General features: G+C 47.2%; 1 protein-coding gene, 1 long non-coding RNA gene and 2 pseudogenes across 2 annotated transcripts; 3 read left to right on the top strand and 1 right to left on the bottom strand.

Annotated features, from left to right (window-relative positions):
• Positions 1-16,587: 16,587 nt before the first annotated feature.
• LOC136495429 (probable metal-nicotianamine transporter YSL5) lies at positions 16,588-21,939 on the bottom strand. Its single transcript, XM_066491372.1, has 7 exons — positions 21,518-21,939; positions 19,935-20,107; positions 19,633-19,730; positions 18,997-19,134; positions 18,263-18,452; positions 17,899-18,034; positions 16,588-17,729 (listed from the first exon to the last, which is right to left on the bottom strand). The coding sequence occupies exons 1-7, from the start codon at positions 21,885-21,887 to the stop codon at positions 16,789-16,791; spliced, it is 2,046 nt and encodes a 681-aa protein (XP_066347469.1). The 5' UTR covers positions 21,888-21,939; the 3' UTR covers positions 16,588-16,788.
• A 9,388-nt stretch (positions 21,940-31,327) lies between these two features.
• On the top strand, positions 31,328-32,954 carry LOC136498391 (uncharacterized). The gene is made up of 4 exons (XR_010769607.1): positions 31,328-31,410; positions 31,554-31,642; positions 31,786-31,874; positions 32,202-32,954. It is a non-coding gene; the product is annotated as an uncharacterized lncRNA (long non-coding RNA).
• A 4,877-nt stretch (positions 32,955-37,831) lies between these two features.
• On the top strand, positions 37,832-52,119 carry LOC136495686 (uncharacterized; annotated as a pseudogene).
• A 923-nt stretch (positions 52,120-53,042) lies between these two features.
• On the top strand, positions 53,043-59,025 carry LOC136495685 (probable carboxylesterase 2; annotated as a pseudogene).
• The last annotated feature ends 13,064 nt before the right edge of the window (positions 59,026-72,089 follow it).

The raw sequence follows: 72,089 nt of genomic DNA, 5'->3' as shown, positions 1-72,089 counted from the left end.
AGCTTCGTCTCCTTCCACGAGCATGGCCTTGGCGTCCCGGCAGACCGGTTCATGCGGGCGCTCCCGCACTACTACGGCGTGGAACTCCACAATTTTAATCCCAACTCCATCACTCAGGCAGCTATCTTCGTTGCCGTCTGCGAGGGGTATTTAGGGATCGCTCCCCATTGGGAGTTGTGGCTCCATCTGTTCCGGGCGGGGCATACTACCAAGCCGATGGGCACGTCGGGTAAGAGGAAGGCGTCGAGGGCCGGAGGCTGCACTCTCCAAGTGCGCTAGGACCGCCTACACCTCTACATTCTGGCCCACCTCTCGTCCTCCAACTGCCAGTGGTACACGAGTTGGTTTTACCTCCGCAACGACGTCGGAGGACTTCCCCCCTACACTGGGCGGATTGTGGGGAGTTGCCCGGAGAGATGGAAGTGGGGTGTCCCGAAGGTTGTCCAGCCCAAGCTGGAGCCGCTCCTAGAGGGGCTGGCGAGGCTGCGGAGCCATGGCCTCACCGTGGTTGTGGTCGTGGCCGCCTTCCACCATCGGAGGGTGCTGCCGCTGATGGCTCAGCGGCGGTGGCTGTTCGAGATGAAGCCGGGTGAGCCCATTGAGGGCACCCGGATGTCCTCCGCCCTTTCTGATGAGGAAATTCTCCGTCGGGTGGGGGAGACTGTAGAGGCGAAGTTGAAGGGCGGCAACTTGACCACCTTCACGATGCGACCATCGCGGGGGTTCCTTTCGCTGGTAAGTCGTGTGCCGTTGTAGCCTTTGAGCCCTCTCAATCTCCCCTTACCCCTTGTTTCCTTATGTGCGTCCGTTGTTCCCACAGGGGATGAGGGACGTGCGCTCCTCTCCGCCGCCCGTTCCTGAGGACGCAAGGCGGCGGGCGATCAACCGCGCGCATGTCGACGCATAGAAGAAGCGAAAGGACACCAAGGCGGCGAAGCGCACGAAGCACATCCTCATGTGCGAGGAGCTGAATAAGCGCCGCCGTCAACAACGGAAGGATGGCCTCCTGTTGGAGGAATCCCCGTCGCCGTCGCTATCGACGGAGGCCTCGGACGGGGATGACGAGGGCGAGGTCCCCTGGACCACCTCCCTGACGCAGTGGAGGTGGTGCCTAGGGCACCGGCAAGCAGCCCGGCACCCCCGGGAGGGGGAGGAGAAGCGGACCCGGGGCCGGCGGTTGCCCGCTCCAAGGCCGAGGCCGACACGCTCGAGGCGCGGGCGTTAGGCAAACGCGCCATCAGCCCGGTAAGCTCGGTGGCCGTGGCGGAGCAGGTGGCAGTGGAGGCGACGCCCCCGCCCCCGCAGAGGACCGAAGGGGCACTGGAGTCCGCTGAGGACTGACCGGTGCCGATGGATACGGATGCGACGCCACTGCCGCCGCCTCCACTGTTGTGGATGAGGTTTGCTGTGGTGAAGCGAGGGCCGCCCCATTCAAAGTAAGTGTATTTTTGGCAGGGTCATAGTGTCTTCCATTTGCTTTTTTGGTCTCGCACTGACCCTGTAGGTTAATTTTCTTTAGTCGGAAGCGGCCTGCGGACGACCTCCCCTTGGCGCCCCTTAAGGCGCTTAAGGCGAGCCCCGGCTCCTCCACCCACTGGGTGGCAGAGGCACAAGCCGCTATCCAACACGGCGCGGCGTCGGCGAGGGTCGACCCAAAGGGACCGGCCGCCCAAGGAGGGGTTGCCGAGGCGGCCCCTACACAGTCGAATGGGGCCATCGTGCCCTTTGTTGCCGAGGCTCCCGGGGCCTCCGAGGCTGAGGCGATGGAGGCCACGGCGCCCACGACCGCCGAGACCACAGTGGCCATGGTCGGCGTCTCTGCGTCTGCCAAGGCCACGATGGCAGAGGTCGGAGCCCTCGAGACCGCCGAGGCCGTGATTGCAGAGGCCGGAGCCCCTGAGGTCACCAAGGCCGTCGTGATGGTGGTGAGGCTGTCTGTGCAGGAGGCGAGGATGCTGGCGGCAGAGGCCTCGGTCGTGCCCTTGGTTCAGGGCCCACCGTTGTTGCGAGAGAGCGCCCGGGAGGCGGAGGTCTATCCGATCTCCTCCGACGATACTTCCCAGGCGCGGGAGGTGGTCGACGCCGAGGAGACCGATGCCATGGAGTAGCCGGCGCCGCTCTAGGACGAGGGAAGCTCGGCCCTTGTGCGGGTGTGACCCGAGCCTCGTGGGTGGGATCACCCGTAGGTACTGTGGCGTAGCCGGGACGACCCTAAGGGGGAGCCTCTGTTCGCCCTCGAGGACGCGGCCGAGGGCGGGCGCTGGAGCACCTTCGAGCAGTACCACGAGCTGGCGGAGCGGTCGCTACGGACGGCGCTATCCGTGGTGGCCGATGAATTGCTCGGAGTCGCCCAGGTTCGTGTTTTCCTTTCTTGCGTGACGTTGTTCTTTTCTTGGTTTTGTCGCAATCGACGACCTCTGTTCTACCTCCTCAGGAGCTCGAGACCCGGTCCCTCGGGAAGTCGGTCTTTCTCCAGCGGGAGAGGGGCATCTGGGACCAGCTTCAGCGGTAGAGGGGCCTTCTTGCCGATGCTAACGAGCTTCTGTCGGCGCGAAGCGCGGAGGTGGAGGACCTTCGCCTTCGCTGTGCCGACGCGAAGGTCGAGGCGGCTGTAGCCCAGACGCAGCTCACCCCCTTGGCGGCGCGGGTCAAGGAGCTGGAGGAGGAGCTTACCCGCGCCATCAGCGATCGGGATGCCTTCAGGTCCCGGGCCGAAGAAGTGATGGCCTTAGGCAAGGCCCTCGCCGAGCAGTTGGGGGCAGAGGAGAGTGTGCACTGGGTGACCAAAGGCGCTCTGAACGAGGCCCTTGCTGCAGTTGAGGCCTCGCAAATCGAGGCTGTGGTTTTGAGGGGGACGGTCGAGGGTGAGTTCTAGTCCCCTTGTTTTGTTTCCTTCTCCTTAGGTTCGCTCCCTAACTTCCTTGTATGACACAGAGCTGGGGAGTGAAGCTTCCAGGGTGGCCGAGGCCTCTTGGGTCGAGGCCCAGCGGTTGAAGGAGAAGGCCGAGGCCTGCCAGGCCGAGACCCGACGCTGGGAGTAGAAGGCCAAGGGTGAGTTCCATGGGCTTCCGTCCCTAACTTAGGTTGTTTTTTCTCTAGCTCGACCTCATTCCATTTTCCGCGGTGCAGAGTCAGAGGCAGAGTTCACTCGGGCCACCGAGGCTTCCAGCGTGGTGCAGACAGTGCTCAACACCGAGATCGAGGAGCATGAGGCGCTAAAACGTGCCGCCCTTTCCGCCTGCGAGGCCTTGGAGGTCGAGGGGGTTCAGTCAGGCAGCTCCCTTGGGAGTTGCTTGATTGTGCTGAGCAGCCAGATGCGCGAGCGGCTTCGAGGGGCGCTGCACACGGGTGTCAAGCGGGCGATGGCCGTCATCTCCTCTCACTACCTTGGCGTCGACCTTCCAGCCATCAGTGATGGCTATGTTCTGCCTGATGATGACGAGGAGGCCGACGCGGCGGTCGCAAAGCTGATGGAGGCGGCGGAAGGCCCTAGCACGGCGCTGGCGACGCTCTTCGAAGAGGAGGTGGTTCCTCCCCTACCATCTGCCAGTGCTGAAGGCCCCGAGCCTTAATCTGGGCCCTGGGGGCTATGTAAAGATAGAATAGGGGTTATTTTTGTATCATAGCGTTTGTGGCCATCGAGGCCTCTATTTCTAAAGTATTTGTGTTTCTTAGTTGTTTTTCTCATGTTTCCGAGCCTTTGCCCTCTGTTGCTTCTGATCAGATTTCGTTTGCAAAACACCCCTTTGGGCCTAAGCCATCCCTTGAGCGAGAGGTAGTGAGGGAGTGCCGTAGCCTGGGGGCGTAGGCCGTCTCGTGACTCTACCGGCCTCTTGCTTAGGAAACAGACCTTGGTCCGAGGAGTTTTTATAACTGATTCGTCAGAGCCTGCTAGAGTTTGGGCATAGGAATTTTTGCGACAAACAACTGAAGAATGGTGCGTGGGACCTAGGGGGGATTCCCCCATATAGCCCTCGAGGGAGGCTTGGTTCTGCCGAGGCAGAGCCGAGTCTCCCTTGTTGTGTTTATTGTGCTGCCGAGACCTACGATGGGCTCGGGGGGTTTCTCAAAAAATAAGACCAACTAAAGAACGCTTTTTAATTGTATTTCGAGAAACGACATATACAATGCTTAGAAATTTAGGGATAAAAGCGACGTAGCTGTTCTATGTTCCAAGCGTTGGTGAAGATTTCGCCCTTCTCGTTGGCCAGCTTGTAGGTCCCGGGCTTCAGTACTTGGGCGATGATGTACGGTCCTTCCCATGGCGGGGTTAGCTTGTGGCGACCCTTGTTGCTCTGTGCTAGCCTCAACACCAGGTCGCCTACCTTCAAGTCTCGGCCTCGGACGCGTCGGGCCTGATAGCACCGCAGGCTCTGCTGGTACTTGGCCGAGTGTAGTAGCGCGACGTCTCGGGCTTCCTCCAGCTGATCAAGGGCGTCCTCTTGGGTGGTGTGGTTACTTTGTTCATTATAGGCTTACAGCCTCGGGGAACCATATTCCAGGTCGGTGGGGAGGATGGCCTTGGCCCCATAGACTAGGAAGAAAGGCGTGAATCCCGTGGCTCGGCTTGGAGTATTCCTCAGGCTCCAGATGACCGACGGGAGTTCAGTGAGCCATTTCTTGCCAAACTTTTTCAACCGGTTGTGAATCCTTGGCTTGAGGCCTTGTAGGATCATGCCGTTGGCACGCTCTACTTGGCCATTGGTCCTTGGGTGTATTACGGCCGACCAGGCCACATGGATGTGGTGGTCGTCGCAAAACGTCAGGAACTTTTTGCCGGTGAACTGCGTCCCGTTGTCGGTGATGATGGTGTTGGGGACCCCAAACCTGTGGATAATGTCAGTGAAGAACAGCACCGCCTGCTCGGATTTGATTCGATTGATCGGACGAGCCTCGATCCATTTGGAGAACTTATCGATTGATACCAGTAGATGGGTGTAGCCCCCGGGGGCCTTTTGTAGAGGCCCAACCATGTCGAGCCCCCACACGGCGAACGGCCATGTGATGGGGATGGTTTGAAGGCTAGGGCCGGGAGATGCGTCTGCCGAGCATAGTACTGGCATCCTTCGCAGGAGCATACTAGCTTGGTAGCGTCGGCGACCGCCGTCGGCCAGTAGAACCCTTGGCGGAAAGCGTTCCCTACGAGCGTCCGAGGCACCGCGTGGTGCCCGTAGGCGCCTGCGTGTAAGTCCCAAAGCAGGGCTTGGCCCGCCTCGGAACTGATGCACCATTGAAGGACACCTGAGGGACTTCGCCTGTACAATTCATCATTGTAGAGGGCGTAGGTCTTGGCTCGGCACGCAAGCCATCGCGCTTCAGTTCTGTCGTCAGGGAGCTCCCCCCGATCAAGCCAATCGAGGAACGAGACTCGCCAATCCGCGTCCTGATCAGTTTGTGGAGGATCGGCATTGACTTCCATGACCTCGGGCTCGGTTGAGGGGGTCTCGGCAGCAGAGGGGGCGTCGGGCTTTGCCATGGGTTCCCTAGGTGGGTCCTCCTCTGTTGTCGAGGTGCAGCCAATGGAAGGTTTGTGGAGGTCTCTGGCGAAGACATTCGGGGGGACCGGGGCCCATGCCGAGGCCATCTTTACCAGCTCGTTGGCGGCCTCGTTGTACTTCCGTGCGACGTGATTTAGTTCGTGACCGTCGAACTTGTCTTCTAGGTGTCGTACCATCTTGCAGTAAGCTTCCATTTTGGGGTCGAGGCAGTTTGACTCCTTCATCACTTGATCTATGATGAGCCATGAGTCGCCTTGGACGTCGAGGCACCGCGCCCCAAGTTCGATGGCGACTTGTAAGCTGTTGATGAGGGCCTCGTATTTGGCCACGTTGTTGGAGGCGGTGAAGTGGAGCCGCACCATGTAGCGCATGTGTACTCTGAGGGGCAAAATGAAGAGTAGACCCGCGCCTGCCCCGGTCTTCATTAGGGATCCGTCGAAGTACAGGGTCCAGCACTCCGTCTGAATTTGAGCAGGTAGCAGTTGGGTATCTGTCCATTCAGCCACGAAATTGGCCAAGACCTGAGACTTGATCGCTTTTCGAGGCGCAAAGGTCAAGGTTTCCCCCATAAGCTCGACAGCCCACTTGGCTATCCTGCCCGAGGCCTCCCGGTTATGAACTATCTCGCCCAGGGGGAAGGATGATACCACAGTCACTGGGTGTGACTCGAAGTAGTGGTGTAGTTTGCGTCGGGCTAGGACCACGGCGTAGACCAGCTTCTGGATGCGGGGGTAGCGTGCTTTGGTCTCGGAGAGCACCTCGCTGATGAAATAAACAGGTCGTTGGGTGGGCAGAGTATGCCCTTCTTCCTGCCTCTTTACCACTACGGTGGCGCTGACCACTTGGGTCGTTGCGGCGACGTAGAGTAAGAGGGCCTTGTCCATGGCCAGGGGTATCAGGATGGGAGGATTGGTGAGCAGCGTCTTGAGTCTGTCGAGGGCTTCTTCGGCCTCGAGGGTCTAGGAAAAGTGCTCGGATTTTCTCAATAGTCGGTATAGAGGCAAACCTTTTTCGCCAAGGCGCGAGATGAAGCGGCTCAGGGCCGCAAGGCATCCCATGACCCTCTGCATTCCCTTGAGGTCTCTGATTGGTCCCATGCTGGTTATGGCCGAGACCTTCTCTGGGTTGGCTTCAATGCCGCGTTCCGAGACTATGAATCCCAAGAGCATGCCTTGGGGGACCCCGAACACACACTTCTCGGGATTGAGCTTGATGCCCTTCTCTCTAAGGCATTTGAAGGTTATCCTCAAATCATCGATGAGACCCTCAGCCTTTCTGGTCTTGACCACGATGTTGTCTACGTAGGCCTCGACGGTCCGCCTAATGTTATCGCCAAAGACCTGGGTCATGCACCGTTGGTACGTGGCACCTGTGTTTCTGAGGCCGAAGGGCATCGTCATGTAGCAGTACATGCCGAATGGTGTGATGAAAGAAGTCGCGAGCTGGTCGGACTCTTTCATCTGGATCTGATGGTAACCAGAGTATGCATCAAGGAAAGACAGGGTCTCGCACCCTGCAGTGGAATCAACAATTTGATCGATTCGAGGTAATGGGAAGGGGACCTTTGGACAGGCTTTGTTCAAACCGGTGTAGTCTACACACATCCTCTATTTCCCATTTTTCTTCTTAACTAACACAGGGTTAGCCAACCGCTCTGGATGGGACACTTCCTTGATGAACCCGGCTGCTAAGAGTTTTTGCACCTTCTCTCCGATGGCCCTGCGCTTTTCCTCGTCGAAGCGGCGCAGGCGTTGCCTCGCTGGTCTAGATCCAGCCCGGATGTCCAGGGTGTGCTCGGCGACCTCCCTTGGTATGCCCGGCATGTTCGAGGGACTCCATGCGAATATGTCAGCGTTCGCACAGAGAAAGTCGACGAGCATGGCTTCCTATTTGATGTCGAGGGTGGCGCTGATCCTCAGCGCTCGGTCGTCGGGGCAGGCGGGGTCGACCGGGATGAGTTTGATGGTTTCAGCAGGCTCGAACGCCCCCGCGCGACGCTTGGAGTCAGGCACCTCGCCACTGAGTTGGTTGAGGTGGGCGATGAGGGTCTCGGCCTCCGCAAGAGCCTCGGCGTACTCGATGCATTCGACGTCGCAGTTGTATGCATGTTCGTACGTGGACTCAACCATGATGACACCGCTAGGGCCTGGCATCTTGAGCTTGAGGTAGGTATAGTTGGGCACTGCCATGAACTTGGCGTAGCACGGCCGCCCCAGGATGGTGTGGTAGGCTCCCCCGAACCTGACTACCTCGAAGGTGAGGACTTCCTTGCGGTAGTTGGAGGGGGTGCCGAAGCAGACAGGGAGGTCGATGCGCCCAATGGGTCGCGTGCGCTTCCTTGGCACGATGCCGTGGAAGGGGGCGACGTCTCCTTGGAGCCTCGACCGGTCGATCTCCAAGAGCTCCAGGGTATTGACGTAGAGGATGTTGAGGCCGCTGCCTCCGTCCATCAACACCTTGGAGAGTCAGGTGTTGCCGATGATCGAGTCGACAACTAGTGGGTACTGCCTAGGATTCGGAACATGGTCAGGGTGGTCATCTCGATCGAAGGTGATCGCCTCTCGAGACCAGTCGAGGTACTGGGGGTGGCCACCTTGACCAAGACTTCTCGGCGTTCCCTCTTGCGCTGCCGCACCATAAGGCATGCCGAGGGCCCACCGAAGATCATGAAGGCGTTGCGTACCTCGGGGAACCCATCGTCCTTGTCTTCGTCCTGGCCGCCGGTGCCCTTTTGCTTGGTGTTGTCGTCGGGGAGCCCGAGCCTGGTGTAGTAGCGCCGTAGCATGGTGCAATCCTCGAGAGCGTGCTTGACCGGGCTCTGGTGGTAAGGGCAGGGTTTCTTGAGCATGTTGTCGAAGGGCCTAGGGCCTTTGAAGCCTCGGGGATTCTTGCGCTCTGTGGCCATGACCAGATCAGCCTCTAGGACCTCCTGCTTCCCCAGGCGCCCCTTTTTCTTTCTCTTGAGGAGGTGGGAGGCTGAGGCCTCGGGGGCCTCGTCCCTTCGCTTACCCTTGGTGTCGGTGTTGGGGAAGATGGCTCCGATAGCCTCTTCACCCGAGGCGAAGCATGTGGCGATGTCGAGGAGTGCGGCAGCCGAGCGTGGCACATTCCGACCTAACTCTCGGACCAAGTCCCGGCAAGTGGTGCCAGAGAGGAAAGCCTGGACGATCTCCGAGTCGCCGATGCTGGGCAACTCAGTGCACTGTTTGGAGAAGCGCCGGATGAAGTCTCGGAGAGACTCGTCCGGCTTCTGGTGATAGCTCTTAAGATCCTAGGAGTTCCCAGGGCGCACGTATGTGCCCTAGAAGTTCCCGACGAAGATCCTAACCAAGTCACGCCAGTCGTGGATTTGCGAGGGAGGAAGGTGCTCGAGCCAGGCTTGCGCCGAGTCCGACAGGAGCAAGGGGAGATTGCGGATGATGAGCAGGTCATCGTCCGCGCCACCTAACTGGCAGGCCAGGCGATAATCGGCAAGCCAGAGTTCCGGGTTGGTCTCGCCGCTGTACTTAGCGAGATTGGCTGGTTGCCGAAACCGAGCGGGGAAAAGAGCAGCGCGGATGGCCCTGCTAAAGACCCAAGGGCCTGGTGGTTCAGGGGAAGGACTGTGGTCCTCCCCGCTGTCGTAGCGACCGCCTCGGTGTGGGTGCTAGCCCCGAGCGGGCCCCTCGTTGTCGTGGCGTCGTCGCCTGCTGACCACCTCATGGTCTCCCTGCACCTCGCGTCGATTGCCGAGGCGGTCTAGAAGCACGGGGACCCTATGGGCTATTAGCGCTCGGTCGGGCTCGGGACAAGCCGGGGCTTCCCTGTCCTGCCGAGGCGGTGCCGTGGGTAGGTTCGAGGCGCCCCCGTGCCATCGGGAGGCGGAACTCTCGGCCTGCTGAACCGCGGTGGTCTCTAGGAGATCCCGGAGCTCGCCACGGACCCGCCGCCCCTCCGTGGTAGAAGGCTCGAGCATTGCGCGGACCAGCATTGCCGCAGCCATGATGTTCTGGCTGGCACGATTAAAGGCTGGGGGTTGCTCACTCCCTTCGTCGTCATGGATGCGGTGATGCACATCGCGGGCCCTCCGTCGAGCTCCCCCGCCTTCGTCGTGGCCTCGCTGTTCTTGTTCAAGAGAGTCTCGAAGCTGCTGCAGAAGGAGTTGGTCTTGTTTGACCTTGGCCTGGAGCTCACGGAGCTGCTCTAGGTCTGGGCGCTGAGGTCGTGCAAGAGCGACGTTCTCATTTCGGGCGATCGGTAGGACATTGCGTGGGGGCGTGGCGGCGCCCGCCCCTGGACAAAGCGGGGAACGGCTACCTGCCCCCACATCCCCTTCGCCCGCCCTCGGCATCCCAAGCCCGATGTGAAAACACTCGCGAGTGGGGTCATAAGTGCCTTCGTCGTCAGAGTCGGAGTAGCCGAAGCAGTAGTTGCTTGTGGCCAAGAACTGGCGCAAAGCCCCAGGGTCGTGGAGCCCGGAGAAATCCATTCCGGGCCAGGCCTTGTCCTCATCCGAGGAGTCGGCGTGGGTGCTTAGGTCGAGACCAAAGCGCTAGCGGCACTCTGAGGGATCCTCGTGAGCGGCAGTGTATGCATAGGCGTAAGAGGCGGCGGCATTTCTCAACCCAAAGGGGTATGGGGATGGTGCCGTCGCCAGATTCCGCCCCGTCGGGGTCGGTTCTTCAGGGAGTGGTGGAGCGGAGCTTGACGACTGGGCATCGCCGCATGCCACCGGTGATTTTCCCTTGTCCAGGCTCAGGCTAGACAGGTCCCCAGCTAGGGAGCCTACACCAATAGCTGGTCGTAGGATATTGGCGGGGAGTGGCGTGCCGCCCCTGGTTCGCGTAGCGTTGGGGTGGCTTTGCTCGCGTTGTGCCTGGCGAGAGCGGCCGCCCGGGCACCGCCTGCGCCTGGGCTACCGGTGCGTAACTTCATCATCGGACGGTGGGGCCCGAGGAGTGAGGAGTACCATGTTGTACTCATGCCCTAGAGACATGAACTCTAGGCTCCCGAACCAAACCACGGTGCCAAGACGCAATGGTCGTACGGGGTCTGCCATCCGGAACTTGCTGGGATGACGAAACTGACACGCAGAGGCCCCTACCTGGCGCGCCAACTGTTGGTGTTTCGGACCGAGGGGTCCTCAACCGACTAGTGAATTTGTTCTGCGTGCTCCCAATTCCGGATGGTGATGCAAAGAGATACAAGATTTATACTGGTTTAGACAATCGGTGCCCTACGTCCAGTCTGAGAGATCGAACTCGTATTCCTTGCACCGAAGCGCTTGTAGTAGGGGGTTACAAGCTAAGAGAGAGAGGGAACTAGTCCTAGGTCTCGGTAGGGTGTCATGTGGGCCATCTGAGACGTTGCTCTCAAGCGGCTGGAATGTGTGCGTATGTGTGTTACCAGGTCTTCTTCTTTGTTTGTCCCCCCTCTTAGTGGCCCAAGTCCTCTCCTTTTATAGTTGAAGGGAGGACAAGGGTAGTACATGCATTACTATGCGGCGTCGTATCAACAGGGGTGGCATGTTCGAGTCCTGTGGCCTATTCCTGTGGCGACGTGGTCGTCGGAGAGGTCCGTCCTTAGAGCACTAAGGCGGCGTGGTCGTCCCATCTGATCCTGTGCGTCGTGGGAACCCCAAGACGGCCTTGGAGTGGGTGCGGCGGCGGACGTGCAGACCACTACGGACGGACTGTGTGCGAGGCCGAGGCTTGATCGGCGCCGAGATCGCACCGCAGTGGGGGGTCTCAGTAGGCACGAACCCTAAGATAGCCGAGACCTTGGTGTACCGTACCGAGGCCCCGAGTGGGCGGCTGGTCTGATGCATCGGCTTGGAGGCGGTGATGATCCGGGCCAAGTTGTCCGCGTGATGTTGTTTCGAGGCGGGGATCGCAGGGCATAGTGTAGTATGGGCGCTGATCATGGGCACAACGGCAGGGCACAGTGGCCGGTAATCCCCGCCGTACCCTGTCCCAGCCGGAGTGGGCGGCTGATCATGGGCACAGCATTAGGACATAGTGGCAGGTAACCCCCGCCGTGCCCTGTCCCGGCCGGTATGGAGCTGATGCGACCTCGGGTCCCATCGGCCCTTCCGTGGCGTCGAGCCATCGTCTGGCTAAGATTGTGGGAGTGGTTGGAGTATTAATGAGACGTGACGCGCTGTCGGGAGGGTCAGCCGAGGCGGGGGGTGACGGGCCACGGAGATCAGGCTCCTTGCCAAGGCCTCGCGCGAGAGGCCTCGCGCGATACGGAGAATGCTCCTCCTACCGAGGCCTTCCGTGGAGAGCCTCGGGCGAGGCGAAGATGGCGTTCCTTGCCGAGGCCTTCCCTGGGGAGCCTCGCATGAAGCGGAGTTTGCGTCAGGATGCCAAGACCTCATGCTCGAGGCCCGAGGCGAGGAGGAGGAGGACCTAGTGGGCTCGGTCGTGGCGGGTGAGGGGCCCACGACTTACCTTCTAGCTTTTATTTTTTAGATGGGACTTTAGCGACCCATTTGATGTTTGCTTGGGGTACCCCATTCTAAGGTACCCGACAAACGGCGTGTCCCTTTAGAGGAGAGTCAGACTTAGGGGGTGACTGAGCAGCAGACATAGTCGGCAGAGTAGACAAAGAACGCTCTGTAGGGAGAGCAGGTTGAGGAGATAGAGCAGGCAACATAGCCACAACTTTGACGCTAGGTGAGTCTAATGGATTAGGTGTGGTGCACACTTGTTAAACTTAGCACTAGGTAGCTCAGGAATAGCCCTAAGAGTGATAGAAGTCAACTTCATTCACAAAGAAATTCGAATTGAAAGTAAATGGAGAGTCAAATGACTGACCAAACGCTGGTTTTGTTGTGACCGAACATAGCTTGGAGAGTTCGGTCAGTTCATTTAATCGACAGCAGCAGTCAAAGTGCGACCGGATGCTGGAAACTAGTACTCACCGAACGCGACGCTAGCTGTATCTGTAGCAGCGTGGATAGGCTATTGACCACGAACCAGACGCTGAATAGAGAAGTGACCGAACTCTGGGTGCCAGCATCCGATCAACATCAGTAAGGTTCCAGAGAGGGTTTTTTATGACGGACGCGTCTAGTGGGTGCTGACCGGACATAGGGCAGAGTCCGGTCAGAGCAAATGGCCCTTTCTGACACGCTAACGTATTACACTGACCGGTGCGTCCGGTCACCTTGACCGGAGCGTCCGGTCATCCCGATACTTGCTGAGTTAGACATCAACCGTTATGTTTTGAATGGGGGGTATAAATACATATCCCACTCATCCATTTGAGGTCTCTTGCCCATTTGTTCAGCTAAAAATCACCTTTGGAGTGCAAGGAAGAGCAAGAGCCTAGTAGGGTGATTGAGATTTGATAATACAAGATTAAGGACCTCATTAGTGCATAGGGAGTAGCAAGTGTGCATCCATCTTACTCATTAGGCTTGTCTTGGTCAAGTGAGAGTTTGTGCTTGTTACTCTTGGTGATCGCCATCACCTAGACGGCTCGAATGTGATTGGGAGCTTGGTGATCATCCGGCGAAGCTTGTGGATGACCTAAGTCACTTTGTGAGCGGTTGTAGGCGATTTACCGCGATAGTGTCAAAGAATCAGCCCGTAGAGAGCACTTAATCCTTGTGCGGATCAAAAGGGAGCTACACCCTTGCGCGGGTGCTCCAATGAGGACTAGTGAGGAGTGGCGACTCTTCGATACCTCGGGAAAACATCGCTGTGTTCCTTTCCCTCTCTTTACTTTAAGCATTTACATTTGAGCAATTCATTTCATGTCTTTATATTCCTAGAATTACCATGCTAGAGTAGGATTAAAACCTAGGATGCAAAACTTTTGTATGGGAGAATAATAGAAACACATTTTGGACACAAGGGGTGAAATGGGCTAAGTGTAGGGCCTAATTATTGTAAAAATTTAGAATTAGCCCAATTCATCCTCCCTCTTGGGTATCTTGATCCTTTCAGGAGGCAAGCACCCATGTGTTCTATTTGTATGCGCCCATGTTTTCTCTATGATAAACCTTGCTTTTGATTTTGTGAACACCCCTAGGAATTGCATATTGTTGTTTTCTGAAACCAGAATAACACACTTTGCCTAGCAGATTGCTTGCAAAAAGATTGTTTTAGATCGTGTTGAGCTAATAATTGAAATACTCAAAGAAACTCATATTGGTCTTTATGGACTCACGCATGGCAAGATGGCCCAATAGTGCGGCAACGTCGTGCATGATTTCTAGTATATATGTATTTATTAGGATCCGTTTAGGTAGCTGGAATGTAGGGTCCTTTATAGTTAAGAAAGTTAGTGGACATAGTGGTTAGGAGACGTGTAAATATTTTATGCGTCCAAGAGACTAAATGAAAGGGTCAGAAGGCGAAGGAGGTGGACAATACTGGCTTAAGCTTTGGTACATAGGGACAACTTCAAAAAAAAATGGAATAGGAGTTTTGATTGATAAGAGCCTCAAGGATGGTGTGGTGGAGGTGAGAAGGCAAGGGGATAGGATCATCTTAGTTAAACTTGTCATTAGTGACATTGTCCTAAACGTAATTAGTGCGTATGCCCCCAAGTAGGCCATGATGAGAGTGCTAAGTGGCTTTTCTAGGAAGACTTAGATCGCTTGGTTAGAGTTGTCCCTAGTAGCAAGAAGCTCTTTATAGGAGGTGATCTTAATGGCCTTGTAGGTACATCAAGTGTAGGTTTCGAGGCGGTTCATGGGGTTTCGGATATGGTAGTAGGAACTAGGAGGGAGAGGAAGTCTTAGACTTTGCTATAGCTTTTGATCTGATGATAGCTAACACTTTAGATAGTCCCATTTAGTGACCTTTAGTAGCGACCGGTACTCTAGTCAAATCAACTTTGTCCTTACAAGAAGGAGGGATAAACGAACATGCGTGGACTGTAAGGTGATACCTGGAGAATGTGTGGTCGCTCAACACAAGCTGGTGGTGGCTGACTTCCACTTTCTGGTGCAAGCTCGTGGGAACAAATAAGCTAGGGTTGCTAGAACAAAGTGGTGTAAATTAGAAGAGGAGGCATCAAAGGTCTTTAAGGAAAAGGTCATTGAAGAGGGTCCTTGAAAGGATGAAGGCGATGCAAACAGCATGTGGGAGAAGATAGCAACATGCGTTTGGAAGGTTGCTTCAGAGGTGCTTGGAGTGACCAAAGGGAGCGGATGCGACTCGAAAGACACTTTGTGGTGGAATGAAGATGTGCAAAAGGCTATTAAGGAAAAGGAGTGCTATAAGCGCTTATACCATGACAGGTGTGTAGACAACATAGAGAAGTACAAGGTGGCAAAGAAGACTACAAAACGAGAGGTGAGTGAGGCAAAGGGACGGGCCTATGAGGACCTTTACCAACGTTTGAGTACGAAGAAAGGAGAGAAGGACATTTATAGGATGGCTAGGGCTCGCGATAGGAAGATAAGGGACTTCAACCAAGCCAAGTGCATAAAGGATGAGAGGGAGCAACTCTTGATGTAGGAGTATGAGATCAGACATAGATGGCAGGAGTATTTTGATAAATTGTTCAATGGTGAGAACGAGAACACTACTGTTCAGCTGGACGACTCGTTTGATGACATTAATAGGTGTTTTGTGCGAAGGATTCAAGAATCGGAGGTCAAAGAAGTCTTGAAAAGGATGAAATGGGGTAAAGTGATGGGCCTTGATGGTATCCCAATCAAGGTATGGAAATGTCTCGGCTATAGTATGGCTAGATGTTCAATAATATCTTTCGATCGAACAAGATGCCTGAGGAGTGGAGATGAAGCATATTGGTACCAATCTACAAGAACAAGGGAGATATCCAAAGTTGTACTAATTATTGAGGAATTAAGTTGATGAGCCACACTATGAAGCTATGGGAGAGAGTCATCGAGTAGTGCCTACGAGGAACGACGCAGATATCAACAAACCAATTTGGTTTCATGCCCGGAAGATCAACCACAGAAGCAATCTTCTTAATAAGACAAGTTATGGAGCGGTTTAGAGAGCAGAAGAAGGACCTCCACATTGTTTTCATTGACTTGGAGAAGACTTATGACAAGATACCAAGAAATATTATGTGATGGGTTTTGGACAAACATAAAGTCCCATCAAAGTACGTGACCCTCATCAAGAACATGTACAACAATGTTGTGACTAGTGTTCGAACAAACGATGGTAACATAGATTACTTCCCGATTAAAATTGAACTTCATCAAGGGTCAGCCTTAAGCCCATATCTCTTTGCCTTGGTAATGGATGAGGTTACCAGGAACATATAAGGGGATATCCCTTGGTATATGTTGTTCGCTGATAATATAGTGTTAGTAGACGAAAGCTAAACGGGAGTAAATAGAAAACTAGAGTTATGGCGACAGACCATTGAGTCTAAATATTTTAGATTAAGCAGAACTAAAACCGAATACATGAGATACAACTTTGACGGAGCTGCATAGGAGGAGAGAGATGTGAGTTTGGAAGGTCAAGTAGTGCCTAAGAAGGATACCTTTCGGTATCTGAGATCGATGCTACAAAGGGATAGAGATATTGATGCGGACGTTAGCCATAGAATCAAAGCAGGGTGAAACAAGTGACGACAAGCTTCTGGCATTCCATGTGACAAGAGGGTACCACAAAAGCTAAAAGGCAAGTTTTATAAAACAACGATTAGACCGGCTATGTTGTATGGAGCAGAATGTTGACCTACAAAGATTCTACATGTTCAACAATTGAGTGTTATAGAAATACGTATGTTATAGATTTGTGGTCACACAAGAATGGACCGAGTTCGGAACAATGATATACATGATCGCCTAGGGGTAACACCAATTGAAGAAAAGCTTGTCCAACATCGATTGAGATGGTATAGCCATGTCCAAAGAAGACCTCCAGAGACACCGGTGCATTGTAGAGTCCTAAGTCAAGCTAATAATATAAGGAGAGGTGGAGGAAGACCGAAATTAACATGGGGAAGATAATAAAAAGAGATTTGAAAGTTTAGGATATACCTAGATATCTATGTTTAAATATGAATGTTTAGAAAGCAGCTATTGAAGTGCCTAAACCGTGACTTGGAGCTCTTGGTGGGTTTTAATTTTAGCATACCCCCAACTTGTTTGGGACTGAAAGACTGTCGTTATTGTTGTATCAGTACATGCAAAGCCGTGTTTTGTTTCACATAAATCATCAGAGGTAATAATGCATCTCGTGTACTACTGTTTTGTACAAATTACGAACTACAAACAACACCTGCTTTGTGTATATTTACAAATTTACATGGTTTCATCAACGGCGCAAACATATGGCCAGGGATAGAACTTCTATCCATCATCTCACCTGGGAGCAGAGGAAGGCTTGAAGGACATGCAGATGGGTGGAACAACTCCCAGGATGGACAGAAGAGCAGAAGGGATGCTCCAGATCCCATCTCCACAGATCAGCCCCGACGCCACAGCCACTGCGTAACCATCAGCCTCCTCCCGGTTCAGCTTCTGCCAGACGTACAAGATCACTGTGCCTATGAACATGTCCACGCCAAAGTAGGCGCCGACGTAGAACGGTGCAGCCATAGCAATCGGTATGGGGATGAACCTGGACATGTTTGCGGGTGTCACGTCCTTGAGGAGACTGATGGCCAAGGCGAGGAAGAAGGCAGCATAGCAGATGTCAAGGCAGTGCAATGGCAGTGCGGAGAAGCCCTCAATACCGAGGATGGCCATCTCCCGGAACATGATGGCAAAGGGGGCTTTGTACTCTCCGTCAGGGTCGCCGATGTCGAAGGCTGTCCAGAAGAGCCACAGCGTGAGTGGCGCTATGATGCACCCAAGCGCGATGCCGATCAGCTGGGCAATGAACATTGACCGTGGTGAGGAGAGGGTCAGGTACGCGCTCTTGAAATCCTGCATTAGATCTGCTGTGGAGCAGGCAATGGACATTATGATGCCACAGGCTGCAAGGCCGGCGATGACTCCGCCGCCATCACTGCCGACAAGGGAGGCGAATGCGAAAAGGCCAATCTTGCCGTAGGTAGGGGCAAGGTTCAGGTTGGTGACGCCCATTCCGTAGGAGTTGCAGAATGCAACAGCAGGAGCAAGGAAGTAGCACAAGAGGACAAGGTACCACTTGAGCTGGGGAAATATGGTGGGCACAGTGGCGGTGGATATTGCTGCCAGGACAATGTAGCCAGAAGCAGCAAACCAAGGAGATATACTATCTTTGAGGAATACCTCTGTTTGTAGTTTCCCTTCTGCTAATTGTTCACAACTCCCATCATCTGCAAATAATACGATGAAACATGCATTGGACAAATACTATGGGGAGGTAAGCTTTTCATAAGACGGCATATTAAATGAGCTATATATTGTACAAGTAATGTTCACAAGCCGCAAATTAAACTCACAGCATGTGTCAACACATTGCACTACAACTAAGTAACATGTTACCTTCCGCTTCCAGAGCTTGAACAGGCAGATCACGTTTTTTTGATTGCATACTGCAGAATTCCCTAGCAATGACAACAAATATCTTAACCAAGTTGTATAGGCCATCTCCAAGTATGATAGAAATGGCTATGAAGACCTGCATGAATACACATTTTATGAGGAAATCAAGCATGACAGCATGACCAATCTTTAATATTGCAGGCCAAAAAAAATCATTATCCAGATCCTTGAAACAAAATTCACTTGAAGAAACTCATGCACATTAATCATGTTGAGTCGTCAGCAGAGCAGTAGTTTGCAAAGAAAATCCAATAAAAAAGATAAATCCACTTATTAGTGAATAAAAATAAAAAAAGCAATATACCTTATAACCATACAGGCCTCTGAAATCACTGTTACCAAGGTTATCTGGGTACCAATGACCAGCTTGTGCACTGATAAATGGCCAAAGAAAGCCCCAGGATATGACTGACCCAAGGAAAACTGAGCAGTTCACAATATGAGGGGAAATAAGACCAAACCCAACATAACTAGGACTGAAGTCGAAATAAAACCTGCCGGAGTACAAAAAAAAAAGCTTAGAAGAAAATGTGGTTTTATTCACCTCAGGCATCTTATATATGCAAGACTTTAGTTTCAAGCTTGAATAGGTAAATGAATACACATACTACCATAGATATAACATGTGGCACAGTAGTAATTAGAAGTGTAGGTTCATTTGTTTTCATTTCAACCAAGGCAGAGTAAGTTAGATCAAGCAGCACAGGATTGCAGATACTACAATTCTTCAATTGTCATTGTCAGAAATATTTGAACAGTGGACTTGGGGGCATATCTACATTGTGGTGGGTCAGTTAATCTTAAATATTCCCTAATGAGTATAAAAATATATTGAGAAAATATAGCTATGAAACCAGCCTAATGACTAAACCAGTGTTGACTTGGATAAAAACACCTCAAAGATTCATCCATAATAAATACACTGGACAAATATCATTCAAAGGAAAAACACGATTAACCAGTAAACTGATGAGGAAAATCACATCAATAAGTAAGTGATGAAAAAGAGAGGGAAAAAATAAGACTATGAGAACTTACATGTTTTTAAAAGCTTCAATCCCAAATGTAGGGAAATTGTCGAAACCACAAGAGTCACCAACACCACTAAAGAACCACTTAAAGAAGCTCCAGACAAAACTAATGCCCATGTATTTTACAAGGCAGTGCACCTTTTTCCTGCAAAATAGAATAACATGAGTATGTGAATTGGATAGACTTTCAAACTAAAACTGCCTACAGTCATAAACAGACATGAGGCAACATTTGTTAAGGACTTAAGGTACAAAATAACAACACCGTCTGCACATTGGTACTTTTGCTGTTGAGACCAAGCGTGGATGTTGCTTAACAATGTGCTGCATGTGCAGACATGATGTTTCTGATCCATTCATTCATTTTCTAATTTCTAATAGGTTCAGTTCAGAAATATGTTATTTGAGCCATATGGATCACACCTGTTCCACTCATCGTGAATTGTTTAGTTCACGGTCTACATACTTTTTAAATTTAAAAAGGAAACATTAGTACTGACAATAAGCAACCAGACTTCAACTCCTAAAGTACATGTTCTTACAATTTGTCCGTACAGAAAAGGAGTTCTTGTTTTGAACTGGTGGGGAAATACTTGCCATCATGAAACATTGAAGGTAATTACATGAGTACCTGTTGCCTTACCCTGCAAGATCGCCTTCCGTTTTCCCATGCAAGCTGTTGATCATCAAAGCTGTAGCTGTCCCACCAGGGAATGTAAGCTTGTAATCAATCACCATTACCTGCAATGACAAGATCGGAGATTGTTCACAAACAGAAACACTCCAACTAAGCAACAGAAGGTAAAAACTGATGGATGTCCTAAGCTATCCTTAATTTTTTATAAAGCCATGTTCTGAAGTTCATTATTTTGAAAAGGCTGACGCAGACACGTGAACCCAACTGATGCATGTTGCAAAATTTTCCCAACCAAAAAAACAAGGTACCTTTCGAAGCAAGACAATGCTAAATGGCCCAACGAGAGCAATGAGGAACAAGAAGCTTATCATCCAGCCGAGTGAGGGATCTCTAACATCTTCTGCTCGATTACCGGGATAGTCTGGTCCCACGAGCTCATAAGTCTTCCTGTCCATAGCAAAGATGTAGGAGGCGGAACAGCCTACAAAGAAGACAGGTTATCTAATTCACAGTAAAAAAAATGCTAGAGTTAAAACCATATAATTCGTCTTTAAGAAATTTAAAATGATCGAAGCATAACTTTTTTTTTCAGCAAAACTTTGGGCTCAAAAGATATTCGCTTTATTCAGTGAAATGGGGAATCCTAGTTGGAAGTAGAGTAGGAACCCGGGGATATTTAACTTTTTACCATTATAACGGATGGCACCTCCTGAGATAGCATCTTTAGAATTGACACTACGATTTTACCAGCAGAGAGAGAAATTTGATACAAAATTACCACTTTTGCTCGCGTGGCACGCCAACACATCACTCCAGCGCGGATCCGAGTCAGCAGCCCCATGCGAAATGACGCCCCTGCCCCTGGCGTGTTTATACTCACATACAATCGGACCCCACTTGTCAGCCATCTCTCCCAGCCTCTCCTCCCGCTGACGGGTGGACCCGGCCGTCAGGGTCATCCCCTACCTCTAGCCGCCGATCCCTAAGGCAGAGCGTGCGACAACGACCGGGTGGGGTGGAGCTGGCGGGAGGGGCCGACACCAGTGACGCCAGCGGCGGTGTCATGCTCGGAGCCGGCGCGCCGCCGCCGGTGCCGTTGCTGCGGGAGGTGAGGACCATAACGACGAGCTTCTCGTCGGCGGGATGGCGCTGCGGGCACGGTTCGACGCCGAGAAGCGGTGCAGCAGGGGCGGTGTATCCTTGTTGGGCCAACGGAGGAAGCGGGGAGGCGAATGGCGGTGTCTGTGTGGAGATCCGGAGCTCGAACCGAAGCTCGGCAATGGCGGTGGCTGCGGTGATTGGCGGCGCTAGAGAAGAAGAGAGGACAGAGGGAGGGGGGACGTCTGCGGCGTGGAGAGGGGCCCGAGGGGCGGCGGAGATGGGGAGGAACGAGCAGTGGGCACCCCTGGCAGTGGGAAGCTCGGTCATATGCCGCCCATGGCGGCTTGACTCGGTGCGCACGGTGGAGGGATCACGCTGCGGTAGTGTGGTGGATGCAGCAGAGGGGCCGGGTCCGTGCGGGAGGGGTGCGGACGGGGCGCGGTCACGTGGTCGCCCAGCCATGGCCAGCGAAGGGGATCAGTGGCTGGAGGTAGGGGATGACCCTGACAGGTGGGGTCCACCCCGTCAGCAAGAGGAGAGGTGGGGAGAGATGGCTAACAGGGGGGAGGTCCGACTGTCTATAAGTATAAACATGCCAGGGGCAGGGGCATCATTTCGCATGAGGCTGCTGGAGTGATGTGTTGGCGTGCCACGTGAGCAAAAGCGACAATTTCGTATCAAATTTCTCTCTCTGCTGGTAAAATCGTAGTGTCAATTCTAAAGATGCTATCTCAGGATATGACATCCCTTATAATAGTAAAAAGTTAAATATCCCAGGAACCCGACGTACCGCTAAACGCGAGGCCGGCGCATGCTATGGCGCACGTCTGGATGACGGTGTTCTCCTGCCTCGTGAAGGGCGGCCCGCGGCCAAACCCTAGCCTCCCGGCGGCAGCACGCCACGCCGCCGCGAGGAAGAAGGCGAGGAGGCCCGAGGCGACGTTCAGCGCCGGTATGACCCCGACGGTGAGGTTGAGGCGGTGGATTACCACGCAGAGCAGCGCGCCCAGCGCCGCCGCCACGGCGATGCCACGGAGCGTGAGCTGCTCCCTCCAAGAGGGCGTGGCCTGGATTGTGGGGTCTTGTAGGAGGAGCGGGGTTGAGACAGGGTGAGTAGCACGGGGAGGTGGCGCCGGCGGCGAGGTCTCCGCGGGCGTCATCGCCGGCGAGGAGCAGAACCTTAGTGGTACGGTGCGGAATTGACAAGTCAAAAGTCAAAAGCACATTGGTCCGTTTCACTGTAATCTTAGTATCTTAGGAGCCGGGCAGCCGGCCCGTACCGGCGGACGGCCTTTGGGCCTATTTTCATCCGGATCTCCGTTACAATCATTGGCATACAAAGAGAAAATTTTCTTTTATCTTCTCTACAACAGGAGATACTCCCTCCGTCTAAAAAACAGTGTAATTATGAAAATTGTGTCAGTCAAACAATCTTAACTTTGACTAAATTTATATTTGAATAGTATTAGCATTTATGTCTCTAAATAAATTTATTATGAAAATACATTTTGTAATTCTAGTATATACTACTTAAAAAACAAGTAGACCTTTCGTCCAAAAATTTGGTGTGTGTGCCTCGGAGTGCCGTACGTATTGCCGTGCCGCACGTAGACCTGCCTCCGAGTGCCGTACGTATTGCCGTGCCGCACGTAGACCTGCCTCCGAGTGCCGTACGTGCCTCCGAGTTGCCGTATCTATATTGCCGTGCCACACGAATCCGTATCCATATCCATATCCAGGACCAATCAGGCCCAACTAGGGTTGAAAAAGGTCATAAACGGTCTATAAGAGGTCAAATCATTTTTAGTTTCACATTATTTTTTCAAAAACGAAATCGAGACGATATTATCGGAAACGAGAACGACATCAATATTCCGGTAAATTCAGAAATGAAACTATTCGATCAAAAGTAAATAGATAACGATCAAAAATTATGAAAGCGATATCTAAAATACAATAAACACACCAATATGCACAACATGACAATATCTGTAGATTAACCCAGGTCACATGAAAAATAATATTGTATTAGTAATGATCCATGGCATAAGAATTAAGAGGCAAGACACACGTATTATATTAAGCCTGGGCGTTCGGGTTACCCGATTTTTTCGGGTCGGGTAATTCGGGTAATTCAAAATTCGGGTAATGAAAATTGCTACCCGATATTACCTCCAAAAAAACACTACCCGCAAATTCGGGTACCCGATAATTTGGGTTCGGGTTCGGGTATTACCCGATATACCCAAATTTACAGAAAACAACAAACTACACTAAATTTCAGTAGCGATCTATACATAATTTCAGCAGCAATTTGTATAGAATTTCAATAGCAATTTGTAGAGAATAATATATTACAGTCACTCATTCAAATAGAGAGAATTATATTCTAATAAAGTGATAAGTTAAATGGTTCAGCTAACAACACATGATAAATACAAAGACAAAAACAAATCTTTGGGTAGTTCGGGTAGTTTGGGTACCGGGGGATATTACCCGAATTACCCAAACTAATTTCGGGTAATCAAAATCGCTATCCAAATTTGGGATCGGGTACCTCGGGTTCGGGTAATTCGGGTCCGGGTTCGGGTAATTCGGGTACGGGTAATGGGTATCGGGTATTTTGCCCAGGCTTATATTATATAGCAATAAAATGACACGACACGAAGGCTGTGCGCTGTGCTGGAGTCTGAGGGTGAAGATGTGAGGTGCCCTCAAGGCCTCAAAGGCTGAGGGTGATCAGCGGGCTTGGCCAATGGGCTTGGGCGCCTAGGCCGTACGTATTACCGTTATCGTTTCCGTTTAGAGGAGGAAATCAGTAATTTCTCAAAAACGATTTCGGGTAATCGAGGATTATCGTTTTCGTTTTTCAGCCCTAGGCCCAACCTTCCTCGGCTCTCGTACGTATTGCCTTGCCGCACATAGACCTGCCTCCGAGTGACGTACGTCCAAAAAAGCTGGCCGTCAAATTCCGAGTAGTATATCCGTATCTCTACATAGAGGAATCCTGCCTCCAAATTCCAAAAGACGGACAGCGGATCGGGTCACGTCACCCGTTTACCCGCTAGCCGTTGGATCGAGCGTTCATGCGATCTGGTCCGTCCGATTGCGGGTCGGTTCGAGCGTCGACCCGGAAAGCCACGAACCTTTCCGAAGGTTGCCCGTCGTGCAGAGGAAACAGAGCCGCGCGGCGCAACCGCGCTCGACGTGGCCGTCCTCCGCCGTCCCCGCCCCTCCCTCATCCCGACGCCCCGCACCTCCCTCATCCCGACGCGGCCCGGTGGACCAGCAGCCCCAGCGCGGGCGGGGTGCGTGCGCGTCGTTCCCGGTGACCCTGGCGCAGGCGAGGTACGGGCGCGGCGACCCCGGCCTCTCCGGTCTTGGACATCCCCGGCGCGACCGGCGTTGCGAGCGTGGCGGCTCCGGCCACTCCGGAGTTGGCGGCGAGCGCAAGCATGGTGGCTGCGGCCACCCCGGCGCGGGCGTGAAGCTCGAGCGCTGCAGCCACGGCGGCCCCCCCCCTCCCACGGCGACCCCGGCGCGGCGTCCCCGTCGATGGAGCGCTCGGCCCTCGCAATGAAGGTCTCGGTCGTCCAGCGCCGCTAGGCTCCACTCCAGCCGTCGTTTGGTCTCCCAGTCCCCCTCGTCCCTTGAAGGATCATACTGTTAGATATTATGGGCTTGGCCCATTTATTTAATATCTCTATTAAACTCTATAGTCCGTACATGTACATTAATGGTTTTTATACCATATGAGAATTTAATCGAGAGACGACTCTACTTAAATACCTGATCATTGATCGATCTATTTGAGAAGTAAAAGCGAATCACCTGGATGCCACACGCGTGCGCGCCGCCGCCGCCGCCCGGCCCGGCCCGTGGGCGTGGCGGGCGGGCGGGCGAGGCCTTTATTTTTGAAACTCCGTTTCCTGTGACGAATTGATTGGAGGAGTTTCTGTTAACTCCCGTGACTTCTGGCTCTCCGTCTCCGTCTCTCCCACCGCAGAAGGGAGGTGTGACCCTCGGTGCCGGCGAGCGAGCGGACGGGCGGGCGAGGCCTTTATTTTTGAAACTCCGTTTCCTGTGACGAATTGATTGGAGGAGTTTCTGTTAACTCCTGTGACTTCTGGCTCTCCGTCTCCGTCTCTCCCACCGTAGAAGGGAGGTGTGACCCCTCGGTGCCGTCGGCTTCTCGTCTTCTGGCCTCTGCCTATAATACAAATCCTCCCCTCTCGGTTAAGCTCTCTTGGCGAAGTACACCACTTTCCAGCAGCGCAAGTTCTTCTCGTTCCACCTCCGGCGAGCACCAGAGATGGAAGAGTAGGCCTCCGGAACGCATCTCCGTCGTGGGCTTCACCTGCTCGGGTGAAGACGGGCGATTATGTTTTTGGGGAGTGTCGGTGGTGGCACGACTACTCGCTGGTGAACCTGTAGCGGTGCCTCTTCACGGCGTCCTTTTCTGCACTGCATCGAGCGGAACGACTACAACAACAAAGCACCATCATGGCTTTTCCTGGTGCGAGCGGCTCCGCCGCAGGGTATAATCTCCTTCACCCTCTTCTGAGTTTCATCATCAATATCATGATGTTCCTAGGCAATACTGCTTTCATATTCAGCATGCTCTGTTTGGTTGATTTGGATGATTATGCTAGTACTGGTTTTCTGGTTCCTTTTAATTTTATGATCATCATGATCTTGATATTTGAGAATACATCCTTTATATTTATGATCATGTCTGTGATGCTTCAGCTATGTAAAACAATGTTTCACATATGTTTCGGCTCCATAATTTGTCTTATCAGCATGTTAACATTTGTCATGAATTGTCTCTGTCTTTTTATTCATGACTTCACTCTCATTTTTATTGCGTTATTTTTATGGATTAAAATAAATATGAAAATGCCTTATTATTCAACATTCCAAAAACATAATTTCAGGCCATTTTCATCTGTTGGCTTTGCGGGCATGCTAAAGCCTACACCGTTTGAGGGCACTCACTACAAGAGGTGGCGTGAGAAAGCCCTTCTGTGGTTGTCGGCCATGTGCTGTGGTCATGTGCTCAATGAGCAGCCTGCTACTGTGAGATCCGATGAGGATGAGCAGGCTTGGGGACATGCTGAGACCATGTGCAAGGCTGCACTGTTGAGCATCATCAATGATTCTCTGGTTGATGCCTACATACCACTCCCGACTGGTAGAGCTGTGTGGGAAGCCCTTGAGGCTCGATACGGTCTTTCCGACGCCGGTTCTGAGCTGTACATCATGGAGCAGTTCCATGACTACAAGATGGTTGATAACCGTCCTGTAGTCGAACAGGCTCATGAGATACAGGGACTGGTGAAGGAATTGGAGCTGTACGGTTGTCCTCTCCCTGACAGGTTCGTGGCAGGGTGCATTATTGCTAAGCTGCCACCTTCCTGGACTGATTTTGCTACTACCTTGAAACACAAGGGGCAGCAGTTTAGCATTGCTGAACTTGTTGGCACTCTTGATGTTGAGGACAAGGCAAGGGCAAAGGATGTTAAGGGAAAGAGCAAGGGCGGGAATGGTGAGGCGACTACTAGTGCACATGTGGTGCAAAAGTTTCGTCCTAAGCCACAAAAGAAGAAGCCCCAGCAGGAGCTTAAGCAGAAACCCACTACCTTCTTCAAGAAAGGTAATAATAAGAAGATGGGATTAGACAAGGCAAAGATGAACTGCTTCACTTGTGGGAACACTGGGCACTTCTCTAGAGAGTGTCCTGAGGCTAAGTGGAAGCCCCCACCAAAAGCGAAGACAGTCAACACCATTGAGACTGATGTAGACGCTGCTGGGTACGGTAATTTATCTGCATTTACAGTTTGTTCCTCACCTGATTGGTGGGTTGATACAGGTGCAAATATACATGTGTGTGCTGATAAGTCCTTATTTTCTTTTTACCAGGTCAGGAGGAGTGGAGCCTTGCTGATGGGGAATGGCGCGCGTGCTGGTGTTCATGGTGTTGGTACGGTGGATCTGAAGCTTACTTCGGGGAAGACCGTGCAACTCAAGAACGTGCATCATGTCCCCTCAATAAGGAAAAATCTTATTAGTGGCTCTCTGCTATGTCGAGACGGTTTTAAACTTGTGTTTGAGTCGAATAAATGTGTTATGTCAAAGTATGGAACCTTTGTTGGAAAAGGCTATGAGAGCGGAGGCTTGTTCCGCTTGTCTTTGGTTGATACTTTACCTCTTGCAGTGAATAATGTCGTTAATAACGTTAATGTTGAGATGAATGTTTGGCATTCTCGATTATGTCATGTTAATCTTGGTTGCATGTCCCGCTTAGCTGGTTTGAATTTAATTCCTAAATTTGACGTTGCCAAAAGCTCCAAATGTCATACATGCGTTGAGGCAAAACAACCTCGCAAGCCTCACAAGGCAGTTGCGGCGAGAGAGTTGGCACCACTTGAACTCATCCATTCCGATATTTGTGATATGAACGGAATTTTGACAAAAGGTGGTAAGAGATACTTCATAACGTTCATAGATGATTGCACTCGATATTGCTATGTGTACCTAATTAAAACAAAAGATGAGGCATTACATTATTTTAAAACCTTTAAAGCTGAGGCTGAGAATCAACTTGAAAAGCATATCAAACGGTTGCGGTCCGATCGCGGGGGAGAATATTTCTCTAATGAATTTTCTGAGTTTTGCGCGGTGCACGGTATAATTCATGAGAGGACACCTCCATACTCACCACAATCCAATGGGATTGCTGAAAGAAAGAACCGCACTCTAACTGACTTAGTGAATGCCATGTTGAAGACAGCTGGTTTATCTAAGGAATGGTGGGGTGAGGCAATTTTAACTACGAATCATGTCCTAAATAGAGTGCCCACAAAGAACAAAGAAATCACTCCATTTGAGGAATGGGAGAAAAAGAGATTAAATATTTCTTATCTTCGCGTTTGGGGTTGTTTGGCCAAAGTGAATGTGCCAATAAACAAAAAGCGAAAGCTTGGACCAAAAACTGTAGATTGTGTTTTCCTAGGCTATGCCATTCATAGTGTGGGCTATCATTTTTTAATAATAAATTCTGGTGCTCCTGATATGGCTGTTGGAACGGTCATGGAGTCTAGAGATGCCACGTTCTTTGAGAATGAATTTCCAATGAAAATAGGTGCATCTAGCGTGTCTAGTCATGATCCTGTTCCTGAACTTCATGAATCGAATATACACGCTGATGATAACACCCATGAGCTTGAGCAAAATCCTGAGGAGGATGATAATACTATCACTCGAAGGAGTAAGAGGCAAAGAGTTGCAAAATCCTTTGGAGAAGACTTTATTATATATCTCGTGGATGACACTCCCACAACCGTTTCTGAGGCATACTCTTCTCCTGATTCTGACATGTGGAAGGAGGCAGTGCAAAGTGAGATGGACTCTATTATGTCCAATGGGATGTGGGAAGTGGTTGACCGTCCATTTGGTTGCAAACCTGTGGGCTGTAAATGGGTGTTTAAAAAGAAGCTGAAGCCTGATGGTACAATTGAGAAGTACAAAGCTAGGCTTGTTGCTAAGGGTTATACACAGAAGGAAGGTGAAGATTACTTTGATACTTACTCACCTGTTGCTCGATTGACGACCATTCGTGTGTTGCTATCCCTGGCTGCCTCACATGGTCTTTTCATTCATCAGATGGATGTTAAGACAGCCTTCCTAAATGGAGAGCTTGAGGAAGAGATCTACATGGATCAGCCTGATGGGTTTATTGCAAATGGTCAAGAGGGTAAAGTTTGTAAGTTATTGAAGTCCCTGTACGGCCTAAAGCAAGCCCCCAAGCAGTGGCATGAGAAGTTTGATAAAACTTTAACATCAGCCGGCTTTGTTGTGAATAAAGCTGATAAATGTGTATATTATCGGTTTGGTGGTGGTGATGGTGTGATACTATGCCTATATGTGGATGATATATTAATATTTGGCCACAATCTAAATGTGATTAAAGAAGTAAAAGATTTTTTGTCGAGTAACTTTGAGATGAAAGACTTGGGAGAGGCTGATGTTATTCTCAACATTAAGCTTTCAAGGGAGGAAGGAAATGGTGGGGTAACTCTTATGCAGTCTCATTATGTGGAAAAGGTCTTGAACCGATTTGGGTACAGTGAGTGTACGCCTGCTCCTACTTCGTACGATCCAAGTGTTCATTTGAGGAAGAATCACAGAATTGCAAGAGACCAATTGAGATATTCACAGATAATTGGTTCTCTTATGTACCTAGCTAGCACAACCAGGCCTGATATCTCATTCGCTGTAAGCAAACTGAGCCGGTTTGTGTCAAATCCGGGAGATACTCACTGGAATGCTCTTGAGAGAGTGCTGCGCTATTTGAAAGGGACAATGAGTTACAGCATTCACTTTTCCGGGTATCCGAGGGTACTAGAGGGTTATTGTGATGCTAATTGGATTTCTGATGCGGATCAGCTGTATGTCACGAGTGGATACGTGTTTCTACTTGGAGGTGGTGCTGTTTCTTGGAAGTCTTGCAAGCAGACTATCTTAACGAAGTCTACAATGGAAGCTGAACTGACCGCATTGGATACCGCTAGTGCTGAGGCAGAGTGGCTCCGTGATCTCCTGATGGATTTGCCGATTGTTGAGAAACCAATCCCGGCAATTTCCATGAACTGTGATAATCAAACTGTGATCACTAAGGTAAACAGTTCTAAGGATAACATGAAGTCCACAAAGCATGTGAAGAGACGTTTGAAGACTGTCAGAAAACTGAGAAACTCCAGAGTAATTGCATTGGACTATGTCCATACATCAAATAATCTGGCAGATCAATTCACTAAGGGTCTGTCACGCAATGTGATAGAAGGTGCGTCGAGGGAACTGGGTTTGAGACCCACATAGAGCCATCAACAGTGGTAACCTATCCTATGTGATCGGAGATCCCGTGAATTAGGATGGCGAAACAAGCTGTTGATTGACTGAGGGAGAGACCCCTTAGATTATAGCTCAGTTCATTGGAGATGCACCGTCTCTCCAATACTGTTAGGCAGGATGATTAAGTTCTTAATGTGATCCGAGCGGCTTGGTATAGCGGGGATATTGTCCTACAGAACATCCTATAAGGAGCACATCTATATGAGCTCGATTGCTAGTCACAATCTATGAGATGTGGGTAATCTCTAGATGCTCATGAAAATGCCTCGAAGTGTGACTTATATGCTTCAAAACAGAGAGAAGGCACTTGGCAGCCTAGTATCAGTTAAGAGGCTATGTGAAACTCATCTCGCACAAAACTGTCAATTCAAGGTTCTGTCCATTGTTCAGTTGTGGATGAGTGTAGCTAGCTTTCTAGATGGATGTTCAACTTAACAGTCTCCATCGAAACACTGGTATATAAAAGGAATGTGGTTCTGAGAACTTCAAACTGCGTACCCTAGAGTTTGGTGGGGATTGTTAGATATTATGGGCTTGGCCCATTTATTTAATATCTCTATTAAACTCTATGGTCCGTACATGTACATTAATGATTTTTATACCATATGGGAATTTAATCGAGAGACGACTCTACTTAAATACATGATCATTGATCGATCTATTTGAGAAGTAAAAGCGAATCACCTGGATGCCACACGCGCGCGCGCACGCCGTCGCCGCCGCCTGGCCCGGCCCGAGCCCGTGGGCGTGGCGAGGCGAGGCGAGGCAAGGCAGGCAGGCAGGCGGGCGGGCGGGCGGGCGGCGGCGAGCGAGCGGACCGGCGGGTGAGGCCTTTATTTTTGAAACTCCGTTTCCTGTGACGAATTGATTGGAGGAGTTTCTGTTAACTCCCGTGACTTCTGGCTCTCCGTCTCCGTCTCTCCCACCGCAGAAGGGAGGTGTGACCCCTCGGTGCCGTCGGCTTCTTGTCTTCTGGCCTCTGCCTATAATACAAATCCTCCCCTCTCGGTTAAGCTCTCTTGGCGAAGTACACCACTTTCCAGCAGCGCAAGTTCTTCTCGTTCCACCTCCGGTGAGCACCAGAGATGGAAGAGTAGGCCTCCGGAACGCGTCTCCGTCGTGGGCTTCACCTGCTCGGGTGAAGACGGGCGATTACGTTTTTGGGGAGTGTCGGTGGTGGCACGACTACTCGCTGGTGAACCTGTAGCGGTGCCTCTTCACGGCGTCCTTTTCTGCACTGCATCGAGCGGAACGACTACAACAACAAAGTACCATCATGGCTTTTCCTGGTGCGAGCGGCTCCGTCGCAGGGTATAATCTCCTTCACCCTCTTCTGAGTTTCATCATTAATATCATGATGTTCCTAGGCAATACTGCTTTCATATTTAGCATGCTCTGTTTGGTTGATTTGGATGATTATGCTAGTACTGGTTTTCTGGTTCCTTTTAATTTTGTGATCATCATGATCTTGATATTTGAGAATACATCCTTTATATTTATGATCATGTCTGTGATGCTTCAGCTATGTAAAACAATGTTTCACATATGTTTCGGCTCCATAATTTGTCTTATCAGCATGTTAACATTTGTCATGAATTGTCGTCTTTTTATTCATGACTTCACTCTCATTTTTATTGCGTTATTTTTATGGATTAAAATAAATATGAAAATGCCTTATTATTCAACACATACTGAGGTTCAATCCAAGCTGACGAACAGAACGTCTCCCCACACGCAGCAGCCCCTCGTGGTGTCTTCTTCTTCAATTTGGTAAGGGCTCGTCTTCACCTTGTGTTTTTCCTCTTGCTCATGTGGTGCTTGTCCGCAATGATGCATGCTGAAGCTTGAGTCAACCATTTATAAGACTGTTTTTTTGTCAATCTTGGTGGGATGGCTACAATCAATTTGCGAAGAGATAGCTTGGACCCTGCACAGCAGCAAAAACCAATTCTATGTGCACCTGCACCTTGACAAAACTGTTTCCCAGCTATAGCATTTCCAGGTTCGATCCGTCTCTTCCATTTTCACTTGAACCTCTTCAATACAATAAGGGCCAATTGATGCGGATGTTTAAAGCAGATATTAGTTCATCCTTGATACAGTAAGTTTTTAAATTGACGTCTCTTTTTTTAATATAAATTACAGCAGATCAGATGTGGAACGCCAGCCGATGATGAACTGGACATCGACGACAACTATAGCGCACAGGAGATATTCGACTAAATTCCCATGAGGTAAACAGCACAACCTTTTGTCTCCATGAGTATACCATGAATCAAGGCATGTTGGGGTTGTCTTTGTGATCTTGTTTGCAGTACTGGTTCTAGCCAGTCCTCTTTGTACTCACTGTATGATAGCTACTAATGTGTGTGAAATGTCTTTGATACCTGCTATTTATGATTTAGGAACTAGGACTAGCTTGGTCATAATTTCTTAGGTGTGCAAAGAGAATACTATGTTTCAGTTCTTAAATAGCTATTTGCTTTTCTATTCAGTTCAAGCAGCACTTAAATACTGATTGAATTCAGGCACAAGGTGTTTGATATGTCTGTCATGACCAGATAACAACAAATGGAGGTGTTCTAAATACATTCTCAGACTGCAATGGTTGTGCTGCTGAAGGCTTCCCCATGTGATGCTGAAGGTTTCCCCATGTGCTAATGCCACTTTTTATTCGACTTTTATACCCTCTTAATGATCACATCACCTTGCTGGTGATCCAGGAGCAATATTGCATAGACCACAGGAAGCAATGCATTCTGAGTAATGATTGTCAATAGGATATTGATCAGTGAGGTTTTTTTTGTCTTATTTTGCTTGACAGATGGAAGTAACTTGCTGGACTCACCTCTTGCTTGAGGTCCAACTTCACATGATTGTTGATTTTGTAACTGCAATAAGTCATGCTCAAAGCACAACGTTAAGATAAAAAAAACCCTGAATGCCACAAGCCCACAACTGTGGCTGCTCGTGATTTTCCGTGGAAGGGCTACTAGCCTACAAAATCCGCATGGAGACAGGCCATACTCAGAGCCGGCCACTGCATGGTCGCCTGTGAAGCTTCTCTCCCCTGCTTTGATCAGGCAGTGTCGTTGCTGACCGCCAGGGAAGCAGTGCTGAAGCGGCCATCCAAGCCTCTCGTGCTTCAAAGAGGTGAATAGAACAACCTAGATAATTCGGTGTGTATGTACTTGTTCATACAAGAAATTTTAAAATCCATAGAAAAAATAATGATGCTTCCCTAAATTCTGAAACTGATTATATAGATTTTCTATCTATTGGTATCAGGATTATGCCTAACACATTTGGTATTATGGCTTATTTCCTAATCAATTACTTATGGTTTTGAGATATATTAATACCTCTTTACATAGCAGTCCTGCTCACACGCTAGCTAACATGTTTTAGATTACACTTAATAAAGAGCTTACCCGTAATTAGATCAATCCTAAATGTATCTATAAATTTGTGTTAGAACTAAAATTAGAAATACATAGTTGCATTCATTTATGTAAAAAAAAGTTAAAGCTACAATTTGAACTGTAGTTACCTGAATATCCTAGGTATTGATTGTATAAGTCGAATGCACTTTTTCAAATATCTTATCCTCACATGGGCCTCACTAATATGTGATTTTCAATTCTAAGCTTTCTTACAAAATAGTCATTTAGTATTTGACTAAAAAAAAGGACGTACCCAGTGCAGAGAGCTCCCGCTCTGTGCGGGGTTTAGGGAAGGCTGTCAGTGGAAGCCTTACCCTCGCCTGTGCAATGCGATGAGACCGTGACTCGAACCCGGGACCTTCCGATCACAGGCGGTAAGACTCTACCGCTTGTACCAGGCCCGCCCTTCTCATTTAGTATTTGACTAATCATCAAATTTTTATAATATATCTAGGATCGTACTTTGCTACCAGTTGAGCGCAGAGCTTCATTTAACAACTAAAAACTAAGACATGTAAGGCATAAGGATTGTTACCCGAAAAATAAAGCTTTCTCAAGTAATAATCCTACAACTACCATTTTTACTCATTGATACCTTTTTGAGTTGAATGGGTTACAACTTACAAGACATCCCTATGGGTTAAAACAACTTAAAAGTGTTTTTCTTCGTGCTATTGGTTTCCATAACATTCCTGATATTCTATGCTTATCCCGATCAAGTAGTACTCGGTGGATTCTGAAACTTTGAAAGGCTGGCAGCCTGCATTGATTTCTTTAGAAGATTCTCATGATGACCACGAAGCAACATCACTTCAAATGTACAATTTATGGCAGAGTAAAACTATTTTATATACATAATATATTAACAAATATATCTATATCTGACAGTCGTATACGAACTGCATATCCATCACAAGGTTCAACCTAAATAACCAGTGCACAATACGCTTGCATGTTCCTTCAGAAGGTGGCCAAACACTTGCCCAAATTCTATATAAGGCGCGGCACAGCCGCTGTTTTCTAGACTTGTGTAATCAGGCTCGTTGTCATTGTGCAATCAATTATTACGTACATAAATTGTCTGCCCGTTCGGCCGTCTAGACTCGTGTAACGCGTCGCAGCGTAGAGCTTTCGTCGATACGACGACGGTGATACCAAAACTTAGGGGAAAAAAAGGGAACAAAGCACACGAGCGACCATCGGCAGGAGATAACTGGGCAGAAAACGGCGACCAGCTACGGGGCGTGCCGACTGCCTACACAGGTACTCACGCCCTTAATTTGCTTCGAGCACTTCAACTGAAATAGGCCTTCGACATGTTCTTTTTCAGATGGTCACTCATACGCACTTTTAGGTAGTAAATGATATATAAATTCTAATGACTCTCTTTATGTGGTTTTAGAGATTCTCTCCTACATGGAACCTACTGAAAATCAGGGACAAGGTTGTTCGACACCATTGGAACAAAAATCTTGATGAATTTAGAGATATTTTAAGCTTCCCAATGCAAAAGTATTTATTAGATTTCTATTAATTTTTGAAAACGAGTATAATAATAAATCTAATAACATACTAATTAAAAATAGTAAAACCAATTTGGTTTGTATAAACTAGATATACACGTTATTTGTGATAAAGATCATGAAATGTGTTTTACGTAGTTCGATTTATATATTTCTTAATATGTTCGTCTAAACCATAAATCATGTAATAGACATCGATAAAAAATTGTTATCCCGTGCAACGCACGGGCATATATCTAGTAACCTAATGATATTTATTTTATATTATAAATGTTAGCATTTTTTTTCATATTCAAATCGTTTGACTCAAAACACGAGAATTGTATTTTTTTTTGGGGGACGGAGGTAGTACAAATTATTCTAATTACCTTAGGGGAGCCCAAAACACACTTGCTTCGGTGACTATCTATTCAACACAATAACACATAGCCGAGCAGATGGAGGGCTGCCTGAAACATCCGAAATGTGCAACACTAAGGGCTCGTATCCTACTCTGACTTTGATCCGTGCGTCTTCGCGCCGCCACCGCTGCGGCCTCCGGCTGTACCTAGTACGTCTTCGGCCAACCGCATCGTGCGTGCTCTCCGAGGCACAGGTTGGGCACCTCATCCTCATCCTCTTGTTGTGTGTTTCTTCTTAGATCTACTAGTCTTCAATCTTTACTTCTTAGAATCCAATCGAATGGATAGATGGATGGATGAACTGGGTGGCAGTTCCTGGGCATGGCTGGTGCTTTTCGATTGAATCGTGTTCTATCGTGTTTTTATCCTATTCATTGATTGAGCAATTTATTTTCGGTTCAGAGATATTTTTCATAGTGATGTCAGTGTCACTGGTGTCAGTTCCACCAACGCCCAGGAACAATGCATACGGCTCGTCATCATCAGTTATTCAGGTCACAACGAGCTTTGAATCTTCGATGCATGCAGTGCAGCAGCATGCTTGGTGTGTGTGCTTCTCTTCTCCCGCCCTACTTTCCGATTAGTTGCAACTGAATCTGCGGCAGCGTTTCAGTTGAGCCACCCATAACGGTAAGTCGATAACGGTGGTGTGAGTCTGTGAGACCAAAATAAATGCAACTGAAATAACCTTGCTCAGTTACACATACTTCATGCATTCTTCGTGCAATCCCCCACAGCTACTACACAAACATACCATACGGATACAACACCTTCTCTTTTTTTTCTTTCTGCAATTTGTTGTGTAGCCTAGCTTGACCGAATCTACTGCTGCTGTCAGAGTCAGTTTCACGTGTAGTTTGGGAAAGCCTAGCTTAAACATACTGGAGTATCAAACTACAGTGTCGCTTTTAATTTGGGCTGGCTTGCAAGTCTAGAGAAAGGAAAGCAGACACTAGTTCAGCATAAGCCTCCTCACCATGTACAGCATCATCCTCGATAAGTAGCCTATTCGTCACTACTCTATTTCAACCTGCTGATTGGCGAAACATTGCAAATATACCGGTCTAAATGTTTGTTTGGTTAATTTGAGCAATACTCGTTGATTCGTTGTACTTCCCAAGTGCAGTGCATGATGTAGGCAGACACTAGTTCAAGCCCTTGTTACTGCTATGTCTCTATTTGTTGTTAAATGCAATTTCATTCAAGTATACCTGCTGAAACATTCATTTCATGAGGCCTTGCAATGATTAAATGATGGGGCTTTTTGCAATATGTGATGCCATTTTTTATTCATTCATTGAGATACTGACCTGAAGCCAATTTTATTCATTGAGATACAGATTAGTTATATGCTTTAATTTCATCAGTTTATTGGTTTGCAATATGTGGTGACATTTTTCTATGCTACAACTCCATAAATTTATTTTAACAACTTTTTACCTAGCTGTGATGGCTGAGATGAGTGGGCATGACGTGCCTGTGGTCAATGCACATGCCCAGCCTGATGTTGTTGAGGTCCCACATGGACCAGCAAGGTTCCAGTGGACTAGTTCTAGGGACGTAGGTGTTGTTAATTAGTGTTAGGATGACGAGCATCGGGACCGGGAGTAGTTTTGTTGGGATAAACTGTACTGGACCAGAGCATCTTATCCCTGGATGTGATAAGATTTGGGGACTAGAGTATTCAATAGAGTCTCAAATTCAGAGTGTGTAATAAGGAGTACAATTTCGACTGAATATTCAACATCTCATTTTCTAGTGTGTTAAAATTTCTACTGTGTGTTCTCCACCAAAATAAAGAAAGAACATTTTTTCGAAGACAGGAACTTTTACCCTGTTTGCATGTGCCACTATTCCAGGAGTATTTTAGCGGCATGTGTTTGATACAGCCTTTCAGCATGTTAGAACCTGAAAGGTGTCTTGAGTCCTTGAATCTTTCTGTAGTCACTTTTTTCTTCTAGTGACATGCAGCTAATCAATTGAGTGGGCATATAACTAGATATTTTGGGTCTGATTGTATGAAAATTCATGTGACATATCTAAGATGGTTATTAGCATATTTTTGTTGGCAATTTTAAGCTGCCTTTATGTGGCATATCTAAGATGGTTATGAGCATATTTTTGTTGGCAATTAACAGTACTGTTCACTGATTTATTGTGAGAGAAAAATACTGTACCATGGCTGATAAGTTCAAGCGAACATGGCCATGTCACATTGCATCGACTAATAGTGCTTTTTATCATCTAATTGCAGGGTTGATTCTATATGTTCTGGCCTGCCGGTGCTAGTTGTGAGAGAGATTGTAGTGGATTTATGCCTAGACACTCAAAAATTCTCTTTGGTTATGTAGTAAGATTAATGCAGCTTGTAGTTTTGTCGTAAACCTATAGTCTTGTATGCTTTCTTGGGTTGCTTAACACATTTAACTGAAGCCAACGGCGATGAGACGGTTTTGAGTCGCTTTATGTTAGACAAAGTTCATCTATTTGTACCCTATGAGATGAAGAGTTTGTATGCTCCGAAGCCAATGGTGATGAGTAGCTTTCTGTTAGATCAAAGTTCATTTGTTTGGTTACCCTATGAGATGAAGAGTTTGTGTGCTTTGAATTAGTAAGTTAATTCACCTTTTAAATCTAATGTGTGTATTGTACCGTTGAAAGATTATTCATGGTACTAATTTTTCATATTACAATTGCATTTTTGAAATCCTTATTTTTTTTGAGTTTTTTGAATGTTTTTTGGTTGGCTGGGATTTATATCCTTGCGGTGCCCAAACTGTACCCAGAGAATTTCTCTCTGAGGGGGTTTCTGTTGCCTAGCGGGATGGGGGTGGCATGTTCATGGAAGATAATCCTTTTGGAGAGTAAACCCACGTGCCTTTTCCACCACAGTATCCAAAGGGCTCCTTTGGGTACCCCAATCCACGAGGGGATCCCCGGCTAATCTGCGTGGGGGAGAAGGCCCGTGTCTTCGCTGCCCCGCCAATCCACGGTGCCCTTTTGGATACACCACGGCCCAGTGTACCCCCGTATCTTTGCAGCCAATAGCCCCGTCGATCCCCGGGGTGCAGAAAAAACTCCTCCGCACTGGTGATTCTCTTTCCCCGTCGTTCTCTCTCTCGTTGGATCTCCGAGCGTCTCTGCCTCGTCATGGCCATGGATTCTTGACATTTCTAAAGCACGGACCATCCTCCCTGGACTGAAACGGCGTGCTCCACGTCCTGCTCCTAGTCCTCCACGGCGCTGCTCCGCGGCAACGCCCTGTCCGTGGAGCCGCGGACGCCGCCATGCTGCTGAACGCGGACGCCACCAGCCGCGTTGACCTGGCCACCGCTACGTACCGGGACCTCGTCAAGGCCCTCCAGTCCAACCTCCGGCACTTGCTTCTCGCCGCCGAAGGCTGCCTCCTCGGCGTCGTCATGGTATTTGTCGGATCCACCATCAAGATCGCCAGAGTCTTCACCGCCTTCTCCGTCGCCGACCGGCGCGCCATCGTGGTCGTGGTGCTCGTCGTGGCCTGGCGCAACGTCTAGGGCCCGTACTGACGGTCGCGTTCGGGTACATCCTTGAGCAGGCCCGCGCCGCCGCCATTGTGGCCCTGGCCGTGCTCGCGGTCGTCCTCCTGGGCTACTCCCTCATGCTCCTCTTCCTCGACGCGCTGCTCGTGCTCCTCGCCTCCCTCTTCCTCGTCTACCTCACCGTTGTCTGCGCCGTCGCCTTGTCCGCGGTGAAGACCGGGCGCCGTGGCGCAGGGGCAGTGGGCCTCGCGTGGTGGCTCATGCGGGGCCAGGGCGCGCAGGCTGCGCTCTACATGGTCACCTGGTGCGCGCTCGGCACCGCGGTGTCGCCCCTGTACATGCTCGCGCTTAGAGCCACTAGCGGGGTGTCCGCCGGTGTCGCCTATGTACTGCTGCACAGCTCTGCGCCGAAGCCGGATGCTCCCGTGCACCGTGGGAAATTTGGCCTCCGAGGGGTTACGGTCACCGGAGTGGGAGGGCATGTCATGTGCAGGGTCAAAATCTCCTTTGGTGTTGAAATCCACGTGCATTTGCCCCCCTGTCATCCAAAGGAGCCAATATTATTAGTATTCGTATGTCCCATGTTTAGATCAGTAGCCTACATTCAGTTCAAATTAAGTAGTCCACGTGCATTTGCCCCCCTGTCATCCAAAGGAGCCAATATTATTAGTATTCGTATGTCCCATGTTTAGATCAGTAGCCTACATTCAGTTCAAATTAAGTAGGTTTTGTAAGTGTTGAGAGAAAATAATCATGTCTCTTTTTATAAATACTTGGGACTCAAAAGTTGGTTTTATATTCATCAAATAAAGATTATTACTGGTGGTTTTTAAAAAATTGAGGCATACAATTCACTACTCCGTTCTAAATTATAAGATGTTTGGCTTTTATAGATACATTGCTTTTACTATCTATCTAGATATATGCATAGCATAAGCTATGTATATAGAATAGTAAAAATGTATTATAATTTGAAATAGAGGCAGTATATTACTACAATATGGTACAATATTATCAAATCGTCTAACTGATATCCTAGTCGCATTGGTACCGATCATCCCTACATGGTATAGAAAATAAGTTTCAACCAAGGTATCAATCTCCAAGAAGTTTTCTTGTCGTGGACTCGTGGTTGCTCGCCTTAGCATGGGTGCTGATGATATGGGCACCGTTGATGGAATAGCCACCCGGTTCACATGTGACAATTCACATCTAGATTAGACAAGAGTCTCAAATTGTAGGTTTAACTTCAGACTTGTAATATAATCAAGGCTTGTAATATATACAAGATTAAAATTTTGTTCTCTCATCTGTCCATGTGATGATTACCAATTGTGCAAGCGAAATGTGTCTTGTTCCTACGTTTGTATCAGATGCATATTGGGAACTCCTAGGATTGTTCCACATAAACCGGATTAGTCTGAGGATGATGAGTGAAGAAATATAAGAAGGCAATAGATAGTTGAAGTGAATCTAGAGTTGATGAACACAAAGCAAAGGACAGAAGGACTATGCAGAAGTTGAGCAACATCACAATTCACAAAACACTATCCCTATGGCTTTCGCTGAAGCATGATGATCTGATCCGGGTTCTAGTTACACTATGGGCAATCTGGTATGCTCGTAGGAAGGCTATCCACGACAGTATCTTCCAAAGCCCATTATCTACTTTCCTGTTCGTGAATTCATTTATCTCGGATCTCACGATGGCTGAAGGAAAGAAGGGAGCACATGTACAGCAAGGTCATACACAACAAGCCGGTTGGATTCCCCCACCAGCAGGTTTGGTTAAAATCAATGTGGACGCAGCTACATCAAAGAACACTAACAGAGGTGCAGTTGCAGCAGTGGCGAGGTCATCTGATGGAGTTTATCTAGGCGCTTTAGCTGTGGTCTTTGATGATGTAACTGACGCAGAATCTCTCGAGGCATTGGCATGTAGAGAAGCAGTTGCTCTGTCTCGGGACCTGCTGCTACGCAAGGTCATGGTCGTTTCTGACTGTTTATCTGTGATAAAAAAAAACATGACTAAAATATCTCGGTGCGCCTATGGCCAGATAATTCGAGAGATCAAGTCTCAGGAGGATTCTTTTGAAGAGATAAGTTTCATCCATGAGAATCGCCGGCACAGCACACATGCGCATAGCTTGGCTAGAAGTAGTATTTATGCTGAGAGTGGTAGGCATGTGTGGCTCCTTGGACCGCCTCAAGGCGTTTGTATTCCAGAAACAATTGCTTTGTAAGCAATTTTGAAGCTCAATAAAAAAAACCTGGGCTAGAATTGCATGTATATTTTTGCGATACCAGCCAATGGCTAGTGTTGCATTCTTTTCGGGACCGAGGGGAGTACAGCGATTATCGTAATTATTGGCGTCTTTTTAGGTGACATGTTAGAGGTACTTCAGGCCTTGCAGAATCTACTCAAATATTAAGATCTCTGTCTGCGGGAGGATCCACGCTTAGAGAACGTCTCTACCATTGACACGTGTCAGCAGCGCTCCCCTCATGCGTCTCCGGCTCTCTTCTGCAGTGTAGCGTTGGTAGTACTCCACATCGGTATGCACGTCTCTGGTTGGCTGGCCTAGCCAGGGCCGGCCCTAGGGAGGGGCGAGAGGTGCAACCGCCGAGGGCCCAGCACAGTATATTAGAACGATTATCATATACAGATGTAGATTTTTTGTTGGCAAAGAATTTGTTTCTCTTTATGGAACATACACACGTACAAAAACTACAGAAATTGGCTCGAGCTTTTCCATGTAATAGATAAACTTAGGTTAAGTTTCCCTCGTGCAGACATGAATCAATGAAGAGCCGCTTGAACGACAACTGTAAGAACATTAACTCATCATCCATCATTAATATTGTGCTAAATTGTTGTACAACTGAAAAGGTACCTAAATGGAAAAAAAGGAAGTTTCAACTTTTGCCAACGCTAAACATATGAGTACATTAATGCTGGATGGCTTCGCAGATGTCTTTTAAAAATATGCTGCACCTTTGGCTCTCTTTCATCTTCGCTAGAACTGTGTATGGTACCTGCATTTCTCCGATCAATGTAGCATCATTTCGCTTCAGAACTCAGGATAGAGAGGGCGACGTGTGGAACCAGCATGGAATTGTTAATGACATGTTAGATGTGTACCGGCTCAAATTTAGTAAGTTCAGGGTAAGAATTGAGTAGATAGATATATGCTACATACCTTGGTTGTAACCCTCTCTTATGACAGAAGAAACCATGTCTAGCAAGTTGAAGAATCTTGTGGGATGCAACCCGTGAAAGGGAAAAAGTTATATTATTTAGTTGGGAGAAACATTAGAAGAATTTTATTGTAATGTTCTATTTTGATCTGGCAGCTAATGACACTTCTATGTCATAAGAGGTCAATAATGTAAACTGAAGTTAGTAATGATGAAAATACTTTGTCTTAGCTGTTTTCATTTACCTATTGCTTGGCTTCTTGATCAAAGAGGTCGCTGGTAGAGTCAAAACTTTCAGCATCACGGTACCAGACCTGCAGGACAGATGAGTCATTTGGATGTGTGCATGCCCAAAAGGAAACTGGCTATGTATGACTATAACCACCCAGATAAGGTCCTTCCATCTCTACTCCACATAATATTGTACCACGCAACCATTTTATGAGCCGTAGATACATAGGGCTAAGGGCATCAGGCTGCAATGACTTGTAACAGTGACATATATGAGACATCGGAAATATCGAAGGCCTTTGACCAATAAAATCTAGAAATAAAAAAGCATGGAAAAAGAACAGAGTAAAAATGAATAGGTTGAGGGGAAGAAAAGGTGTGTGAGAGAAAAACATCTATTGATTGCAAGAGTGATTTTAAAAACAGGAAATAGAGACAAACCTGTTATCAATTCTATATTATACTAAATAACAATCAATAGTAGTATAAAGGAGGATATAACTGTATATATATTCCATAGCTAAAAATCTAACATGCAACTATAATTATGTCAAGAAGAAGGGCGCCATAGTATGCATATGACACATAGGTAAACATAGACGGCAAATGGATGTAGAGAGGAGACTCACCAAGATGCCATGGCCCGATTCTTTGGCCAACAACAACATAACAAAGCCTAATCTAAAAATCTTGGCATCTTATAGTTAGTCATTAATCCACTAAATAGACGGACAACAAAAAGACAGGCAGACCAGAAACTCAACAAGGTGTGGTGGACCAATTATGAGGTTGTTCTAACCAAGCACACCACAAGGCCAATCATAGCAGTATTTCGTAGTAGTCACTCACTAAGGGCATGTTTGTGTAACGCCCCAGAGTCCAAACGGCTCAGATCCACTCTGCACGTTGAGCAAACCACACCTATCACCATCCCACTTACGCTTTCGTCCTCGCTTCGCGTAAAAGGATTAACCCGAGGATGGTGGGATGGACTCTAGAAGCCTTATATGTTGGTCTATCCCACCTTTAACATCCAAGGTGAGACTAAACTCTCCACAATATCTCATTAACTTGCATATAGGCCACTATGGGCCAAATTCCAAACTGGGCCGGATGTCACATAAAAACTAGGGGACACAAGAAGGGTAGCTTGCACCTCCTTCTAGATGAGCTAACTAATATCAAAGCATTCTGTCATCCCATTGATACTCTTGTATATGGGCAGGGACAAGAAATCTGAAATTCCTCGCGAGCAGAAAAATAGCAGTGCAGTAAAACAGCTGTAACTCCCATTCTGTTAATCCAATGAAGTTGTAGCTTATACCGTTGGAAAGCATATAAAATTCTTCACAACTTCCTTATAGAACACTTTTTCAAATTCTGCAGTTTAGGTGGTCAAAAACAGTGCACAACAAAAACTATTCTGGGTTCCAACAGCACAGATGCATCGGCTTGTGATTTTCATATCTCTATAACCAAAATAGCTATTAAGATGATTCTTGCGCTCAGAAAAAGATATTGAAGTCTACTATTGTCCAGAATTTTCGCATGATTTGTGGTTGTCCAAGAATAGAGATATAAGTCAAAGAGTGCAGACTGCTCTGAAAAGACAGGATAGAAGAAACAGAAGAAAACCATAACCCAACTATTTATTTCACTGATCCTTATACCTTAGGCTTATAAACCAAATGAAATTGTGGGAACACCCAACAAGATCATTGCAACCATTATAAAGATGCAAAAGAATCATAAGCATAATGTCAATTCAACAAGCAATAAAGGTGCACAATTTCATTGACTCAACTTGCAATACTATCGTCCTTGTTGTATTAGGGGTAACAATCCTAAGACTCGTCTTCAGATTACGCAAGAAGGTGATGAGGAACAGTTCTAAAAGCAAATCAAATCAAGGAGTGAAGATGAGAACAACGGCTTTAAAATAAGCACCAAGGTAGAGATGAATAGAAGGGTAGAGATATAGTAGAGAAGAAAATATCAAGATTCATAGAAAGGGTTTTTGTAGCAACTTCTAAACCTTAAAACGTTCAGTTTCTACTAGGCTTGTGTCCTACAGTCAGCATTGCTCTGATACCACTAATGTAACGCCCGATTTTAAGAACAAAACCAGATACACACCATATGTGAGTCCAGAAAGTCAAATCTCACATATAGCTACAAATAAGGGTAATATCAAAAGACAATGCTTAAATACATAGCGTATTAGTATAAAGATTATAACCTCAGATAGCAAACAGCGGAAAGACAACTTTGATCTTCGGGTGAAGACTCCAAATCCACAGGAACAACTGACTGGTTGATCACAAGCCTACTTCCTTCAAACTCTAGCAATCTGGTACCCATCCGAGATTTCCATCCAAATATTTGAAAAAGTAAAACAAGCGTAAGTACATGTCGTACTCAACAAATATAATATGGGGTTCATGAGGCTCAAAAGGCTGACACTGGTTCACTGCGATTAGCTTTTAATGAGTCAATCTTTTAGCAATTGAGTAGCAACAAGTTTATCATAAGCCCATAAACACATGATCAGGTAAACATGAATAATGAACAACATAAACAATAATCACTAATGAGTATCTTTATTATTAGTATCATTAGTGTTCATCATTTATTCTGTAAGGGTTCCAAGGCCGCTCGTGACCGTGAGCACGGCTGATATATTAGTTTTACACTCTGCAGAGGTTGTACACTTTCACTGTGAGTCATGATTTACCCTTTCGCTCGAGGTGATCAGCCTCTTGACCCACTACCAAGGAAGGTCGGCAGGGTTCACTATGAAGCCTTTCAAAGGTTCGTCTAACAAGTTAGGGCCATTAGATTCACTCGCCAAACAGATGTAGAGCCCCATTCCCGATGGCACATTGACACGCAACCTATATACATGGGGACAGAGGCCGCACTATACCCGATTCGGCAAGCCATTCTTACGCCAATAAAGGTAACCACTAACAAGCTAGAAAAGGTCATCATACTGAGCTAAAGCCAGAGCCATGTAGCCCTCACAGCTATACTGTAAGTCCCGAATGATCACTTACAGATAAGTCCTGAGGGAGAGGAATCTAGAGCACCATAAATAGCCCAATGCCCCCTTGTTCCATGTTGCTAAAAAGCATATTTTAGTGTTTATTGCATATACCATTAGTCAAGTTACAAGATCATGGTCTTTAATTGAGCACTAGCATCATACTACCCAATGCAATAACCCAAAGGTATCAATGTATAGGGTAACAAAATACTAGAAAATCCTTAGTGGTAGTCAAGGTAGACACATGCAATATGAATTAAGTGATTAAAGATGAATATGACAACAAGGATGATCACATGCTATACTTGCCTTAACACTTGCTCAAACTTCCTCGTACTTTGCTTCTGGTCATCATTAGCTTCTGATCTTCAGCGCTCACAAACGGTTCTCGTTCTACTCATAGCAAGCACCACACATAGGCAAATATACAAACAACAAATAAAAGCAACTAAGAACAATACACCACTCAAGATAAAACAACGTACTAAAAGAGAGGTAGTCGCTATGGTCACAAAAGCACAAGAAACGCCAAAAATAAGACTACGGTTAAAAAGGAACAAAACTATCGAGTCTTACATTATATAAACAAAAAGGAACAACTAAAAGCTTGATTTATTTTAGTTGAAATTAAAACATGGAAGAGTCATTAATTCAGTTTAAACAAATCATATTTATACATAAAATCAAGGTGAAGCTAATCATATTTTATCTTATAAATATTATCATGTAATTTATTAAGCAAGTTAAACTTTAATCTTTGCAAAATAAATAAGTATGTAAGAACATCTAAACAAGTTGTATATGATGCGAGTTTAAGCTAAGAAAATTAATAATTGAAAATCATATTTATATTAGCAATTAATAATCATATTAATATTTGTATATAAAACAACACAGTAGAAAACCTATATTGATTTTAATTATAAAACTAGTTGCATTAACTTGAGTCAAGTTAAATATGACAAGATGTCGTGGCTAACCCGTGAACTATGTTGAACGATCAGAGCTTAAAGGACGGAATGGTGATGAATTAAAGCTTTAGAATTTATTTATGGGGCAGAGCTTATATGTGCATGATCCTGGCAATGATACAAGGAAAAAGAAAAGATAATAACACGCAGCTGCACATGAGGTTTTATACGGATTCATATAAAACAAAGAACCTGTGCACTCTATGCATGATTCACGTTGGAACTAATGACAAAAGAATTAATATGGATCGAGTATTGGAGACCAAAAGAAAGAATGCAGATTGGTTATTTTAATAGGAGGCTAATTCACGATTGATGGCCTGGATACTAAATATCATGAAAAAGTGCATAGAGGGAGGAAGAAAGATAATTATAGAAGAACTCACCAAAGGTGCAGGTAGATGACGTGCTGCTCAAGGCCGAAGCACGTACGCAAACATGCATCTCTTGCTGGAAGGCGCAGAGGATGGTTGCATGCGTGCGGGCATACGGTACGGCTCAAGGTGAGAATAGCCGGCACGAGCGGCGATAGACGCTGCGATCTAGGGCAGGAGTAGGAGTCGATCTGTTCTGTTGCGAGAAAAAGAAATAAGAAGAGGACGTGGCCACGTTGGAGATCGGCAGGAACATGGCAGGCGACCTTACTTGTTGCCGAGAAGAGGATGGCCGGGCTGGGCAGTGCAGCGGCGGCGGCAGCGACGAGAGAAGGAGGAGAAAAAAAATCTAATTTACTACACGAGGGATTTCCCAAACTAAGGGCTCCCCTTATGGTAGTTTTGGTGTGCTTTGCCCAAGGGGTTGGTAGATATATATAGGAAGAAAAACTCCCCACATCCACGTCAACTAGCGATATGGTACTAATTGACGTTGCACAATCAACCTGCACTAATGGGCCTAAATAAACATTAAAGCCCATTAGTAAATAATTGCATGGGCCTTTGAGATTTATTAGAATTATTGCACATGGGCTTTGAGCGTTGGGAAAAATGAGAGATTTATTATTTTTGGAATTAATTAATTTCGTGGATAAAATAATTCTAGAAAAGTCCAGAATTGATATTTAAGCCACGAAAAATACTCCGAGACCTCCGAAAATTTGGGGAAAATTCCCAGAGACATTATGGAACATGAAGAACACAAATAAAGTATTTGGATCTCATGAAAAAATTGTTGGGAACTTGAAACATAAAGATTAAGTTGAAGGAGGTAGGAATTAAATTCCAGAAAGAAGCTGGAAAATTCCTAGAGATAGATATTCGTCTACTAAACCTATAAAAAACACACATTTTGCACATCGAAACACGAGGTGCGACCGGCATGAATGCAACAAACACGTTTCTACCTTATGATAAATTTTAAATTAATGAAAATTTTTATTTTCCAATGTTTTCATGTGTACAATAATTCACAAATAAATTATTTTAACTCTATTATCAAAAGTGGCAAATTTTGGGGTGTTACAGTTTCGATCCCCACCTCTAAAGTTTAGAGCTCTAAAGTCTTTAGAGCACTTTAGATCACTTTTGAAGTCTAAAACTCTAATCTGAGGTGGACTAAAGTTTAGAGCTAATTTTAGACCACCTGTTTGGAGCTTTAGCTCTAAAGTTTAGATGTCTCAAGTTTAGAGAAGAGAATCCAAACAGGCCCTAAATCACCGTACAGGTCATGCTATCCTGTTGTACTCAGTGGTCCATGGAATCTCCAGTGTAGGAATGATAGCTCTACTTACAAGCATGAAAAGAATTATTCTAGTGTTTGTAACATCGAAAGAATAATACCAAAAATGACACTAATCTAAAAAGGATGACAAAAGCCATAATACAATGGACACGGTTGTATGGCGTGGGGCTGCTGAAGTATTGGGAGTAAACCGGAGGCTGTAAAAGCAGGGGACAAAATGCCTCGTTGATAGTAAATCAGACAGCCTAATTTCTATTTGCTGTCGTGGACACCCTAAAAGATGGTCGAACCGTGTCTCTCATTTTGTCTGAATTTTGCAATAACTGCATATTCTAGCTAGAGTTCTCCAGTGAAGACACTGTCTCTCCCATTTTGACTGATTTTGGCAATAACCGCATAGTGCATATTGTAGCTGGAGTTCTCTAGTGAAGGCATTGTGGCTCTCATTTTGTCTGTAATACAAGGTATGGCAGCAAGTCTAGTATTAAAACTATGTTGTAGATTTTGGTACTTGCCATTTATTCTAGGAAGAAACATTTTGCCAAAGGGAGGAAAATTTTTGTAGGCACCATTTTTTGTGTGCTCTCCATTATTGCAATATACAACATCAAAAGGTGGAAGTTTCGATTATTTTTCTGTTTCTCATCTTTGTAAGCATATATCAAAGGACATGCCTATGTGGTTCGACGCATAGAACCACCGTGCAGTAAACACATAGACATTGACATGGATACTTAGCATTTCGAACAAGGCAATGAACTATGGTCAGACAACATGAGTAAATAAAGAGACGAACAAGTCACTTACAAAGGCAGTACTGTGGATGTGAATTACTCCTTGACCACCACTGACTAAATAAATTCAGTTTAGTATGTTCAGAGGGAATGCTGATAAGATGAGTAAGTTAATATATAGACGCATGTAACCTGAAGACCTAAATGGGCAAAAAAGGAGGAGCGCATACCTGGTTGATGCTGGTACCATTGAGAATCGACATATTGAATATGTAAGAAACCAGAAAGCCAAATGTAATCAGGAAATGACATCTGCGGAAAAACGTGAACAAACTGCACATATGAATACATTAGTGAACCACTAAATCAAAGAATTAATTGAACTGAGAGGTGGAAAATACATTGCCTATACACAGGTAACTGGATTGTGTAAGAAGAGACGACAGAATTACCATTATGTCAATACTGTAAGTAACTTTTCATAAAAGAGATCAACAAGAAGAACATGTAACATGAAAAATACCAGCCTTTATATAACCAAGACAGTAGATATTGCCAACAATATATTTCTTTTCAAACTAACCTTTGAGTTTCAGAATTTCTGAAAGCGCTATGGTGCCAAACTCAAAGGCATTACCATTTCAATAATCAACAACTCAACTAAGACACTACATAGAGTAAGTAATGGGAAAATAAGCTGAGTAAATAGGCACACAAGAAATTGTATCATAGAAAACAGCTGAGGACTACAGACTACATCCACATTCAGTGGAAAAGCAACTCAAGTATACAGACTGCAGAAATAGTCACTTAAAAAGTTGTGCTATCAAGGGATGCTAACCCAATTGTACTTGCAAAGATTGTCAATATTGTTGCTCTTGCCGGATGCAGCAGCGATTCCCAAACCTGAAATGTAAGCCATGAAGTTCATGAATGATTTGCCATATTTTCTTCCCAACAGAATTAGCAATCCAAATGAACGATGTGTAGATAAAATGGGTTAGACTGAGGAATGAAGACAAAGTGGTTCAATCCAGGCAATCTTACCCCACGAATGAACGATGTGTAGATAAAATAGGTTAGACTGAGGGATGAAGATAAAGTGGTTCAATCTAGGCAATCTTACCCGACACCATGATTTTGAGCTCAACAGCTAACTTGATGAGCAGGAAGTTTAACTAAACAGTAAATCATCAATAATAGGCAAAACTAATTAGCGAATGTAGGTACCAGAATCAAATCAAATATCATGAACATTGCAAAATTGCTTAAAAAAGAATAGTTGGAGACATTTATATTCTAACGAGAACGTGTATGTTCAGGTAGCTACAAAGTGTCAACGATAATTAAACAAACGCTCAGAGCACAAACTTTATGAAAGCTTTGATGCTGTTGTAAATAGATCTTTACATCACTAACTACAGAAACTATAGTACTAAAACTGTCATCAGCCAACACCATGTGAGATGCCCCCTTGACAACCTTAAACATTAGAGATCTGTTTTAAAAAACACTTCAAATTATAGCATGACAAAGTCATAGTTTTAGAGATAAATCTTTGTTACGGGCAACACAACATATAAATTCATTTCCTATAGAGTAAAGCTGATGCTGTTAAGCAGTGTACGTTGGCTATATTTATAAAACAAGAAACATAAGAAAGCAGTTATTCTCTGGTGACCTACGGCACACACCTTCCAATAACAGCAGTCCTTGGAATTTAATTGTCTGAAAACAATTGTTTTATAGGCTTCCTGAAGCAGAATCGATATGACAATTCAAAAGGCTGGCAGCTCTATGTACATGACACCAAAAAGAAGTGATCTGAAGTGATTCTAGTAAGATGTAAAACTAAGTATTTATCTGAGTTCTAGTAATGCCAAGCAGAATTAAGATGACAATTCAAAAGGTTGGTAGGTCTATGGCCATGAAACTAAAAAGAAGTGATTTGAGCTGGACCTAATAAGATGGAAACGGAAGTATTTGCCTCAGTTCCAATAATGCCCATAGTTAATCCTCCAGATCCTGCTAACAGTACTTGAAACTAACCATCCGACATATGCACAACTAGAAGATGATCTGCAAAATAAACGCTCGAGTAGCTATAGTTTAGATTTGTAAAACTATATACACCTTGTAGTTGGGCTGCAAGCATCTTTGTAGGTGAAATACATGCTAGCAAAAGAGGTTAGGAAAACAATAGGCAGTAACCATATCTCATAGCGGTATTCCATCAAGCAAATGGTATGCAACTCATATAGAATCATTCACATCTAGCTGAGATATAAGATGGCATGGTCATGTCAGCACAGGTCAAAGAAATTGTATAGGTCGGTCAAAGAACACCCTTGTAGATGAAATATAGGTTAGCAAAACGAAAGGTACAAACCACATATCACATGGGCATTCCATGGAGCACATGCTATGCAACTCTTATACAACGACATTTCATTGAACACACGTTATGCAACTCCTATAGAGTCATTCACATCTAGCTGCAAATACAAGATGCCATGCTCATCTCAAACACTGGTCAAAGAAATTGTAGAGGTTGGTCAATGAACACCAAATCCGAACAAAAATAAAAACCTAACATGCCATATATGTTGCCTCTAAGAATAAAATGTATAATCAAAGCAGGCGGAAACAATAGTTGCAGATCCATCCATACCTGTTGTGTGGCCTTTTTGTGCAGGTGGAGAAACTGAAGAGGGGATGACCAGGTGGCTCGCTGCCATGAGGGCATGGGTGCGCAGGCGCGTGGTGGCCCTCCTGGCAAACGGCGCCAGCAGCGGCCTCGCAGCGGAAGCAGAGCATGCCGGGCATCAGCTCCTACTGGCGATTGGCGCCGGCGGCCCAGGTCCTATGCACCACCGCCGCGGGCCCTGTATGCCACCACCTAAAACCCTAGCCCTAGCAGACACAAGGCAACGAATCCGGTAAAGACAAAACAAAAATTAGACAACAAAGAAATCACGTATTGAGGAGGCTGTAGATGAGGCTGACACTGTGGAGAAGGCGGAGCAACGGAGCCGGCGATCGAAAGAGGCAGCGCTGGCGATGGAGAGGGGTGGCGCTACGAAGACGGAGCGGCGGCGCGTGCACTGGCCCTACCAGCACACATCGCGGGGAGGAGGTCGCAGCCAGGCCCGTCTGGCGCACCGCAGCGAAGAGGGATGGGGGAGGGGAGGCGGCGGAGGGAGGAGAAGCGTAGGGAAGAGGACGACGGGCTCCTCGTAAGCTGACAAGAGGATAAGGACGTGTTTTTTTTGAACGGTGGGAAGGAGCTTCAATCCAGTTCGTGAATTTAGGATCGAGCGCGGTAAAAGATTTTTGCTGTCGTGGATGGCCTAGGAGACGGCCTAAGCAAACTGCTTTGATAAAAGTAGATTAGCTGCTAGGCCTCCTCGAGGAGCGACGATAGTAAGGCCCAAGCAACATGAAGACAAAACGTCCACGTGTCTATCGACTCATCCTCGCGTCACATGTGTGTGCGGTGGCGATTCAGTTACCCGATGGCCCAAGCAACATGAAGACAAAAACGTCCACGCATGTGCCGCCAGCGCCTACTCGCCGATTCGCAATATGGCCTTCGCGGTGCAGGCACCAGCCGAGCTGCGCTGGCGTGCCGCGTGCAGCAGGCGAGCATCAGCCTGGCAGACCAGCAGCAGGCCATGGCCATCGGGCATCGGTCATCAGGATTCAGCCATTCAAGGATCAACACTAGCATGTGACACCCTGAAGTCCAAAGATTCAATTCCTAACTCCCAATCACCGTGCAGCATGTCAGCAACAGCCAGGCATTCAGGTCAATCCAGGTATTTCCCTTTGGTTTTTACACAATTACACAATTTAATCTTCTTTTTCTTGATTAGTGATTGTAGTACTTTAGTAGTTTGTACATGTTGGTAACTCATATAATACGTTATATGTTTCCCTCCTAATTTAGATGTTGGAATTTTACGATGTTACCTAAGAAACATTTGTCTAGGGCAAAAGAAAACAAAAGGAACTAGAAGATTACTTTATTCAATCACTTTATCTAGAATTACATGTTTATTATCCTTTTAGCATTAACATCGTTCATCAATCATCATTAAACATGTTATATTTGAAAATATATCGCTACATTTGTTTTGCAAGTATAAAATTAGATATACATATATATCATATATTTATATACGAAACAAATATATACATAGCCTTGAGGGCCCATCTTAATGAGTTCGCCTTAGTGCCCTCCAAAACTTAGGGCCGGCACCGTGCCAGGTACTTCACCACGGAGTCGGCCATTTGCTGGTTGTGTTCTATCTATGCGGTGTGAAATACTAGATGTGCTATCATTCCTTGCTGAGAGCAGGTACAATAATGGGCTTAGCCAAGCTAGCCAGCATTTTTGCTGATGTGGAGGAGAGAGGAGAGGAAAGAGAAGAGATCTTGGCTCCCATACAAGCAACAAGCTAGACACGGAAGCATATGCATCTATGGGCCTAAATAAAAGTGTATGTGAGGAGGAATAGGAAAGAGAAAGTAAGACATGATACCACATAATAATAAAAAACTTTTTTATAGCCGAATAAGAGACAACTATGGTATAGCTTGGCTCTTATAACTTACTCGTAGCCAAACAGTGGCTGTATTATTTTCCTTTGCCTAGATGGCGTTCCTTGCTCTCCCCTGCCAAGTCATGGCTTCTCGATTTGCTGGCCACCGCACCATGGCAGAGGTGGAGATCTCATCCAATGCCGCAAGTGTGAAGGTCCTCTCATACACTAGGCAAGCCACCCTTTTTATTTCTTCCTTGCGCTTTCCACTCCATCCTCTTCCCCTTCGTGCTCACTCCATCTCTTTGAATCATCTTTGCGTTTCAGATCAACCACCATTCCACCGAGCATCACCGTGCTACTCACCAGTCACCACAACACCCCAATCCGGCGGCGCCCTTCTCAGCGTGCCCCAGGCTGCTTCCGTTCAGTCCGCCCCCATCCCCATGCTCTTGCCCAGCAAGGTCGTCGCTACCTGCGTTGCCTGTATGGCTCTACGGCTATACGCTGGAGGCTGGACTAGGTCCTTCGGTGAGATGCAGCGCCACCGCACGGATCCGAGGGAGTCCTCGATTCCAACCAGCAATAGGTGGTAGCGATATGCTCTCCTCCTTCTATTTACCTCCTGCATCTCCTCCCCTCGTATCTCTTCGACTCTTCCGTTATTTTTCGTATCATTAATCCTTTTGCTTCTTTGCATCTTCTACCAGGTCAGTACTAACACCAGGTGCCAGTGCTGAATGTGTGTGTCCTCAATCTATCGGTTTGTTAATCTATACCTACATCTTGCTGGGTACTCCTTTCACATTGTTCCCATTGGGGTACGCTTAGACTCAACGTGCTCTCTCTTTTTGCTGCTTTGGGGTATTTGTTTTTGTATTCATTGATACTCTACTTCTCATTGGGATACTCTACTTCTCATTGGAGGTGGAACAATCTCTCATTGCAAAATCACCTATGAGGCCTTCAATTTCTTGACCGAAGCCTTTAAGCTGAATTGGAGAAACTTTTTCCAACAGTAGTTTTTACTATGTCAGATATGATTTCCAGGGGCGGCTAATGGACATTTGTAGGGACGGTTCGGCCAGCCGCCCCTACCATACCGCCTCTACAAATCATGCATTTATAGGGGCGGTTCCCAGACTGCCTCTACAAATCGATTTGTAGAGGTGGCTGGTGTTATCAGCCGCCCCTACAAATCGATTTGTAGCCGCCCCTATAAATTTATAGGGACGGCTGATAACACCAGCCACCTCTACAAATCGATTTGTAGGGGTAGCTACAGTATCAACCGCCCCTACAGTGTACTTTTTCGCCAAAAAAAATTTAAATTACCAACATGTGCTCCCCCAAATCATCCTGTGACGAATAAAATACATGATCAAGTATCCTGCCAAACTTGATTATAATATTGTGGCCCAAACATGATTGTTTAGCTAAAAGTTTCTAGACATCTTCTATAGTATAAGAATCACAATAATAACAAACAGACTCATATTATGACAACAAAACATATATCTATATCACAAAAATACCAATCAAGCATAGCGCATTGAGCTGTGTAGATAGCAGCAGCTGCTAGCATAGACAGCAGAACTAGAGCATCTTGTATTCGACAAGACTCAGCTCGATCATGAAGAAAGACAGGAGTTCGAGCTGTCCAGTAGTATAAAGATTTTGTCAGGGTTTATGTACTTGTAGAGCAAACCTATAGCTTACATGATTTATTGATCACAAAAACAGGAGTATGTATTAGTATCTTATCTTCTTCTCAGATTGTGCTGCCTTTAGAAACCTTATCATGAAACAATATGGAGTCGGCACCGACATATTGAAATTAAGTGTGTTCACTATCCTCCTCTCCTGCAGAGATTTCAATGTCAGTTATCTGTTTTTTTGCACTAAAAATCAACATGCAGCACATTTTTACCATTTCAAGAATATCAGCCCTTGTGTAGGCGCGATCACAAATTAAGATCAGATCCTCGACCACCGGTACGCTCACTTCTTCATACTTGCACGTGAGCAACATAGCAGTTACACCAACTAACTGAAGCTTTTTCCGCACCACAGTTTCACGTGCCAAGAATCTATCTATGACGTGCCAAGAACACAATATGTAGTCTACTCAGTAGCAAAGCCACACAATAGTTTATTGGTATGTTTTCCGCTAAAGAAGATGTAAGCTGCCATGAAACTGATCATGTAACATATAACATGATCCCACAAAATAGTAAAATCTTATATATATGGAAGAAAGAGTATGAAATAGTGGTCAAACTATTATTGACTTAACCTTCATCTTAAACTTGTCGAAAAGATAGCATATTAGCATAACTAAGATAAAGCACTTTCATGGGTACATTTCATATGAACTGTTCTTTAAAATCATAATATGGGAATCAAGGAGTTGAAATCATAAATGTAATTGAATTGAATTTTGATAATTATACAAAGGACCTACTGACACCCTTCACATATCACTCACCTCTGACATACCGAGGAAACCAAATTGGCAGAGAAGTTTCTAAGTTTCCAGTGGTTATCTGAGAGCCTATGCCTAGCCTTTTTGCAACAATGCAAGTGATCATTGATGGCATCAGCTGGTGCAACTACAAATCAAGATAATCATTGCTAATTTAGGACTAATATGATGAGAAGAATATACAAAATGACTAAAAAATAAGTCACACACATGAACTATCAAAACTTTATGGTTTACCACTTACATAAGGTTCAATATGAATATGTGGATTACGGAGAAGACTTTGGACTACTCTCATTAGAGCAAATAAAACAGGAAGATCACCCAAACTCTGGGTAACCTGAAATTCAAATGGTTACACACTTAATGCCATCTCAAAAAAATAACACCAAAAGCAAGAAGCTACTGTAAAACCTCGTCTGCAATGAAGTAGGAAAAGTAAGGAACCAAAGGATGAAACCAGAATCTTTTGCCAAGCTCACTAAAACTTCTTTAAAAAGGGATGTATCAGATCTACTCATAGTAAGCTCAGCTATTTTATCAAAGTACATTTGCAAAACCAAATAGTGAAGAGGTATATAAGTTTCTTGGAAATATATGAGTAATACAATGCACGGTATCATAATCGAAGCACCTGTAGTTCTCTAGATAATACATGCTTAACAGGAAACTTGACATCAACTAGAAGTCCATCATCCTTCCCATGCTCAGACCTTTTATTTTCAGTCAGTGATGAACATTATTGATTATTCCTTATTTCTGGTTAGGACCGTCAAAACAGGAAAAGGTAATGAAACTAGTTCTTCCACTACTAGCTTGTACATTTTTTATATGCCAGTTCTAATTGCATAGCAAGTTGCATGAGTAAAAATCCCCATCTGGCCAACTGCTGTAAGCCCAAAACAATGGATGGGCCTGCAGGTCACATAATAGGCACAACCATCACCAAATCTATAGGGGATCAATCTAGCCAGACTAATAAACTTATCAGTTATCGCTTGATCCTAATCATTTCAACACAACGCGAAATCTAAACCACCATCACCAAATCTATACGGAGTATAGGGGATCAATCTAGCCAGACTAATGGGCTTATCACCTGATCCTAATCATCTCAACACAACGCGAAATCGGAACAAGCTAGCCCTGCTATACTAACACCAGGCTCAAATCAAACAACCCACCCAGACCGCAGGCGTTTTGATGCTAAAACAAGACAAGCAAACAAACTAGCCTAAGTTCCTATCACGAATCCCATAGCAATCGAATAGATCTAAGCGCCACGCGCACCATTCCCACACTAAGAAATCTGCATCTATGGCTACCTGAGCTCAGATCTGATCCGCTAAGGCCGCAACGGAGGGGGTGGGGGTGGGTGGGGGTGTTGCTCACCTTGCTTGTGGCCGGATCCCTTCTCGACTATGTGTCACTACGCGCACTTGGTCTTGAAGATCTTCTCGCCCGCCTTGGGGTTCCTAGGGGAGCCTCTGAGAACGACGCCATCGCCGCAAGTAGATATCTGAGTCTGAGCCGATGGAGAAGAGGAGGAGGCCAACCACAACTTCTTCGCCTCCTTGAGGAGCTTCATGGAGTAGACGAAGAGACAGGCACATTCGGAGAGAGAGATCGAGACAAAGGGAGAGGCAGAGGAAGAGACAGGCACCTAGGGTTTCATGGAGCAGATGAGATGTCGCATCGGGGGCAACTGAGCCGGCGACCATCGGTAGGCGCCGTGCCCGGGCAGCCATTGGGGCCCCCGCAGCCAGGGGCGGCCACCCACCACCGGCTACATCGGTGACTTGGCCGGGGCCGCCGTCGCCGTGCCCCTACGGTGCAAGGGGGAGGGGGCGCGAGGGGGGAGAGGCGTGAAGGAAGAGGAGGGCGGCTGCGGCATCCGCTGGCCTGCTCGCGCCAGCCGCCGTTGCCTTGGCCGCTGCTCGCGTCGGGAGGGGGAGAGAGCGTAGAGGAGAGAAAGAGAGGGGAGGGGAAGAGAAGCTCTGAAGGAGAATATATTTTTCGACTATACTCTAGAATATATAGTCAGAGTCATTTGTAGGGGCGGCTGGTGATTGAGCCGCCCCTACAAATAGAAACACCGGGGACGGTTGGTGAGTGAGCCGCCCCTATAAATCTGACCCATTTGTAGGGGCGGCTTGTATCACTAGCCGCCCCTGCTGTTCCATTTGTAGGGGCGGCTGGTCTCTGGGCTCCTGAGCACACCACTGTAGGGGCGGCTCCATCACCAGCCGTCCTTAAAAAAATTTATCCCGTTGCTACAAACCGTTTTTCACGTAGTGTTTGTCCCTTTATTATGCATTATAGACTAATGCATATGTAGGTATGAACCATTCAAAATAAATGTTTCAAACACTCAAAACTGAAATATGTGTGGTCCTTTTCAGAACAGGCGAGATACCAATATGTATATCAGTCTATCATGAAACCAGTTCAGTACATTTATTTTTTCTGTTTTTCTTATTTTTTGTGTGGGATGCCATGATTATGATGAAAAATACTACTATAGTTCGTTGATGTCAATCCAAAAAAAATCCTCTTAACTGCCATCTAAGTTGCCATCATTATATATTTCGTTGGTATATGTTTCATGCAACAAAAAAGAAAAAAAGTAAGACCACCATTTCGTGTGACATTCGATCCGGTCGCCTTTCTGCCTACGACGTGCGATACCAATACCGTCGCGATCCTCGCACACGCACACGCAAGGTAACCTCACGCAAACGCCTCGCCATCTCGGGAAGGAAACCTCGTGGCCTCCCTCATCTAGTGACTCATCGATCTCGGGCAGCAGTCATCGCCATCGCGCGGCCTCCCTCATCCTCGCTCATTGGGTAGGCACCCGGTGCTGGAGTTCTACCACGGCGGCGTGTTCGTGATCAAGTCGGCATTCACGTCGCTGTACCACGCATACCTGAATGGGCTAGCGGCGAAGGCGCGCATGGTGGCGGTGTCAGTGGAGTACCGCTGGCGCTGGAGCACCGGATGCCATCGGCGTACGACGACTCATGGCAGGCGCTCAACTAGGTGGCCCAGAACGCCGCATCCGGGCTGGAGCCGTGGCTGCGGGATCGGGCCAACCTGTCTTGGCTCTTCGTCGCCGGGGACAGCGCCGGAGCCAACATCGCGCACAACATGGCCATGCACGCTGGAGGCACGGAGGAGGGCGGGCGGCAGCTGGACGGCGGTGCAGCCATCACGGGGCTCTTGCTCCTGGACCCTTACTTCTAGGGGAAGCAGCCGGTGGTCAGGGAGACAACGGACCCAGTGAGGCGGCACCAGTACGAGGCGACGTGGTCCTTCATCTGCGGCGGGTGGTACGGCATCGACGACCCACGGATGGACCCGCTATCGATGCCAGTGTCGCAGTGGTGGAAGCTGCCTTGCTTGCGCGTGGCGGTCACGTCGTCGGGCCAGGACGACTTCCTGCCGCATGACCTGGCGTACGCGGCGGCGCTCAATGGCAGCCTATGGGCCAGGGAGATCGAGCAGTACGAGACGCCCGACTATCGGCACGTCTACTTCTTGGATAGGCCCAACGACCCAACTCCATCAAGGAGTTGCCCTTCGTCAATCGCTTCCTCATCCGGGAGTAGAGTAGGTAGCCATCACGGCGAGGGCCAATCGTGAGGATTGCTGGTTGCGGTACATGATTAATTAATAGAGATTATTATTATTGCTAGCACCGTAGCATGTTCTTTTTGTTTTTTGTGTTTGGATCTTGATAGGGTTCTCGAGAGGTGATGATGATTTGGTTGATGGCGAGCACGCGAATCTAGGGATGGTAGCTCACCACACCTCTGACATCGTGAGGAAAGCTGCCTGCAGAGTGCAGCGAGTGATGCTGTCGTATGTTGGCTTCAGTTTCTACCGGCGAGCTGATGCAGGTGGAGCTGGTCCACCCGGCGGCCACGGGAGCAGAAGGGTTCGTGGTGCGCATGCTCAACGATGGCGGGGAGATGTGGGAGGCCACGAAAGACATCAGCGACACCGCCATGCTCATGGACGCGGTGGGCGCCGTGGCCGTGTCCGCCAGGTTGTGTCCCGCGTTGAGGCCCAACACCGTGTAGTATGCCATGGCGGGTGTGGGCGTACAGCCTCGTGGGCGCATCAAGGTCGTGGAGGTGCTCCTAACCACCAACAAGTATAGGGCGCCGGTGTACTCGCAGCGGCGCCTAGCAGCCGTGACTCGTGAAGTCGTGATGCAACCAAATCCGTTTGCTTGCTGCATTGGCTTGCTTAGTTTGTGTCGGGTGCTCTATCAGTATGGGTTTCAGTGGTGCAGATGTACTGTACATCGTCACCATACTGTTGAGTGGTTTTTCAGTGGTGCAATCTTTGTTTCAGGATTTGGATTCGTCGAGACAAACTGGACAGATAGTGAAGCAGCTAGCAATTTTGGTCTGGTAGTGCAAGCGGCAGAGTCTTACCGCCTATGACCGGAAGGTCCCAGGTTTGAGTCGCAGTCTCCTCGCATTGCACAGGCAAGGGTAAGGCTTGCCACTGACACCCTTCCCCAGACCCTGCACAGAGCGGGAGCTCTCTGCACTGGGTACGCCCTTTTTTTAGCCATTCACGAATTCACAAACCTGGTAAGTTCACTTGCATCTCAAAGTAACTTCATTTTCAGGTCTTCCTTGATCTACCACTGCTCCTGTCCGACAAATTCAATTTTGCAGTTTTGTTATTTGAAGTCACTCCTTTCAGCCTTGCATGCATGTTTCTGTCTACCACTATATGTTGGTCATCAATCTATAATATACTTGCTTGTGTCACCGTGCGTTGGACATCTACACTATTTTTCACTATGAGATAGTAGTAGAAAATTGAGCAGTAGCAGTTGGAATCTTTGTCAGCAGATGGTAATTCAATATCACGTTGTGGTCTGATATATAGTAGAAAATTGAGCAGTAGCAGTTGAAGTCATTGAAACTCTGAAAACTCCTTTTATATAATTGTAGACTTTATTACTATCTAATTTTTATTATGGTTTTAGTCATCCAATCATGACACTATGGAATACTAAGTAGAATTAGCCAACCAATAGTACACATAGAGCAACAAGTTCGCCTCGTAGAACTATCGAGAGATTACATTCTTAACTATACAATATATTTCATGAAGACTTATATAATATTGATATTAATGTTACCAACATCATGATAGTATATCTTTTAGATAACAGACACACGCTCCCGTTGCAACTCACGGGCATTTACCTATGTTTCATAAAATGCCTCTACAAATTAAGTTACTTATTTTATATTGATTATATTTTATACACTAAAATGATAGGTTGTTCGATCTTCTGATCTTTTGTTGTTGGTTTAACACTCCATATTTTATAGATTTAGTCAAGTGCCATCCAAGTTTAAGTAAAATTTCACAAGAGACTTGAATTAAGGTTATTCAAGACTGCATGCTTGGTTCAATGATTTACAAATTCTTGATGCAGAGCTAACAACTAAAGCAACAAATTCTTGTGCCGAGCTAACCATAAAAGCAAAGAGCAAGCAGAGATAAGGGTTAAAGCAAGGAATTCCTGTGCCGAGCAAACCATTAAATTAAGCAGCAAGCTTGTGCTTCAATAAGTTCCTATGGGGAGCTAACCGAGTTCTCCAGTGTTGAATCAGTGTTTTTCCAATCCTTTGTATACCATAAGTAGTCTGTATTATCCCTTGGTTCAGTAATAAATTGCAACAAGTTATCAAGATAATTTATTTTGGTTTAGTTAAACTTGTAATGATGATCCATTCTGTAACGATTGTTGTGATAAATATATCTATGTTTATTCAGAATGAGCTTTGTTTACTTGTAGTATTAAATAATTTTCTGCCACCTCCAGTGTTTGGAGCTGATACAAGTATGCCATCGACTCCATCTCAGCCATAGCAAAGGTGATTCATCTCTTCTCATGTGCCTTGTTTATTTGTAGAATTAAGTCCGTTGTACAAGTGCAGATACTAAATAATTTTGTGCCAACTCCAGAGTCTGGACCCGATACAAGTACGCCAACGACTCCATCTCAGCGCTAGCAACGATGATTCATCTATTCTCATGCCTTGTGGTTACTAGTTCGCTACCTGATAATGAATGTAACACTATCTTTAAAATAAACAAGTGAGATCAAATGTTTATTTTCTGGAAAATAGTGCCTTCAAAACCATATTGAATTAACATTCTTCAAAACCACAACGCGAGTGATGATGGATACCAGCTGTGGTAGTTGGTTGATTGGGAAGGATTTGGCATAGGGAGTTTATCATATAGTCACTATGGATTTATTTTAAGAGTTACTGTCACTGCAGAATTGACCACAGTTACAATTTTGTTAGGAGTTTTGGGTGCAGTCTTACATTGAAGGGGTTCTGAAGGCAAGATTCACCATCAGCAGTAATATAGATTCACATCTATTTTCTAAGGTCCATGTACATCATGTTTTACCTTCAGTTTTATCTTAGAAAATAGAGGTTAATCTATATTATTGCTCATGGTGAATCTGGCAGGCTCTATCTCTTGCATATATTATTGTACCTTATAATATTTTTTAAGATAAAACTAAAGGTAAAACATGATGTACATGGACCTTAGAAAATAGAGGTGAATCTATATTATTGCTGATGGTGAATCTTGTCACAAACGCTCAAGTGGCACTACTGGACACGTGTTCTTTGCCGAGTGCCCTAAACACTCGGCAAACCCAAGTTTGCACTCGGCAAAGAGTTTGCCGAGGGTTACACTCGGCAAAGACCCGCCGGCATAGCTTTTGTCGGCAAAGGGTTCTTTGCCGAGTGCAATATATCGGGCACTCGGCAAAGCCTTTGCCGAGTGCCACGTCAGCACTTGGCAAAGAAAAGTTGACCTAACGGAGACCGCCCGTCTGGCGTCCCCTTTGCCGAGTGGTGACGTGTCGGGCACTCGGCAAAATATTTTTTTATTTTTTTCCAAAAAATTCTTTGCCGAGTGCCACAACGTCGGCACTCGGCAAAGTGCCCAGTTTTGCCGCGTGCTATGGACGAGGCACTCAGCAAAGTGCCCAGTTTTGCCGAGTGCTTTGGACGAGGCACTCGGCAAAGTGTCCAGTTTTGCCGAGTGCCATGACTATAGCACTCGGCAAATCTGGGACCTGAGCCGGTTTTGCCCAGTTTTGCCGAGTGCTTTTTTGCTTCCCATCTTTACAGACAAACAAATCACATATTCACAACCATCACATGCCCAGAATCACAATATATATCACATGAATGCCTCGTCCATAGCAATATCCATCACATACACGATATAGATCACAATGTATATCACATCCACATCCATCACAATATCCACATCCAACACAACCATCACAATATCCATCACAGGATCCAACACAAGTCTAAGTCCATGAAACATAAGAAAAGAGACCAATCCAAGGTACCTACTGCCACCCTTGCCACCCGGAGTGTGAAGAAGGGCCACCTGGCCCCCCGGGCTGTGGAGGAGGGCCAGCTGGCCACCCGGACTATGGAGAAGGGCCAGGTTCACTTGGATGCATCGAGTGGTGCCCTTGAGGAGTCAGGTTCGAACCCGCGGACAGTGGATGCGCAAAGGAAAAGTGAATTCATGAGTTTCTACAGGAGGGTCACACAAGCTAAAGCAATAAACAACCATACTCACCAGACTAGGATCAGGAGTACAAACCACTGGAGCGAGGAGCGAAGGTCGGCTATAACTGTCATGGCCTGAAGGTTCACCATGAACGCGTAAAGGTCCTGCAGCCTCTTCTCCTCGGCCTCCCTCCTTCGCTCTTGCTCCGCCTGCTCCGCCGAGTGCCTGGCCTCCAGCCTCTGCACCTGGGCCTACAATATTTCACCCGCAATGTTTCAACAATGCAAAGGCAAGATATATGTAAAAGCAATGAACGACAAATAAAACAGGACCAACCTGGAGTTCCGCCACCTGCTGCTGTGCACTCCGCTGCCGAGGTCGTATAGGGAGGGAGGAGCTCGTGCTCCTTGCTCGAATCTAGGAGAGGGTGGGAGTAGAGGCCATGTCAACTTGGCTATTCGCCATCCAGTACTGGCCGTGCTGCTTCCCTCCTCCAAGCCTCATCATGAGGTCCGCATCCAGGGGCTGGGAGGCCAGATCGAAGTCCTCCCCATGGTGCATGTGAGCCGCCGAGGAGTACTTGCTGAGCTTGCTATGGACGCTCGTGTTGGTGTATGCCTCGAGCGGGTCCTCCGGGTTGTAGGTGAGGTCCGGGGCTATCGCCTTGCCCTTGTGTGCCAGGGCGTACGCCATGAACTCGTTGCACTCCTGGCCACCATGCGACTGGGACTGCGAGGAAAACACCAAGACGATTACAAGTAATGAGAATTGAGCGTTCGAATGAATAAAGAAATAAATATAAAGAGCGTTACCCATGTCTAGGTGTACGTGCTGAGGTGGCGGTTGCCTTGGTGGTGTGGCACACCACCCATCTGCAGGTGACAATCCCGACGGATGTTGTGCTTTTCCATCCACTCATTCGAGCACCACCTGTCAACAATGGCCACCCAGCAGGCTCGGTCCTTGGCGCACCAATCAGGACACATCTGCAGACCATCAAGTATATAACATGTCAAAAGATAAAATGAAGCCTACCTATTCTTCATGGAAGGAATCAGTATTAATGTTTCGTACTAACCTGGAGGTACTGCTCTTTGGTGAGCGTCATGGTCCTGGCCGCCTGCTTCCTCACCACCTCACCAAGGACATTCCCGTTGTAGTTGATGATGCACTGGAGCCACGTCTTGTGGTACAGGTCTAAGAGTCGGTTCCTGCAGACCATGTCCTGCACTCGCTCCGCCCGGCCCTCGTACCACAGGGCGCACCTGAAGAAGTCCTACATACATGCATCATGTATCATTTCATTATTTTAAGAACGACCAATGAATACAATAAATTGACCAATATAGTGCGATGAAGACTTACCCAGTGCTCCTGCTTAATCCGCGCCGCCTTGGTGCCTGCGACGTTGTCCGTGGTGAGGGCAAAGTGGTCCCACGTCCAGGGCGGCATAGTCACGTTGCCGTTGGTGCCTGCGACGGTGACCATGCCAGGGTAGTGCTCCCGAATCAGAAGGCTCAGGATGCCATTGATCTAGCGTACCTGGCCGGCTTCGGACACAACTTCCCAGTTGCTGCACGAGTCATTAAGAAGAATTATTAGTCTCCATTTTCATTGTCAACATGTCATATGAACAAGTAGAGAAAACATAAATGGTTACATACCCGTCGCCCACGGGTCGAATCATCGGGCGCTGGTGAACTAGGATCAGCCTCTGTAGGAGGGTCGACGACCCGCGCAAGTAGACGGTCGACCCACTAGAGGAAGAGGAACCCCCTACTATCACTGCCTCCTCGTGGCCAGACGAAGCAGAACCTCCTGCTGTCACCGCCTGGTCATCCTCGTCCCCCGCGGTCGCCCCCTGGTCACCCTCGTCCCCGGAGGCCGCCACCTGGTCCTCCTCGGGCGACAGGGCACGAGGCATAGGCCTCGTCCTTGGACGGCCGCGGGGGCGGCCGGTCCTAGTCCTCCTCGTCGATGTCTCCGCTGGTGGCTCCTCGTCCTCCTGAGCGGGGGGTGTCGCGTAGAGCGAGTGGAGACGCCTCTGCCTTCCCCCAGGCATTTTGTCGAGTTCCTGCAATTACAAAGATGCAAAATGAATTTGTAAGTCCTTATAAAGGGATGGAAAATGAACGAAACATAATTGCAAATTAATAATAATAATAATATAGTATTACATGAATTAGAAATAATCTCCCTCGTTGTCATCATCTCCCTCGTTGTCATCAGCATCACTATCAATATTGTCAAAAAAATTGGCTTATCTCCAACATTCTCATCATTGTCATCGCCTAAACGTAATCGCTCAAGCATTTGTAAGTCGTTGGCATTTTGCACCTCATCTCCATCGTCCTCATCTCCATCGTCCTCATCAATGTCATTGTCTACTTCCATGCCCATTAGCGAAGACATGTCTATGTCAAACCTCCCTTCTAGCCCCTCTGGTTGATAGAACTCTCCATCGTATGTGTTTGGGTCAAAGTTGTAATCCTCATCGTTCGGGATAGGCACTTTACCGTGCAGCGATACCTTGTGCACAAGGTACCAGCCCATAAGATTAGGGTCTTTTTGGCACGCCCATGAGAGATAATAAACTTGCGTGGCCTGTTGAGCCACAGTATAGACATCGTCGCCTAGATAGATGGAATCCTGCCGAATTTTGACTTGCCCAAGCTCAGGGGTCGTTCTCGTTACATCAGGATCAAACCAATGGCATTTGAATACGACTGGATTAAGAGGTTTGTGACCCTCAAATCTGATCTCGTATATTTCTTCGACTATGCCATAGTAGTCGCAGTCATCGGTGCTAGGCGTACAAACTCCGGTATTCGTGGTTCTTCGGTTTGGGCGACTCTGTTCGTGTCTTGTTGTGTGAAAGCGATATCCATTCACATCATAAACGGTAAATGACTTGACCTTATGGGCGAAGCCATTGGCAACCTATCTCAACTCATCACTCATTTCCGCATCCGTGCTGACCTGCAAGGTGAGGCCAGATAGATCATTACATTACTCGCTCGTACGAGCAAAGTGGTGAGTCAAAGATAGAACGAGGTAAATTGGACGGTACCTTCATACTAAACCAGAAAATGAAATTGGGCACACCATCTTTGAGAAGGCTATCTTGTTCTTGAGGGGAAGGAGCCCAATCCTCTTGCCAGTACTTATCCAGAAATTCCCTAAAAAACAAGAGACAAGGGGGTTGGATGGATGGAGGATAGTGACGGCGTATGTAACAAGCTCATTGAGAACTTACCGCAAATACAGGTTCACTTCATCAAGGTTCAACAACACATACAACATGATAGTGCGCCACTCATCATACTGCAAGGTCTTGGTGCTCGATGCACTTGTGCTTTCGAGTTGTCCTTTGAAAAGGCTGAGGTTCGATGAACTCTCGTCGGCGTTGTAACGAGGGGATGGATTGTGCACACTTGGAAGGTTGTCCTTATAGTATGCTGTTGTGAAGTTTGACACCTCCTCCATAATGAATGCCACTGCCATGGATGCCTCAATTTTGGCTTTATTTCTACACTTTTTGCGAAGAACCTTTAGACATCTCTCGATTAGATAGCACCAACGGGCCTGCATGGGACCCCCCATTCGTGCCTCGTACGGTAGGTGCAAAATCAAATGCTGCATCGGCACGAAGAAGCCGGGTGGAAAGATCTTCTCCAACTTGCAGAGCAACACAAGTGCCACTTTCTCTAAGTCAACAACCACGGCTCGAGATAACTCCTTGGCACAAAGCTGATGAAAGAAATATCTCAACTCTGCCAGCACGCGCCAGACATTCTCGGGGACATATCCCCGAGTCATGGCAGGAAGAAGCCATTCAATCCATATGTGGTAGTCATGACTCTTCATCCCTAAGACTCGCATAGTAGACAAGTTCACTCCCCTCCTCAGATTCGCCGCATACCCATGAGGGAACATTAACGTCTGGATCCACCACAATACCTCCTTCCTTTCGTCCTTTTCAAGACAAAATCGGCATGAGGCCTTTTCCATTTCTTGCCAGGCGTAGGAGGCTTCATCACTAGCTTTGGTCTATCGCACAACGTCGCCAGGTCCAGTCTAGCCTTAATGTTGTCCTTTGTCTTATCAGGAATGTCTATGAGTGTTGCCTAAAGTGCCTCGACGACATTCTTTTCAGTGTGCATTACATCAATGTTGTGTGGAAGAAGGAGGTCATTAAAATAGGGGAGCCTAGTCAAGCCCGATATATGAGTCCACATGTGATCCTGACCATATCCAATAAAACCACCTTTGTTGTCATCAATTTTGAGAGCCTCTATCTGAGCATGGACCTCGGCGCCAGTCATCATCTGAGGTGTAGGGTTAGTGACTTGAACACCTTTCGTGAAGTTCTTGATGTCTCATCTGAATGGATGGTTAGAAGGGAGGAATCGACGATGTTGGTCGAACGAAGAGAACTTGCCACCCTTCTTCAACTAATTGAACCTCACAGCTTCCTTGCATACTGGGCATGGGAACTTCCTGTGAACACATCACCCGCAGAATATGCCATACGCTAGGAAGTCATGCAGGGAGTACTGGTACTAGACATGCATTTTGAAGTTCCTCTTTGTAGCTCGGTCGTATGTCAGTACCCCGTTTTCCCAAGCATCGATCAATTCGTCAATCAGAGGCTCCATGAACACTCCCATATTGTTCCCTGGGTGTCTGAGAATTATGAGCGACAGGAATACGTTCTTGGGTTGAAACATGACGCCGGGGGGAAGATTTAGGGGGATCACGAACACGGGCCAACAAGTGTACGGGGCCGCCATTATTCCATATGGATTGAACCCATCTGTTGCCAGTGCTACACGTACATTCCGAGCCTCCTCAGCTTTATCAGGATGTTTACCATCAAAGTGGACCCATGCATCACCATCGGATGGATGTACCATCTTCTCAGAATTGTATCTTTTGCCATTTTTGTGCCATGTCATCTGTTTGACGGACTCCTCTATCATGAATAGCCATTGGATCCTCGGTATGAAAGGAAGGTACCGTAGGACCTTCTCGGGGATATCAAGCTACTTCTTCTAGCCATCACTAGAGTCTACCTCCAGAAACCTAGAGGATTTGCACTTTGGACAGTGCGTTGCTTTCTCGTGTTGTTTCCTAAATAGGACGCAACCATTCAGACAAGCATGGATCTGCTGATACGGCATCTTCAGTGCATGAAGAAGTTTCTGTGACTCGTACATGTTCTTTGTCAGAACGTGACCCTCCAGAAGCAGGGTCCCAACAACTGCCAACATAGCATCGAAGGTGTCTTGACTCAGGATATACTGTGACTTGAACCCCATTAGGTGTCCAACGGCATCCAGTCGCAAAACCTCGGTCTTTTCATGAAGGGGCTGCTGTGCCGAAGACATCATGTCGTAGAACGCCTTTGCGGTTTCCTTTGGTTCCTCCTCCATTCCTTCACCAAACTGTGCCTCATGAAAGTCGTCCATCATGTCTGGTACCCTGGCATCACCATCAAAAATCCTCGAGGCGTTGTCTCACCACCTCCTCTCTCATACAATCCGCTTCACCATGGAAGATCTAACGGGTATAGTTTGGCGTGAATCCAAACTTGCAAAGATCTTCCCCCACCTTCTTCCTATTTTTTCTTTTCTTGTTGTCACATTTGCTATAGGGACACGGCATCCGACTCGCCCCTTGAGCAGCTAGGCCAAATGCATGGTCTAAGAAAGCAGAGGTATTGCACATCCATTCTAGGGTCATCTCTGCGTGGCCCGTGTACATCCAGTCACGGTTATCCATCCTCTGAGACAACGCCTCGAGTAATAAAACCAGCAATTGCATCTACATGGCGTTCCTACTATCTAATAGGTGAAGGATAGGTCCTAATCCCACCTGTGGATGCATAGATGAGGTTAGTCTCCATGCTCTACTCTGATCCGAGACGGAATTTCGACAGCACCTCCCCGCTGTTCTCCCGATACATGTCCTGGCAGGGAGAGTGTGTATCCGGAGAACAACAGGGAAGAGCTGTCAAAACTCGGTCTCGGACCAGAGCAGACCATGGAAACTAACTCATCTACGCATCCGCGGGCTGTCCAAAAAACGTGGATAATCCAAAACAGATACGGTTGTAGATATGTAAAGATCCGCATACCTACGACCGTATCTCTTTTGGGCGGGAGACGCCTAACTGGGTTACATGATCTAAGACAATGATATGGGAGGAGCGCTTATTTATACCTAGGGTGGCAGTGGAGTCAGGCTTGCGGGGCAGTGGTGAGTCGGGGCAGTGACGAGGCGATGCTGTGCAGGCAGACCCGCAACGTCGACGAAGAGGATCAGGGTCGCCGAGTCCCCTCTAACGTGCTCTTCTCTGCAAAAGAAGAAACACAATACTATAAGTTGAAAATTTCGGCAGAACCTCCCCTGTACGGGGAGGTTTCCAAAACCTGCAAGAAAAAACCGGCACGATGGCCGACAACCACATATCAAGAGAACAAATACGGCACGATGGCCGATAGCTAGATATATATTAATCCACCACCAACACACCACCACCTCCACCACCACGACCACACCACCACCACCACAACCACCACACTACCACCACCACCACGACCACGACCACACCACCACCACCACAACCTCCACCACCACGACCACACCACCACGACCACACCACCACCACCACAACCACCACACTACCACCACCACCACCACCACCACCACACCACGACATCCACCACAACGACCATGACCACACCACCACATCCACCACAATGACCACACCACCACCACCTCAATGAACACACTACCCTCCTCCACCTCCACCTCCACCTACACCACCACCACCTTGACCTCCACCTAGACCTCTTCCTTCACTAGCATTGTACACCATGAAGCGAGGGAAGGGCATACCTGGATGTCGGAGGGACGTCGGAGGCCGCGGACGGGGCGAGGGTTGTGGATGGGGCAGCGTCAAGGGGCCAGGGCGGGGCACCTCCTCCTCCTCTCTTCTCGGCCTCATCTCTTCTCCTATTCCCCTTCTCCTCTTCCTCCCTTTCTCCCACCTTCTACTCGGAACGGGGGCGGGCATAACGGACAGCGTGGATGGGGTTGGCGGGTGGCATGGGGTCCTCCTCCTTCTCCGGTGGCCGGTGGATGGCGCAGAGGTTCTCCTCCTCCTCGGGGTGGGCCGGCCGACGGGCGTGGGCAGGCGGCGCGGCCGGGGCGGGGCACCTCCGGCGGGTTGAGGCGAGCGGCGGGGTGGGACTCCTTCAGTGGCCTGTTCCTCCTCCCTCCTCCTCTAGCGGCCGGGGGCCGAGGGCGCGCGGGGTGGCGGTGGCGGGGTGGCCGGTGGCGGGGTGGCGGTGGCGGGGGCGCGCGGGGTGGCAGTGGCGGGAGATGTCCTAGTTTGTAAGCATGGTACGTGATAACGTGCTCGAAACTTTCTCAAATTTTTACCACAGCCTACGCATACGATAACACGGCATCTCCACAAGTTTCATGTTTTTTCGATTTCGTTTCCATTTTATGGAATTAAAAAACAACTCGCACGCAATTTGGTGGCGTTGCCCCATGAGCAAGTTGATAGAAATTTCAGGCCAGTTCCTGGATTTGGCCTAAACTTACACTCACAAACATGAATGTCATTTTTCGAATCATTCAAATCCAATATTCGATGCACCTGCAGTTCAAACTCGTATTTTCTGAAAAAATCAACAAAATAGAATAAACTAATGAAATATAGAAAAAATAAGTCAAAATGTGCAAAATTTGAATATATGGTTCCTGGTACTGTTGTAGGGCTACCAAAAAAAATTGGTGGCCAAAATAAATAAATAAAAATTTGCTGAGTGCCAATCCGTGGCACTCGGCAAACTTAATTATTTGCCGAGTGTCTAACGCCCGGCACTCGGCTAAGTTGACGGCGTTGGGTCCGTTATGCCTCTGACAATATTTGCCGAGTGCTCTAGTTTATCGAGGGCCTGACACTCGGCATATTAAGGTTTGCCGAGTGCCTATATTTTGCCGAGTACTAGGCACTCGGCAAAATAGCCTTTGCCGAGTGTTTTATTTTGCCGACGGCTGCACTCGGCAAACTGAGTCTTTGCCGAGTGCCCGATATTTGGCACTCGGCAAAGTATTCGACACTCGGTAAATTACCAGTTTTCCGTACTGTGGATACCTTATTGCTGATGGTGAATCTTGCCACATAGTATATGTCTGCGTGGAATAGACCTAAAGCCACACATATTTATATGGTGAGTATAACATACTTTGTTTTAAGGTTTTGTGAGATATTTTTCAAGACACACAGTATTACCCATGTGATAGGCACTAATATTTACATATATAGTCGAACCTATGTACATGATGGTATGGAGATACGGTGGAACTTATTTATGGATTTATTGGCGCATGAAAGAAATGGATATCGGAGATTTCTTCCTGCTGATATAAAACATCATCTTAGCCGCATCACAGAAAGATGGTAGAGTTTGTGTGCTTACGATGCCTCGCTCTCCGTGATTGTGAATTTTACGAACTTTGTTTTTTAAATTAAATGTCACTTTAACGTTGATATTTATTTTCAAAGTAGTGTTATCTTATCGTGTGATCCGTATATTTTTAGTAAAAAGTTTAGTTGTCCCGTAGCAATGCACGGACACGCTACCTAGTTTTTTTTGAAAAAGAAGAAAGCTACACCATGACGATGCGATACAAATTTCGTCGTGTCATGGCACCTACAGCAGCAAATTCATTGATTTAGGATCAGCATGTGGAAGGGTAAAGCAGTTCATTTATAAGTCCATCATGTTTCATTCCTTATTTGGATAACCCATTTATTTTCATTTCATAGTTGTTTTCCAGTACTATAAATCCATATTTTCTCCTTATTTGGATAGCCCGGTTCTTTTCATTCCATAAATGTTTAAGGTTTCTTCTTTTTGAATTTTTTTCCGTCTATGCAGAACATTATGAGCTTTAGTCTATTATTAATATTTTTCCTTATACCTATTTGCATGATCATGCCGTGTTTATAATATATTCTATATGGAATCAAGATCTCTGGATTGTTTACTATGACACA

This window comes from Miscanthus floridulus, chromosome 12 (genome assembly GCF_019320115.1).
Source record: "Miscanthus floridulus cultivar M001 chromosome 12, ASM1932011v1, whole genome shotgun sequence".
In the NCBI taxonomy this organism is placed as follows: domain Eukaryota; kingdom Viridiplantae; phylum Streptophyta; class Magnoliopsida; order Poales; family Poaceae; genus Miscanthus; species Miscanthus floridulus.
This window is presented reverse-complemented; position numbering and strand designations above follow the sequence as displayed.

Excerpts from the sequence above, each read along its gene's own strand:
- LOC136495429 (XM_066491372.1), bottom strand. The coding sequence starts at position 21,887 with ATGACGCCCGCGGAGACCTCGCCGCCGGCGCCACCTCCCCGTGCTACT. Across the intron at positions 20,108-21,517 it reads CGCCGGCCTCGCGTTTAGCG|GCTGTTCCGCCTCCTACATC; the intron begins GTACGTCGGGTT and ends TCTTCTTTGTAG. Across the intron at positions 19,135-19,632 it reads ACGGAAGGCGATCTTGCAGG|GAAAAAGGTGCACTGCCTTG; the intron begins GTAAGGCAACAG and ends TCTATTTTGCAG.